We start from the raw sequence: 60,948 nt of genomic DNA on the forward strand, positions 1-60,948 counted from the left end.
CATTGCAGCTATTCTTTACGCTTTGTTTTTTTTATTCATTCTGAAATTATGCATTTATTAAATACTGATACACTGCTATGGTGAGCTATTCGTCGATAGGTATTTAAATTGATCATTTGTGTAGAGTTTGGTAAGAGTATTTACTGGATTTCTACAGTGTACACTAATATATTACATGCTGTTGACAATTGTACTGGTTGTATATGAACTATAAATAAAAGAAGATTGGACGGAAAAATAATAGAAAATAAGGAGTTAACATTTATAAGATTCGATTATGTCCTGTACTTATTACTGATTTTGTAATTTTAATATATGTACCTGTTACGTACATAAATGTTTGATTTAATTTTTTTTTTATAAAACTGTAAACGGCGAGCCAGCGCCTTACTTTTAGCATGAATTTTACCATATAAAGATAGCCATTAATAATACAAATGAGAAACTTGAATACCATGTTGAAAGTCATAATAAGTAATAACTGATCTATTTTCATAAGGTTATTAAACAGGACAATAACCCTGTTAGCAGTTTTTAACGAATGTATGTTATTGCGTATAAAGGAAGAAGATGACGAGGGATGGAGTTAAAGGGAAAATTTGCATGTTTAGCAGAAAAACAAAACAAGAATATGGCATGGTATTGGTTGCAAAAATTTGATATTTTTCATTTAAATGCAATATTTTTTATTTAATTGGTATATTTCTTCATTTAAATGCAATATTTTTTTTTAATTGGTATATTTCTTCATTTAAATGCAATATTTTTTTATTTGAATGGTATATTTTTTCATTTAAATGCAATATTTTTTATTCAAATGGTATAATTTGTCATTCAAATGGTATAATTTGTCATTCAAATGCAATATTTTTTATTCAGTTGGTATAATTTGTCATTCAATTGCAATATTTTTTATTCAATTGCAATACTTTTTATTCAATTGGTATATTTCTTCATTTAAATGCAATATTTTTTATTCAATTGGTATATTTCTTCATTTAAATGCAATAATTTTTTATTTGAATGGTATATTTTTTCATTTAAATGCAATATTTTTTTATTTAAATGGTATAATTTTTCATTTAAATGCAATATTTTTTATTCAAATGGTATAATTTGTCATTCAGATGCAATATGTTTTATTCAATTGGTTTATTTCTTCATTTAAATGCAATATTTTTTTATTTGAATGGTATATTTTTTCATTTAAATGCAATATTTTTTATTTAAATGGTATAATTTGTCATTCAAATGCAATATTTTTTATTCAATTGGTATAGTAGTTTTTTTTATTTATATGCAATAATTGCATTATGGAAAATTCTTTGATGTCTTAAGGTCAAATTTGCAACAACGTTTCTGATTGGTCGGTAATTGTTTGGATTCCCCCAGTTCTGTCTAAACATGAGTGACCAAGAATTAAAACAACGCGTCGGAATATCGCCCCTCTAACTAAATTTGGCGTTCGTGCGAGTTCGTGCACTGGCTGTTAATGCCAATAATGGCCAGGTCGAGCAAAAAATGCGGGTGACAAGTAATAATAATTATTTTGACACACAACCTGTTCATGGATAGAAACAGATGCCTGCGTGCATGGCAAAAACGCCTCCAATGAAAACCCTTTCTGAAGAAACTCCCCGACAGTCTACACATTGAAAAAAAAATGCATAGCTAGTCCCCCCTCTAAGTCCAGATACATGTAATCATGATGTTCTCTGATGCTATATCATTTTTTCTTTTCTTGATCCTCAGAGACGTTGCAGGCCTTGAAGGCAAACATAAAAAAGAGTATAAAGCCTTCAAGAACGTTATAATTATTTGGACTAAGCCCCATCTTTTTTGCTTCATGTAGAAAAAAATCACCTAATTACGACAGCAGAACCAGAGACCCACAAGAAGAGACCTAAGCTGTGATACTCTGGAACTAATTCTTTAATAAAGACAATTCGGGATAAATTGGAACCAGTTACTTACCCATGTTACAACAATAGTCCTATGACATAGGACGTTCACTGTATAAGGCGTGAACTTCACATTTTGGACTATCTATAATATGTGCTCTCATGTCTTATGCCGCAAATCATTTTACATTTAGGATTCGTTGCTGAGCTTTTTTTTACTGTTCACATCTCCGAATCCCTTAAATAGAATTTGTTTTTCAAGCCCCACAGTAGTTCAATAATTAATATACCTATGTCTTTGCATAAATAAGTATGCAGGGCATATTTCAAAACATATTTTTTCTTCAGGACTTTTAAACGATTTACTTTTCAATACTGCATTGGGAGGGGGAGGGAGGTATACAAGTTTATTTTGTGACACAGTATATAATATAATTAGATACAAATCTCTAATGATTTGTATCCAACAAATTATAGGATTGTACGTTTAGCAATTATCTAGACCCGTACAAAATGTATAATATTATAAGATACATTTAACAGGGGCGGATCCAAAACCTCGGTGTCTAGGGGAGTGGGGGGGTCAGATTAAGATATTTTTATAGATATGTATATATGCGATATTTGCAGTAATGGTTAATGTGTGTGTGTGATGGGAGGGGATTCAGATTAAAGATAGTTTCTATAATTCTATATCTTTTAGTTTTTACCATTTCACTCTATTCTTTATCATTTGATCTCTATTATATTTGTGCTAAACATGCGTGAAATATTTGTTACTGGACATTTGGCAACCAAAAAACAATCGAAGCATTCTTTATATTTCATCATTTCTTTATTATGTTATCTATAGGTTTGGTCCCGCCCCATATCCATTTTTTGCGCATTATTCTCTCTATGTAAACCCAATTCCTGTCCTGATATATGGTGACTCATGCATAGCATCAAATGTGGTTATTAAAACAAGAAACATATTCATATTATAATAATTTACTGTATGCTTGGACTTATAGATAGATGTCATTAGTCCAAGATCATGTAATAAAGTAGGTCTTATAAAAATACAATAGCATTTTAATGATGATTATATATATGTATATATATTTAACAATGCCAATTTTTGGGAAAATTGGGTAGGGGCAAGGCGTTTTTAAAACATATCAATGGGGCGCGTTTATTTGTTCTTCGGTAGTGAGCCAGAAGAAGTCCATTTCTGTTTTTCTTTTTGCATTGGGAAGATCTTCTGGCTCTCTTCCACCTCTTCTTTTTTGATAGGTTGTTTAGACGACAGAGGCACATAACAAACATGGCGTCGTTTAGTCTAAATAACATTAATAAATTTATGAATTCAGATATATTAGAATGTGAGCTATGTTATAAACGTTTTATGGTATGAAAGCCTTGGTAAGACATCCCTGTAGGACGATAAGCTGGATAAATATAAGAACTCCACGGACAATAACAGTTAAGGGACGATTATTTGATATTCTAGGTAAGGGATTTTGATTGATTGGTGTTAAACGCTACTTTCAACACTATTGGGCTATTCCGTAGTGGTCAGTTTACATTTATAGATAAAGGATGGGGAAGGGAAGAGAGGGCATTATTATTCATTTTAATCTGTCGTTAATCGTGCCTATTTTTCAGCTCTTACCAGGCAACCATACTCATATATATGAAATCCTTCTGTCCCCCACCCCAACAAATAAATAAATATCAAATGGTTTTTCTCTTATTTAACACAAGTTTAAATTGATTGATTGTTTTGTTGCTAATTGTTAACGCCCAGTGACAAATATTTCATGCTTGTTCAGGAAAACACGAGTTTAGAAGTCCGGTATATAATATAAAAACGAAGAGATGGGATATGAATGCTAATAAGACAACTATCCACCGGAGTTCAAATATGAAGTGGATGTAAGCCATTATACACAATCGTAAGGCCTTCAACAATGACAAAAACCTGATACTGTAAAGTCGTCTATAAAAGGTCCGACATAAAAAGTGTGAACAATTCAAACGAAAAAAACTAACGGCCTAATTATACATAACAAAACAATTTGCAAAATATCAATTACGGGTCGAGACATGAACCAACGACAACCACTAATCTACAGGCTCCTGACCTGGGACAGGCAAATAAAGAATAGTGCAGGATTGATATAAAAACGAAGAAGTGGTACCGTATGATTGCAAATGAGACAACTCTCCACAAGAAACCAAATTAAACAGAAATCAACAGCTATAAGTCTCCGTACGGCCTTCGACAATAAGCAAAGCCTACCACATAGTCAGCTATATAAAAGGCCCAGAAATCACAAATGTAAAACAATTCAAACGAGAAAACTAACGGCCGTATTAATGTACAAAAAATGAACGAAACACAAATATGTTTAACACCGCAACAAAAGGCAACCACCGAATTACAGGCTCCTGACTTGGGACAAGCACATGCATACATACAGAATGTGGCGGGGTCAAACATGTTAGCGGGATCTCAATCCTTCCCCTCACCTGGGACAGTGGTGTAACAGTAAAACAACATGTTTGTGAGCGGCACTCAACCCATCCCGAAGCTGGGACAGTGGTGTAACAGTACAATAAAAGAACAACCTGCACTAATCAGTTGCAATTAGATTAACTCAAAAGATCGGTATGAGACACACAAACTAACATTAAGACAATAGACACAACGCACCAACATAAGAGTATTTACAATTACTGGAAGTTTGCTCAAAGCTAACTACAGCTAGTACTGGAATAAATCTTGTTCTCCCAGACTGAAGTATCAATCAGTACACAGCGCGCGGCAAAGGATTTATTAAAAAAGAAAACAGTATGAGAAACGTCTGGTTTATGTTGTATATAGATATAAGAAGATGTGGTATGAGTGCCAATGAGACAACTCTCCTTCCAAGTCATAATTTGTAAATGTAAACCATTATAGGTCAAAGTACGGTCTTCAACACGGAGCCTGGGCTCACACCGAACAGCAAGATATAAAGGGCTCCCAAAAAATGACTAGTGTAAACCATTCAAACGGGAAAATCAACGGTGTCTAATCTAGTTAAAAAAAACGATATACTTGCATATAGATCCATATACAATGAAAGTTTTTGAAAAGTGGTGGTCCGAACGTTTTGACCATCGAAATTTTGCAATAGAAATAACAGTTAGGACCAGAAGATTTTAACAGCCAGTGCAGGACTCGCACGAACGCCAGATTTAGTTAGAGGGGCGATATTCTGACGCGTTTTTTAATTCTTGGTCACTCATGTTTAGAAAGAAAGGGGGAAATCCAAACAATTACCGACCAATCAGAAACGTTGTTGCAACTTTGACCTTAAGACGTCAAAGAATTTCCCATAATGCAATTATTGCATATAAATAAAAAAAAACTACTATACCAATTGAATAAAAAATATTACATTTGAATGACAAATTATACCATTTAAATAAAAAATATTGCATTTAAATGAAGAAATATACCAATTGAATAAAAAACATTGCATTTGAATGACATATTATACCATTTGAATAAAAAATATTGCATTTAAATGAAAAAATATACCATTCAAATAAAAAAATATTGCATTCAAATGAAGAAATATACCAATTGAATAAAAAATATTGCATTTAAATGAAAAATATCAAATTTTTGCAACCAATACCATGCCATACAAGAAAGAGATGGGCTCCAAACTATAAACGCATACTATGATATGCTTCGTCCGAATTATTATTGCTTATCAAAATTCAATGACATAAGTGTACCAGCTGCTGTTTATTAAATAGAAGAGTTAACTTAAGTCTTCTTCATAATTAAGAGTGAATAAGTGTCAATTTTCATGGTAGAGGAAAACGCTAATTTACTTTATTCATAGAGATGTGTTATATAGTGTGATCACTTTCGTTCATTATTTTTTATTTAATTAGGATTTTTTTGGACATGAATACTCTATTTGTAAATGGCAACACCTTGATTAGCACATATGATACTTATTAGGAAACGTGAATCAATGCGAAACAAATAAGAAGTGAGTTTATTAAAGTTTTGAAAAGTTGATGAGATCCTGTACTCTAGTCTCCAGAGTTGTTTGAGTTTGTGCTGTCTTCACCTTGACGGATTGCTGCCTCAAGATCAGAAATATCTTGGAGATCGTTGATTATTCGTTAATTACTGTTTGCAGTCAGTTTGACAAAGATTCGACCGTCCATGGTCCAGTATGTATTGATTTTATTGTTAAATTTTAGAGCGGCTAATTTTTTGAAATTCTTGAAATTGGGTCAAGTTTTCTGTAATGAAGGTACCATTTGGATCACCTTTTAGAGCCTTTTTGTTTGAGTATACTAGTTGTCTAGTTCTGTAGGAAATGAATCGTACAATCACTTGAAACTTTCCTTGTTTGACTTTGCCAATGACATGTGATCTTCCTATGTCTTGGATACCAATATCAAGTTTGAGTTTGTTTTAAAATATATCCAATATGATGTTGTCAGTATCGACAGGATGTACAATTTTACCTCCACTGAGTCGGTCTACAGGAATAGGGATATTATTGAAACGAAGACTTGTCCTTCTAGAGTACTGTTCTTGAATTTCAAGTCTGTTCTCTAGTTCTGGAACCCTGTTATAAAGGAAGTTGACATCGTTGTCTCGTTCTTCGTTTGATGTTACTTGATCTTTAGTGGTTCTTTGTAAGGCTGAAAGTTGGATAAATTGCATAGTGATTTGTTGCTGCTGTTTTTCAATTGTTTTATTCTGACTGTCGATTTTGTGTAAAAGTGGTTCAATTTCGTCCATAACACATTTTTTGACCTCCGTTTGTATAATTGGCACCAAGGTTTCACTTATTTGTTTTGACAAAATAGGCATAATAGTGTTAATGACCTCTGGACTGCTTCGAGCCTCCAGGACTCTATCAGCAACAGACTTTCTAAGTGAAGCCGCTTTTTTGGGAATATCTAAATCAGTAAGATCACCTAACGAATTGCCTCGCCTTCGAAGTTGTCTTGTTCGCTGTTTAAGTGTCGCTGGGAGGGTATCGGGGCTGTCTGGATGGGGCCTCTTGTTACAAATAGACTTTTGTGTGGTTATTGTAAGACCTGGTTGAGAGCAAGTTACCAAAATATCATCTTGGCTTTCATCTGGCAAGTCCTTGTTTACATTTGTGGGGGACGCCATATTGTTTTCACTCATTACAAAATCTGCACGGAGCTAAGCTCAGTAAAATATAATGTTTACATCAAAGTTTGTTCACTGATTTTCAGTTCAGATAAACATTAAAGTATTCAGGAATGAAATAAATGACAGTTTTCAGGAAAAATAATACGTTATCCATCAATTATATCCCATTTTCGAGGACTGTTCGTTTACCCTACCATATCATTTGACGCATGCCCAATTGCATGAAAAACAAACAACAGGGGATCCTATAGAACGTCTTATAGTAGATATATAATGTTGAGAAAACAGGGTATCCTGCCGACCGCCCAAGGGATCCTGTAGAACGCCCTATAGTATAAACATGAAAAACAATCAATAGGGGGTCTTATTATATATCTACTATAAGACGTTCTATAGGATCCCCTGTTGTTTGCTTTTCATGTATATACTATAGGGCGTTCTACAGGATCCCTTGGGCGGTCGGCAGGATCCCCTGTTTTCTCAACATTATATATCTACTATAAAACGTTCTATAGGACCCCCTGTTGTTTGTTTTTCATGTATATACTATAGGGCGTTCTACAGGATCCCCTGTTGTCTGAACATTATATATCTACTATAGGACGTTTTATAAGACCCCCTATTGATTGTTTTTCATGTTTATACTATAAAGCGTTCTACAGGATCCCTTGGGCAGTCTGCAAGATACCCTGTTTTCTCAACATTATATATCTACTATAAGACGTTCTATAGGATCCCCTGTTGTTTGTTTTTCATGTATATACTATAGGGCGTTCTACAGGAACCCCTTTTGTTAAAAAATTATGCATCAGAGATAGGAAATTCTATAGGTTCCCCTGTTGTTTGTTTATCATGTATATACTATAGGGTTTTCTACAGGATCCCCTGGGCGGCCTACAGGATACCCTGTTGTCTGAACATTACATATCTACTATAGGACGTTCTATAGGATCTTCTGTTGTTTGTTTTTCATGTATATGCTACAGTGCGTTCTACAGGATTCCCTGGACGGTCTTCAGGATCCCCTGTTGTTTAAAAATTATGCATCTGAGATAGGACCTTCTATAGGTTCTCCTGTTGTTTGTTTGTCATGTATATACTATAGGGATTTCAGGATCCCTTGGGCGGTCGGCAGGATCCCCTGTTTTCTTAACATTATATATCTACTATAAGACGTTCTATAGGATCCCCTGTTGTTTGTTTTTCATGTATAAACTATAGGGCGTTCTACAGAATCCCTTGGGCGGTCTGCAGGATACCCTGTTTTCTCAACATGATATATCTACTATAAGACGTTCTATAGGTTCCCCTGTTGTTTGTTTTTCATGTATATACTATAGGGCGTTCTACAGGATCCCCTGTTGTTAGAAAATTATGCATCTAAGATAGGACCTGTTGTTTGTTTATCATGTATAGATTATAAGGCTTTCTATAGGTTCCTTTGGTCGGTCTGCGGGATCCCCTGTTTTGTCAACATTATGTAAAAAAAGATGTGGTGTGATTGCATCATCATGTATCTATTATAGGGCGTTCTATCAGATCCCCTGTGAGGTCTATAGAACGCCGTATAGTAGATACACGATTATTAAACAAGAGGTGATCCTATAGACCCAACAGGGGATCCTATAGAACGTTCTGTAATAGATACATCTAGTAGATACATGATTAACAAACAACGGGGTCCTATAGACCGCCCGGGGATCCTAAAGACCGCCCCGGGGATCCGATAGACCGCCCCGGGGATCCTATAGAACGCCCTACAGCAGATACACACTTATTAAACCACAGGGATCCAATATACCGCCCAGGGGATCCTATATAACGCCCTCTAATAGATACATGATGAACAAACAACAGGGGCTCCTATAGACCGACCCTTGGATTTTATACAACACCCTCTAGAAGATACATGTTGAACAAACAACAGGGGATCCTATAGAACGACCCGGGGATCCTAAAGAAAGCCCTATAGCAGATGCACGATTATTAAACACTAGGGGATCCTATAGACCACCCAGGGGATCCTATTGAACGCCCTGTTATTGATACATGATGAACAGAGGAACCTATAGACGGCCAAGAGGATCTTAAAGAACGCCTTATACTAGAAACATAATGAACAAACAGCAGGTGATTTTATAGACCGCCCCGGAGATCCTATAGAACGCCCTACAGCAGATACACGATTATTAAACAACAGGTGATCCTATAAACCCCACAGGGGATCGTATAGAACGCCCTCTAGTATATGCGTCAAGTAGATACATGTTTAAAAAACAACGGGATCCTATACACCGCCCCGGGAATCCTATAGAACGCCCTATAGCAGATACACAATTATTTAACAATACGGGATCCTATAGACCGCCCCGAGGATCCTATAGAACGCCCTGTTATAGATACATGATGAATAAACAACAGGGGATCCAATAGACCGCCCAGAGGGCCTTATAGAATGCCTTATACTAGAAACATAATGAACAAACAGCAGGGGATCCTATATAACGCCATATAGTAGATACACAATTATTAAACCACAGGGGATCCTATAGACCGCCCAGGGGATCCTATAGAACGCCCTGTTATATATATACATGATGAACAAACATAAAACGCCCTATAGCAGATACACGATTATTAAACCACAGGTGGTCCTATAGGATCTCCGAGGCGGTCTATAGAATCACCTGCTGTTTGTTCATTATGTTTCTAGTATAATGCGTTCTTTAAGATCCTCAGGGCCGTCTATAGGTTCCCCTGTTGGTTGTTCATCATGTATCAATAACAGGGCGTTCTATAGGATCCCCTGGGTGGTCTATAGGATCCCCTGTTGTTTAATAATCGTGCATCTGCTATAGGGCTTTCTATAGGATTCACGGGTCGGTCTATAATATCCCCTATTGTTAATAATCGTGCATCTGCTATAGGGCGTTCTATAGGATCCCCCGGGTCGTTCTATAGGATCCCCTGTTGTTTGTTCAACATGTATCTTCTAGAGGGTGTTGTATAAAATCCAAGGGTCGGTCTATAGGAGCCCCTGTTGTTTGTTCATCATGTATCTATTAGAGGGCGTTATATAGGATCTCCTAGGCGGTATGTAGGATCCCTGTGGTTTAATTAGTGTGTATCTGCTATAGGGCGTTCTATAGGATCCCCGGGGCGGTCTATAAGGATCCCGTTGCTTGTTAATCATGTATCTACTAGAGAACGTTCTATAGGATCCCCTGTTGGGTCTATAGGATCACCTCTTGTTTAATAATTGTGCATCTGCTATAGGGCTTTCTATAGGATCCACGGGTCGGTCTATAATATCCCCTATTGTTTAATAATCGTGCATCTGCTATAGGGCGTTCCTTAGGATGCCTGGGTCGGTCCATAGGATCCCCTGTTGTTTGTTCAACATGTATCTATTAGAAAGCGCTATATAGGATCCCCTGGGCGATTTATAGGATCCCCTGTGGTTTAATAATTGTGTATCTGCTATAGGGCGTTTTATAGGATCCCGTTGTTTGGTAATCATGTATCTACTTGATGTATCTATTAGAGGGCGTTCCAGGGTCGGTCTATAGAAACCCTGTTGTTTGTTCATCATGTATCTATTAGAGGGCGTTATATAGGATCACTGTGGTTTAATAGTTGTGTATCTTCTATAGGGCGTTCTATAGGATCCCCGGGGCGGTCTATAGGATTCCGTTGTTTGGTAATCATGTATCTACTAGATGTATCTACTAGAGAGCGTTCTATGGGATCCCCTTTTGGGTCTATAGGATCACCTGTTGTGTAATAATCGTGTATCTGCTATAGGGCGTTCTATAGGATCCTCTGGGCGGTCTATAGGATCCCCTGTTGTTTATTCCTCATGTATCTATAAGAGGGCGTTCTATAGGATCCTCGGGGCGGTCTATAGGATCCCGTATTGTTTAATAATTGTGTATCTGCTATAGGACGTTCTATATTAAACTTACGTTGATGTTTACATTGTAGGTCATTTATCCACAATCTAGAGAGCTTCTGTATTTGAATCCTTTAGGCGAGCAAAAGACACACCAGGACCAATATTTACAGAACTGGTTGTATGTAGTGTATATCATTTTGTGCATTTCGACGAAAAAAAAAAGAGGTTTTACAACCAGATATTTACTTTAAAACAACGGATACAATTTATACGAAAAACGTCTGACAGTGGCAATGTTGTTTTTAAACCAAAACAATTAATTCTCCAAAATTGTAATGTTCATGTTAAGTTTAGGGATATTTATCAATTTTAAAACAATTTACAGTAAAATACGAGCGATGATAACATTTTCATTTTTCCAAATCTTAGGTTATTCATATCTGAAAGACACAACAGGGGAATCAGACGCAATCCATCTTTCAGTCTGGAATGGAGTATTGTTACCAGGAAACACAGAAAACAATTAGATTCCTCATCATGCGGAGTTTTTACGTTGAAGGTAATATACTACATCTATTTCAGTTTTAAAGTCAGGAATCAGATGTATGTTGGTTGGCGTCTGCTTGACTTGTAGTTCTGTGTTTCTGTTGCCCCGTTGTTTTCCTCTTGTAGTTTTTGTGTTTACTTTGGTTTAAGTTTATCGCTTGGACTAGTTTTTCTCTTAATCGAATTATGGATATAGAACAGTGGTATTCACTACTGTTGTCTACATTAAAGGGATATAGAAATATAGATGATTCCAACACTGCATCAAATGTATTACGATATTTCTCTACTCGAAACAGTTAAATTTTCATATACGATATACAGTGGCAGAATCTGTTTCTCGAATGATTTTTAAAAGAAATTTAAACAAAGTTTGACCTTTCTTTATAAAGATCAGCAAAAAGAAATGTTCTTTATATGTGTCTGTTTTCATTACGTCATTCTGTGGATTCATTATTATTCGTTGGATACCAATTTTCGTGTATTTCGTGGGTACAGATGAACCACGAAATTAATTATTCAACGAATTACAAATTTCCTATAGACTTGTATACACATTATGGCTAAACCACGAAATTAAATATCCACGAACATGTAAGTTTTTCTTAATCCACGAAAATTGGTACCCACGAAAATAAATGAATCCACAGTAATAGAAAATTTGGAAAGCAAGATTTTGATGCCATAGAAATTCGACCAATCATTTGCCGAGAACAAATTTCTCTCTGTAGAGACTAAAAATATTTTTCTCACACCGGTCGGAAAATGTAAAAATACAAAAATATCACGAATATTAGAAGAAAAAAAACCAATCCTTACATTCGTTTGAAAGTCAGAGTCTGTTTCTTTTATTCACGGTGTACTAAGACCAATTATTCCTATTTTGGTATCGACCAAATATTTAAACATTAATACATGTATTGCAATTTCTTCAGAAATTTATTTCAAAAAAATGTTTGGTTGATTTAACCCGTAAAATATGTACACCTTTATAAATCTCGTCTGAGGAACATGCTTTATAGCTCCGCTTACAAGTTTTGGTGTCAACATCATCCTCTTTGAATTGAATATTCTCGATTTATACATTTTCCAGTTTGCAGAACATGTTCTTACAGACAATGACTTTATGTTTGACTCTTCAAAAAGGGCTATAAGAGCATCAAGACACATCATTGGACAAGTTCTTGTTGATAACAGTGGTAAGTGTTGTATTTTCTCGGCATAATTATATTAAAATGCATTATAAAGTCAGGAATGTGACAACTGCTTTCCATCCGTTTGATATGTTTCAACTTTTTGTTTTGCCATTTGATTACATTTTCATTTAGATTTTTTCCTTTAAGTTCAGTATGGTTATTTTACTTTATACCCAATGAGAAAAGAGTTTCATTGTTAATTCATGATAAGAAAAAGACTTCCATACTATATGAAATAATTTATTTATATGTCATAAATTTCAAATGTTCGTCTACGGTCATGAATTATTGTATTCATATGTCCACAACTAATGTAAAAATATCTATATAGCAATTTAAAGTTAAAGTTGAACATCTAAGAGGCTCCTTTACTTGATGTTAATCACTGATTTGCAGGCAATTATCATGAGATTTATTAAATTGTCGTAATAAATGAAACGTTCTTATTCTAGTTAAATGATTATCACAACAACCGCAACCCAAGGCTATGCCCCCAAGACCTTAACCCAGGAAACCGAAATTAAAGGTAAAAGGATTCATAATACAATAAAAATGTACAAATAAATGTAATGGTTATTGACTTTCAGTGGGATATTGCCTAATTAATGCTGATGTTATTTATCATAGAGTATCTGAATTAAAAATTAAAAAAATCTACGCCATGTTTACAAGACTCATCAGAGACACTCAAATCAAAATAATTCTAAGTCCAAATAAAGTATAAATTTAAGTTGAATAACATTTACATTGAAGAACGATAGAAGGTGGTCTTGTGATAAAATAACATTGGTTATTGTTTTGGAAATATCATGACAATTGACAATAAACAAGGTACACAAAATACAAATAAACATAAATGTACACATGGCAACAAACAGCATGAAATTCACTGGGGTTGATCCAGATTATTTAACAGTAAATGCTTCTCAATTACACCTGTTATACTGTATTCTGTGTATATATTTATATTCTGTGTCTTTGTACCTTTAAACCTTATGAATAGATTTTCAATTAGATTTTTTATGTATTCCTTACACATTCAAATTAAGGAAAAGGGCATTGAAACAGCTTCATCATCATGCACACAGGACATCCATTGGCTATTTATATCGGTGTCAGCAAAGGTGAGTTTATCTCATGATGATATATGTAACTGCATTCAGTTCTTCAGGGATACATTTTTTTATATGGTTTATGATAGTAATTGGAAACATATTTTATGTTTACCTATCAAACATTGCTTTTTAAGGATACCCGTTATTTATTATTTAGACCATATCGAGTTTACCTAGTGGCTTTCAGAATCTTGACAGTTTTTAATTTGGAAGACCTATATTTCTGTTTTATGCATATGTATATAATTTGTTTAAAATATAACTGATTTTATAAGCGGCTGTAATACAAGTTAGAGGTTAAGCTAGCTTTACAACCAGGTTTAACCCATCATTTTCTGCAATGGAATGCCTGTACTAAGTCAGGACTATGACAGTTGTTTCCATTCGTTTGATAAGTTTGAGCTTTTTGTTTTGCCATTTGAGTAAGGATTTTCCATTTTAAATTTTCCTTGGTGTTCGGTATATTTGTTATTTTACTTATTACAGACATGTTTACAGTGTCAAAGTCTGACAAGTGCCATGTGTGATGATTTTGATACAATGCCAATGACTATCACCAGAGGATTCTCATCTGTGAAAGGACAGAACTTAGCAACATTGGTAAGCCTTATGTTTTTGCTATACAATTTGTGCTACAAATGTGGCATACTTGAAGAGCAACATATATACCTAGGATACGATATATTTATGTCCTGTTAATTCATTATTTCCTTTAACTCATTTCATAATCATAATCTAATAGTTTACAAAATTAAGACCATTTTTCTTCATGGGTTTAAATGAAACTTTCACTATTAGTAGTTAAAGTGACATTAAAGAAACCAAATGATTCTAAATTCAGTAAGTTTAATTATGTTATCCCTTTCAAAAGGGGGGGGGGCATATTGTTATTGTTCGTTTCTTTTTTTTCATCATCTCCTTTTTCCCCATAACTTTATTGTCCCGGCAAGTTCTCGGAAAAGGATAGACACATTCATCTTTATGGAATTATGGCATAGTGTAAACCACCATATAAAGTAGTGCTTTTTAATAAAGGGATGGTCCAAGATGGTCGCGATTACTATAAACTCTGGTCAACAGTATTTTTTATGTTTTTTGTATATAATTCTAGTATGCCTGAGCATAGAACCATGATATTCAATATACAAAGTAGGTGTCAACAATTTGTATGGTCCTCAGAACTACATAGCAGTAGGGAGTTGTGTTTTTTGAGTATGGATTTTTTTTCCATATTGCTGACGTAAACCTAGCAATGGCAAGGTCGTCTGGCAACTTGACAACAGTATGACATCCGCCATTGCTCGCAATGGCAATTATAGTTGTTTTCGTATTCTTATGGATTTGTACAGAAAAGAGAAAAGAAATTGACCCCGTCTTTTAATATCACTTTCCGATATATTGATGATGTACTGTCTCTTAATGATAATAGATTCAGTGATCTATGGCAAGCCGTTTTACTATTTATTCTAACTTCAAGATATCTCATATAATATAAAAGATATTTCATATGATATATAAGATATCTGTCTCATATAATATATGAGATATCTAATATAATATACAAGATATCTCATATAATATATAAGAAATCTTATATAATCTAGTTTTTATAAGATATCTTATAAACTTAAAAAGATAGCTTATATACTTTATAAGATATCTTATTAATTTTATAAGATATATTATATGATTTAGAAGGTATCTTATAAACTTCAGAAGATATCTTATAAAGTATATAAAATATCTTATAAACTTTGGAAGATATCTTATAAAGTATATAAGATATATTATAGAGTTTATAAGATATCTTATAAAGAAAATTATAGCAGATATCTTATAGACTGAAGAAGATATCTTATAAAGTATATATAAGATATCTTATAAAGTATATATAAGATATTTTATAAAGTATATATAAGATATTTGACAAAGTTTATAAGATATCTTATAAACAATTTTTAAATAAGATATCTTATATACTTGATAAGATATCTTATATAATTGATAAGATATCTTATATACTTGATAAGATATCTCAAACAGTTTATAAGATATCTCATATAGTTTATAAGATATCTCGTATAGTTTATAAGATATCTTATTTAAAACATATAAATAAGATATCTTATAAAAAAATATAGATAAGATATCTTATATAGTTTATAAGATATCTTATTAGAAAAATATATAAGATATCTTATAGATTATATGAGATATCTTATAAACTATATAAGATATCTCATAAACTATATAATATATCTCATAAACTATATGAGATATCTTATAAAGTTAATTAGAGATCTTGAAGTTAGAATAAACAGTAAAATGGCTTGCCATAGTGATCACTTACATTTAATATATAGTTAAATTATTGAAAATAAAGATACTTCCGACACAGATAAATCTGTTTCATATTTACACCTTTTTCTTGAAATGACTACTGATGATAGGTTAAATACCAAAAGTGTGTCGGAATTCATATTTGATATTCTTCCGCAGTCATAACAACCTTTCATTATTACCGGACTGAACAGGGTGTCGTATACAGTGCAGGGAATATTTACCCTCCCCGAGCACCTTATAACACTCCCGGTTTTAGTTGAGTTCGTGTTGGCTCCTATTTATTTATAGTTGCTGTGAATGTCTTTTGGTTTTATGAGTCTTTGTTAACTTCTTTGTTTTGATAGTTATTGTCTTCCTTTAAGAGCATTAGTACTGGAAAAGATTGTCTGAGGTAGGGACATTGATAAGAATTTAAGATAATTGAGACATTTTTTGAGAATTTATGTTTGTGATTTTATAATGAAAGATCATTTGTTTTACTTATGTATTTTTTTCTTATACAGTTTGATGTCCACGTCAAACACAAACTGGAAGAGGTCATAGAAGTGCTAGGTGAGCTTTTCATAATTTAAATTTTCAAACGTTTCACACTATTGAGTGCTTGCTTTGTTTAAAAAATGATGCGACATTATACCACTTTAACACAATATTGGTAGATCATATATGAATGAAAAAAGGTTTAATAGCTTTTCAAATAAAAACTTTATATTATCGTTATGTATCATATACTTTTCAACTATAAATAGAATGAATAACAGCTAGCACAAATATCCAAAGAAATGCCGTAATTCGACCTATACTTGTTAACTTTAAATACATTGTGACTTGGATGGAGCGTTGTCTCATTGGCACTCATACCACATTTTTACTTTTAATGAAAATATCTTATCTTATATTATCTTATCTTATCTTTTTATTTATATAAACACTACATACAGCTATTAAAGTGCACATTGGAGGCATATACGGTGGATTACCGGTATTTCATTAGCAAAGCATATGGAAATGAGGAAAGCCACAGCTGGGATATGCGAAAGACAACATTTTTGGAAATACTGTAAATATAAATATGTCTAATCTTAACTATTGGTTCAATACTTTTTAGTTTTTTAATACGTAATTCATTCAATGATGTAATTTATCTTCTATCTATATGCTGACACTGCAAGAAGGACAATAATCCTTTAAACATGTTAAATGATCTGCAATGTTTATGATAGAAAATATGTTGAAGATGACTAGAATTGTGTCAAATTTATGGCCACAGGTCTAACTAACTTGGGTTTTTATTTTTTTTAAGTTCAAACTGATTTGCAATTATTTGTGTTGTATGTCTGTAAACTACTATTACAAGTAAGATGTATGAGAGTCAATCACTGATGACCCTTTCTTCCTATTGAGGAAAAATGGGTCAAAATATTATCCTGATATTAAAACCATTCAACATCGTAGCAATACTTCTCTTATACATGTATCATTTTCTCTTTCAAATAGACATTGGAACTAAAATGAATCCACTTTAATGATGTTCTCACCATGTTTTCAAAATATAACTGATCATTTTACATAATACTTTCAGGCAGGCAAAGAGTTGTATGCCTTGGTTCTCGCCGAGTTTTCGGAATGGAAAATTAAATCAATACAGTAAGTATGAACAGTTTTTTTAAATTTTAAAACTCGTGTATATTTCAATCAAGTTTATAGTCTATAACAATTCATGATTAAAGTAGATAAGGTAAATATCTTCCAGGTCATTTTAAGTCCTTTTCAGCAGTTGCATTGTTTTTCTGTGTTATATTTTTAGGCGATTGGGATTTACAGATAGACACTATTTGACAGTCAAAGACAGTATCAATAATTCCAAGCTACAGGCAACACTAGACAGAATGTAAGTGATTGCAATAATATTAAGAATTAAAGTCTACTATTGATTTATTAGTTAGAAAGTGTTTCCTTTAAGTTTTATTGTAAGGAATTATCTTTGTATTCCAATTGGCCTGAAAGTTAGTTTTATGAAGATATATTTGAAAGTGAAGCAATATTGTAGGGTGCTTGGACATTGATGATATTAATTTATGATCTATATCAATTTATTTATGACAAAATTGGAATTTAATTTGATAAATGAACTTGGTGTTAGTTACATTTTATATACATCTATTCCCTCATGTCGTTAAGGTATTATGTGTCAAACATCTTGAGAATGATCATTTAGAACTTGATATTATTCCATTATAATTCTTAAATGATATGCATATTAGGGAATACGTTCATATGATTGGTCGAGAAGGCTTCCGGTAGTCACTCTTGAAGTTTTTTATTTTTCGATAAACGACGTTGACAGAACTACTTTTTTGTAATCAATGGAAACAAGATGGCATCGAAAATAAGACAGACCGGCTCGACGTCAAAAATACCTATTTGCACTTATCTCCAATTTTAAAGAATTATAAGGATTAAACGCCTTTTAAAAGGAACTTATTGGTGTATAAACTGGACCAAGTCACTCACAAACATATCACAAAAGTCCTTCGGACTTGTATTAGTTTGTGAGTGAATTGGTCCAGTTTATACACCAATAAATTCCTTTAAAAAGGCGTTTCATCCTATACAATATTTTCTAAATGTCCCACTTAATACTTACACAAAAAACAAGTCCATATTATTTAAAGAGGTAATAAAAACAAGAGCCAATTAATAGTAATGTTTGAGAGGCGACCAAAATGATAAATATCTCATATACTAAGGTTATTTTTTAACATATTAAAATAAAATGTAATATAATGTAAGATTTTAATATATTTGAAACATCATTTACAGTATGAAATGTCTGAACTTTCAAATATATTAATGAGGAAGTATGTTACCCCATAATCATTTAAATTGAGAATGGAAATGGGGAATGCGTCAAAGAGACAACAACCCGACCAACGAGCATAAAACAGCCCAAGGCCACTAATGGATCTTCAACACAGCAGCACCCTAAGCAAAAATGTGTACCAGTTCATTTAAAATGGACGTCACCCTAAATTCTGAAACATATAAATGAACTAAAATGTTAAAAACATACAAGACTTACAAAGACCAGAGGCTCATGACTTGGGATAGGCGCAAAAAAGCGGTGGGTTAGACATGTTTTGTGCGATCTCAACCTTCCCACTTAACCTTTAGCCAATGTAGACATATATAGCTACAACGTCTGCAATTTTTGAGTGTCACTTCCATAGAATAAATCATGGGGTCCCTAACAATTTTTGCCTCTGCAGCGGCCCAAAAGAACCTACTCTAAACGAAATCTGCAGAAGGGGTCTCATGAATATTTCTTGGAGTTAGGTATTTTTGTTATCTACTTTTTACATGCACATGGCGTGACATGTCCCTGTACATGGGGCCATCCGACGGACGATTAACCTAGTTACATATATGCATATATATATATATATATATATATATATATATAGCAAACTTGAAGATTTGAAGTTTTGCGAAATACGAATTATCATTTTCACATTTTTATAGGATGTCTCAGAATATGAACAGTGGTACAAGATATTTCAAAGATGTTTTGTTTGTGGAAGCTGAAATCTTAGTTGTTTCTCACATCAAGAAGATAACTGTACCTGAAGCTGACAGGTTACTTCATCCTTTGCCGAGTTTGAAACGCTAATTCATATAACTGCTAATTAACTGATGGATACTTAATGATGAACACAATGAAACATGTGATGCTTTTTTATGTGGTTTATTTGTTTTTAGAATATTCGTAAAATAGAACTACTGATTCAAATTTCAACCATATTGTAATTTTTAGGATTTCCACGAAAATACTCTGATACACAAATACAAAATAAGGTGTATGAAGGAAAACATGTAACCTTTGTCAATGATTTCTGTCAACCGGCCGAGTTTGTATGATAAAATATTATGAAACATGTAATAAAAGTACGAATCATATTAGTAGATATAAGCTGTATCAATTTCAGTGACTCACTTTATAATTCAAAATAATTTAATCAGATTGTTTTTTTTTTCAAATTAAAACCTTTTGTTTTTGTCGTGTATCATGCAGTGTTTTAGAAATAGAATAAATACATGAATATTGGATCAAAGCTTTATATCCCAATAGGTTGTGGTTGCAGTATTTTTTTCACTAAATAGTAGAATTATGTTATGTATTTTGCAATTCTGTTATAAATGAGTAATCTATTCAAACGAAGGTGCTGTCTTTATTTTACTTTAATAAAGTATTGATACATATTGTAGCTGATTAGTTTCACAAAGGGACAACTTTTCATAGTAAAACAAAAGGATGTGGAGTAAATGTACATGGGACAAAATCTCACAAAATACATAGAAAGGATACAAATTATCAATAATCCGGTTTTTAGGCAGTTAAGCTGCCTTATGCGAGCACCCTAGATTTGTGTTCTACCCAATAAATGCTGAAATACGTGTTATTATCTAGCTGGCTATTATGTTATTGATAACTAATTGGACATTTTTTTTAATACTTTTATTTCTGGAATACAAAAAATATGACCAGAAAAACCTTAAATGATCGTCGAACTACCCAAAACTGTTGAAGTTGCACATAGGAAGTAGTGCTCAATAGAAATCCGTACGTAGTTTATTATCCCCTGTGCTTTTGGCTACGATGTCAAAGAACAATTGTATGAAATATTTCATCGCCGAAAATCGGTAATTACAAGTCGTTTATATTTCCCAAATGGCAAAATGCGAAGGAATATTGTTCATGTACAACAAATCTCTATGATAGAGGAAATAAAGTTATATAAGTGGGCGGTAATTTTTAACTCATCTTGCCAAATAAGGTGGTTGTTATTTTATGAATGAAACGAGGTCATGAAACAGATGCGGAAATCGACGTTGATGGGATGTTTTAAGTAATGTGGACAACTCGTCCCCGAGACAAGTCGGACCGAATCCACTCAAACCGTTTAAGAAGACAACTTTGACCGTTTGTCAGATTTACTTAGGGTTTCATAAAATATAAGACTAATCCACTCAAACCGTCTAAGAAGACAACTTTGACCGTTTGTCAGATTTACTTAGGGTTTCATAAAATATAAGACTAACATGTCTTGCGGAGCCATTAATCTTTTGTTTGTGCATTGGGTTTTATTTAGGGGTATTTGGAGGGGCCTGAAGAAGGGAGGGTTTACTATAGAACCCTATGGGATTTTATTTTTTTAAATTTTCAAATGACTATTTCTCGAAAACAGTAAGTGATAGACACATGCAGTCTTCAGTAATGAGAACAGGACAATAATAAAAATCAACCAAAATATAGGGTGAGTCCCTGGGGGTCATCCTAACCCCATTCAATTTGAAAATGTACTTTTATCTTGTAAACCGTCGAGATCCAAACCCCTAAACAATATATATACTTTTACGGGACGATAAAAGAAATCAAATGAAAATAATTTGGGGGAGTCCCCGGTGTTGTCCCACCCCCTCCTGTTTAAGAACTTGGAAATGGTCGAGATCCCCACCCCTAAACCATATATATATTCATGTATGGGACAATAAAAGAAATCAAATGAAATAAAGGGGGAGTCCCTGGGGTCACCCCACCCCCTCCTGTTTGAGAACTTGTAAACGGTCGAGATCCCCACCCCTAAACCATATATATTAATGTATGGGACAAAATAACAAATCAAATGAAATATATGGGGAGTCCCTGGGGTCACCTCAACCCCTCCTGTTTGAGAACTTGGAAATGGTTGAGATCCCCACCCTAAACCATATACATTCATGTATGGGACAATAAAACGAATCAAATGAAATATAGGGGAGTCCCTGGGGACAACCCACCCCCTCCTGTTTGAGAACTTGTAAACAGTCAAGATCCCCACCCCTAAACCATATATATTCATGTATGGGACAATATAACAAATCAAATGAAATATTTGGGGAGTCCCTGGGGTCACCTCACCCCCTCCTGTTTGAGAACTTGGAAATGGTCGAGATCCCCAACCCTAAACCATATATATTCATGTATGGGACAATAAAACAAATCAAATGAAATATAGGGGGAGTCCATGGGGACACCCCACCCCTTCTTGTTTGAGAACTTGTAAACAGTCAAGATCCCCACCCCTAAACCATATATATTCATGTATGGGACAATATAACAAATCAAATGAAATATTTGGGGAGTCCCTGGGGTCACCCCACCCCCTCTTGTTTGAGAACTTGGAAATGGTAGAGATCCCCAGCCCTAAACCATATGTATTCATGTATGGGACAATATAACAAATCAAATGAAATATATGGTGAGTCCCTGGGGTCACCCCACCCCCTCCTGTCTGAGAACTTGGAAATGGTTGAGATACCCACACCTAAACCATATTTATTCCTGTTCATCATTTCAAAAAGATTTGAATGACATACAGGGTCAATCTCCTAGGTGTCACATAGGCATATCACTTTACTAGACCAAACCAATATGAACTGGACTTTGCCTAATGTCAAGAGACCATGGGAATGACGAATTATGGGGGCTTTGTTTGGGAGACTTTGTAACGGCATCCTGTTACAATTATTTCTTGTTTTATATTATAAAATTTTATTGATGCAAAAAATGAGTCTAGGTTAATTGAATTTACTTTAATTATTTATTAATTTATTTCTGGGCCTATAATATTTTTCATTTGTGGCTCATTTTAAAGGAAACATATAAATCTTTCAAGCAGTGTAAAGCCCGAGAATGTATGACCAACTGTTTTAATATCACGTGTCATTTTATTCCAAACTTGATATGGAGTAACATCATGCACTTGGGGGTGAAGATGGGGGTCATTTACATTGATATATGAGTTGCTTTTTAAAACCTTGATGAAATATTAATTAATTTGCCTTAATAATCAATTCATTTAATGAACATAAATGTACAATATACGAATGTTTAATGTTTGTTCTTTCAAATCTTAAAAAAAAATTGAAGCAACACTGCCACAGTTTTCATAATTACGTTTCCCTTGGTTTTTGGTTAACTGCCTACAGCGCTTACAGTGCTTTGATTTTTTATTCCTGTTCTTCATATTGACAGTCGATTTATGGTCTTCAACAATGAACGAATCATTCATACCCTACAATGAGGTCAAGACGGCCCCTAGCGTCCACTTAAGCAGTACTTTTGATAAAAAAACACAGTTCACCTTCTTGCTTCCCACCCGCCTCGTAGTGCCAACTTGTGCGATGCTCGTGAACAAAGATTCTTCAGACAAAAGCACCAGGGATTCCTGAAAAGTACATGCTTAAACATGTCCTTCTAAGAATACAATTACCGATGCTCATGTGAAACCAGAAAGCAAAGTGAGTTAAAATTGCAATTCCAGATGATTTTACTCAATTTCTCGGCAGATTGTCCTATCGGATCCTATAGAACGTCCTGTAATAGCTATATCATATACCAACAGCAAGAGATCCTGTAGAACGCCCTATAACAAATTCATAATGTAAAGATAAAAGGGGACCCTACAGAACGCCCTGTAGTAGATACATTATAAACAAACAATAGGGGATCCTATAGAAAGCCCTATATTTGATGCACAATTTGCAAACAACAGGGGATCCTGTAGAGCGTCCTATAGTGGATACCTTATAAACAAGCAACAGGGGATCCTATAGAACGGACTATAGTAGATATATAATGTTCAGACAACAGGGGATCATGTAGACTGCAAAGGGGATCATGTAGACTGCAAAGGGGATCATGTAGACTGCAAAGGGGATCATGTAGAACGCCCTATAGTATATACATGAAAACCAAACATTAGGGGGGTCCTATACAATGTCCTATAGTAGATAAATAATATTCAGAAAACATGGGGTCCTGTAGACCAGCATGATCCCGTAGAAAGCCCTATAGTATTTACATGATAAACAAACAACAGGGGATCATACAGAACGTTCTATAATAAATACATCAAAAACAAACAACAGGGCATCCTATAGAACGTTAAATAGTAGATACATCATAAACAAAGAACAGGGGATCCTATAGAAGGTCCCATCTTAGATGCATAATTTTCAAACAACAGGGGATCCTGTAGAACGCCTTATAGTATAAAAATGAAAAACAATCAACAGGGGATCTTATAGAACGTCCTATAGTAGATATATAATGTTCAGACAACAGGGGATCCTGTAGACCGCCCAGGGGATCCTTTAGTACGCCCTATAGTATATACATGAAAAACAAACAACAAGGGATCCTATAGAACGTTCTATAGTAGATATATAATGTTCAGACAACAGGGGATCATGTAGACCGCCCAGGGGATCCTGTAGAACTCCATAATAGTAGCTTCATTATAAACAATTAACAAGGGTTCCTATAGAACGCCCTATAGTAGAATGTTCAGACAACAGGGGGTCATGTAGACGGCCCAGGGGATCCTTTGAACGTCCTTTAGTAGATGTTTTAAATCGAGACAGATTTATTTTTTATTCAAATGCAAACCTAGCAATTTTTTTATCAATCAATCCAAAGCCAGAATTTATTATTCAACATCATACATGCTTATTGAAGATGAATTCAGAATTGTCTTTGAGCAACTGTATACTAGGCCCGATTTTTTTAATTATCAAAATGAAGGCCAGATTAATTCGTTTCTTTAAACGCAGACCAGCCCCCCACCACCCCCTCACACTCCCGTAAAGAAAATTTCTGGTGCCTATAAGTACGTGTAAGCTACATTTTTTTCAATTTGCCTACATCAAAGTACTCTTTTAAGCGGATAATAAAAACATTATTAACTCCATAGTATATTCAAAGCCATGGGACCACGTGCATGGGACATTTGCTTGTCTTTACAACATAATTAAGGCACCACTACTGTTTGTCATATATATATATATGAAATATCATGTATTTTAAAAAGGAATCTGTATTTGCTTAAAGACATATAAGGCACAAAATGTGCACCAGAATTAAGTTACCTTGTTTTGTAACCCCCATTGACATAATGGTTACATTGGTTACATTGGTTACACTCATACAAACTATCATAAATCATCATATATTCAGAAATTCTCAAATCCTGGTACATTTGTAACCTCCATTGACCTAATGGTTACATTGGTTACACTGGTTACACACATGCAAGAATCCTTTATGCCATCATGTTACCATGGCAACCCCTTTATTCATCGCTGTGAGGTTACATAAGTCAGTCTGGTTACAATAGTTTGGGTGATTTAGGGTTCCAATGGTTGCATCCATGGGGATTGAGGGTTACAATGGTTACATGCATGGGAAATCAGGTTACAATGGTTACATGCATGGGGAAGTCCGGTTACAATGGTTACATGCATGGGAAATCAGGTTACAATGGTTACATGCATGGGAAATCAGGTTACAATGGTTACATGCATGGGGAAGTCAGGTTACAATGGTTACATGCATGGGGAAGTCAGGTTACAATGGTTACATGCATGGGAAATCAGGTTACAATGGTTACATGCATGGGAAATCAGGTTACAATGGTTACATGCATGGGAAATCAGGTTACAATGGTTACATGCATGGGGAAGTCTGGTTACAATGGTTACATGCATGGGAAATCAGGTTACAATGGTTACATACATAGGGAAGTCGGGTTACAATGGTTACATGCATGGGGAAGTCGGGTTACAATGGTTACATGCATGGGAAACGAGGGTAAAAATGGTTACATGCATGGGGAATAAGGGTTACAATGGTTGCATGCATGGAAAGTAGGGTTACAATGGTTACATGCATGGGAAATCAGGTTACAATGGTTACATGCATGGGAAATAAGGTTAAATGGTTACACGCATGGGGAATGAGGGTTACAATGGTTACATGCATGGGAAAGTCTAGTTACAGTGGTTACATACATGGGAAGTAGGGTTACAATGGTTACATGCATGGAGAGTCGGGTAACAATGGTTAAATACACTACTTGTGACTTTATCTTTTTAATGGTGGCCATAAAAATTATGTCCATCATTATACCCCCTGTTGCTTAATTAATACACAAGGTATAATCAAAAACTAGTCAAGGATAAAGGGAAATCATTGAAGTGTTAAAATTATATAACTTACAGGTCAAGTGTCTCAGGTAAAATATATGTGTTTGTCAAATTTAATGACTAGCTGTGATTATGACAAGATAATTCAAAATAAAATGAAATAATAAAACTAGTTGAACAGGAGACATATGATACAGATTTATATATGTCCCTGGTTGAACATATTGCTTCATAACATTTTTTATGAAAAAATTGTCTCATGACTGTTTGTTTGGATGTTATACATTTTAAATAATTCTGTCAATTTAAGTTTTTACATGTATTTTTTGACAACTGAAGAATAATGAATATCATCTTCTAATGAATATTTTAAACATGTTCCATGTTATAGAAGTTAAGCATTTCTTTTACTTTTTGTTCTTGGGTAACATGCGTAAGAGACATAATAATGAGAAGGTAAACAATTTTTAAATAGATTTTATCTAAGTTGTTTTGTTAATTTTACAATCAAGGAGGGAGTGTTCTTCATCGTCCAGCAAGTGGCACAGTTTACATATTATATCCTTTCTAGGAATTTTATATTATCCACTATTTTCTATTTCTAAATTATGACCACTAATTCTTTACTTACTGAAGCATTTGAGTTTACAGTGAAGTTTTCAATCATAAGTTTTTATTCTATTTTCAAAAATATCTTTATTTTTTTCTGTATACCAAGTATATGTATCATGCCAGTCCAGCAGTTTCAACAATATAATACACAGAACAAAAAGTGATTTAATTAATAGACCATAAAAATGTCACAATCTATAGAAGTGTACTTTATTTTTTCTGGAGACAAATTTTGCTTGTTAACTGACAGAAATTAGCCAAACTGAAGAAACATTCTTAAAGGAGATTGCATTCATAATGCTATAAAATTATTTTATGCTATCTTTTTTATTTTCATTATTTTAACCAGAGACATATAATACATTATAATCTCTGTTCAAAAATATAAAACAAATTAAGCTTTCATTATCATCTTGTGGGAACTTTTTGTAAACTATATTTTTTTCCTGTTAATTTTAGAAGTAAGCCCAAAAATTAATAAATAAATTCAGAAATAAAGACATAAAAATAACGAATGTAGGACAGAAAGTCACAGGACAAAAAGTCACGGACAAAAAGTCACAGACAAAAAGTCACAGGACAAAAAGTCACAATTCAGTTTTGAGATTAATTTTCTTTGAACAAAAAAACACTTATTTTGAAAATATTTTTTTTGTATTTTTCTTGAAGTTTTATATATGACGCAACTTTTTAATTAAAATTTATTCAATAAATATCAATAGTGATCAAATAATTGTTATGAAAACAAAATGTCAAAGTGGTTTGGTACTTAAATGGCTTCATTTTGCCAATAAATATATCCTTTGCATGATTAAAATTTCATACATTTTCATTTATCAAGGTTTATGAGCAATTTCCTTAACTTAAAAATGAATATATGTTATAAAAAGAAATTATTTCAAAATATATTTAAACAATTGTCAAAAAATTATTTGTGACTTTTTGTCCTGTGACTTTTTGTCCTATCAAATTTGTGACTTTATGTCCTGTGACTTTTTGTCCTGTGACTTTCTGTCCGTTTACCAAAAATAACAACTACATGCTTTAAAAACACAGAGGCAAAGACATTGATTATCTTATCAACCACTTCTTCAACAATCTGTTTATTCTTGCTGAATTTTACATCTGTGTGTATCATGTTTATAGTTTTGATGTATGTTGAACAAATTTTAAATTTCATTATAATGTCTTAAGTTAACAGATTCTAATTCAGAATTTTTGCTAGTTATGTCTTAAACTGTTCAATATAAGGGCATGGTTTTATTTTAGGACTAACATTTTTACATTTTTTTTTAGAGTTTATTCAAATACAGTTATTTTTTCAATAAATACATAAATACAAGGACACACTTAAATTTTAATTTCAATGTTATATTTTTTTTTCTAACATGTTTAATTTACATTTGAACATGTTGAAGAAATTTACAACTTTCCATTTGAAAGAAATTATTATAAAGATAGATATATAGTTTATTCTCATAAAACCATGAAGTACATAGGTTACAGATCTAGAGAAGTTAAAAACATGCATAAAAATATTAGATGAGATAACATAATATTTAAAAAAAAAAAATAAACATGTTTCAAGAAATAATTTTAGTGTTCAAATATGTTGAAGTTATGGTTGAGAAGAAGAAGTAATTTTACTGTTGATACATCTTATGAAATTGCAAAGCTGTCTGATATGCCATGCAAATATGAAATATAAAATGACAGAGACATATAACATGTATAATGCATATATTATATGTCTCTAGAATAGACAATACTCAGGATATTAACATTAATTAGGTATCAATCTGAGTTTGAATTATAAGTAATAAACAGAGTTAAGATTGTAAGTTATACCCAGAGTTTGAATTATAAGTAATAAACAAATGATAAAGTTTGCTACATTGGGGAAGATGTTTATTGATTCATTAAATTTAAGGCAAGTTTAAAAATGGAATAGCATTATATAATAAAGTTAGACTAAAATAAAGAGGAGAAGATGTTGTTTTTTTTTACACTGTTCAAGATTAACAACCAGCATATTTTATTTTTTGGATGATCATTGTCAACACAAATAAAACACCATCATAATCATTTAACATTCTTGAATTCAGATAAAAGAATTATTCAAAAGAATGTTCCCTTGCTAAATGTGATTCCATAATTGGTCTTGACATTAACATTAACATATTAAGTCCTGCTATAAGGGGAGTTTAAAGACCTTGACTAAGTTGGTCCTGAGACTACTGTGTTATGGTAGTCTCTGAGGTCTGTCGCAGAAAAAAAAATCATAATTGTTTTTACTACAGAAGACACCATGTCAGTTCAGATTGTATATATCCAGACTTTTTCAAACAGAATTATGATAGTATAAAATGTGTCAGGACAACAAAAGACTTAAGTTGTGACCGTGAAGAGTGCATTTAGAGCATGTTGAGACAAATTCTGACAGTGTTATGAATGTGTTGACACATATTTAGACAGAATTCAGACTGTTAAGACACAGACTTAGTATAGAAAAATCAGAATTATTAAGGTTTATCATAACAAATGGACAAATATGGCCGTATTTTCACCTCAAAAACTACTCTGTGTACAGGCTTACCTGTGCAGTTTGGAAAGTTTTAAGGCCTGGCATCCACTAGATGTATAAAAGTTAAATTTATTTTGCATATCAGAAATATAAAATCTTTTTTGGATTATGATGGGCATTTTTTTCCGTTCCTGCTGAAGGTGTAAAAATAAACTAAGTTGGGATATAACTTTGAGATGCTCCATCTCAGGTAACAACTGATTTGTATTGTATTGATTGTCCTTGATTGGCATGGACAATAGATATCTACACATCTATAGGTGAGTTATAAAGGTAGTAACTGAGTGGACAGTATCAACTGCAATTCAGGTGTTTGTTTATTTTTACACCTTCTGCAGGAAGGAAAAAAAATGCCCATCATATTCAAAAAAAGATTTTATCTTTCTGATATGCAAAATAGATTTAACTTTTATATATCTAGTGGATGCCAGGCCTTTAAACTTTCCAAACTGCACAGGTAAGTCTGTACACAGAGTAGTTTTTGAGGTGAAAATACGGCCATATTTGTCCATTTGTTATGATGAACCTTAAGTAAAATCTTTTATAGAGAAACCTATACTTTTTAGAATGTTTAGACAAAAGAATCAAATTGGCATTTCCTGAAGAAAGTCGGAGAAAAAGTCATGAAAAAAGTAATCACAGAGAAAAGGTTTCAGGAAAAAAATTACAGGAAATAGTCACAATAATGAAAGTAGTTAATTTGGAATATTAAACTTTTGGATAATTTAAAAAAAAAATTTGAGTAGGATTTTATTAAATTGTTTCTAGAATCTATGACAAACGAAACTATTTCAATTTTGAAATTAAAAATTGTCCACATCTTTAAGCAGCAATATACCAACTGCACCTGTGTATTGAGTATACATCAGTGTCTGAACACAAAAAAAAGAAATGTTTGATGTCATAATCTGTTCAGATATTAAACAATAGATAGAAAATTTAAAGAGTAAATAGAAGTAAGTAAATTATAATAAAATGTAGTTGTTTGACAAGAATTTAGGACAGAAAGTCACAGGACAAAAAGACACAATTAAGTTTTGAGATTTAATTTTTCTTTTAAGAAGAAAAAACTTATTTAAAAACAAGTTTGTATTTTCCATGAACTATAATATATAAACCAACTTTGTAATTAAAATTTATTTGATAAATATCAATAATGATCAAATAATTGTTAAGAAAACAAAATGTCAAAGTGGCTCAATTGGTACCTAAACGGCTTCATGGTGCCAAGAAATATATCATTTGCATGATTAAAATTTAATACATTTTCTTTTAACAAGGCTTATGAACAATTTCCTAAACAGTGAAATGAATATATGTAACATACATTTAAATAATTTTGACAATCTACCAATTGATAAATTACAACACAAGATGTTGAAATCTATTCTGGGGGTCAAAAGACAGTCATCAAATATGGCTAGTAGACTTGAATGTAACAGGAATCCAATGTTGATTTTCTCATTATGTTTAATGTATAACTATTATATGAGACTACTTAAAATAAAAAGAGATAGAATACTATATAGTTCATTTACTGCAGATCAAGAATTATCTCAAGAAAACTCAAAATGCTGGTTTTCTACCATAAATAAAATATTTAAAGTACTATCTTATTATTATAATCAGCAATCTGACTCACAACTACAAAAAATCAAATCTGGAGTTGTGGACAGTAAACTGATGTTTTTCAGTAATATTTTTATTCCAAATTTTGTTCCCTTCTATCTTCAAACCAATCTTACCAAAAATATAAAAAGTAAAATTACACAACTATGTATCAGTGCTCATTGTTTAAATATAGAACAGGGTAGATATAATAAACCCATAATTCCAAGAGAACAACGTTTTTGCAAATTTTGCACTGAAGTTGAGACAAAAGAACATTTTTTGATATCTTGTGATTAATATAAAGTTATAATTAAGGCAAACTTTTTTCCAATCTTAGATCTTAGATTTGAAAGATTCACATAATTATTTTTCAGTTTTTATACGACCGCAAAAAAATTTTGCGATCGTATATTGGTATGACGTTGGTGTCGTCGTCGTCCGGTGTCGTCGTCGCCCGAAGACACAGTGGTTTTCGCACTCTAACTTTAGTTTAAGTGAATGGATCTCTATGAAATTTTACCATAAGGTTCAATACCACAAAAGAAAGGTAGGGATTGATTTTGGGGGTTATGGTACCAACAGTTAAGGAATTAGGGGCCAAAAATAAGCATTTTTGTAACTTCCAGACATCACTTGTGTGTGTTAGTGTATGGATATCTCTGACATTGTACCACAAGGTTCCATATCACAAAGGGAATGCTGGGATTGATTTTGGGGGTAATTGCCTCAAAATTTTAGGAATTAGGAGCCAAAAAAGGGGCAAAAAACAAGCATTTTTATATTGACAAATACTTTAGTACAAAACATAATTTAAAGCAGTGTAAGGGAGATAAATCAAATACATCATTTGAATTACCTCCCTTACACTGCTTTTAAATTATGTATAAAGTAATGGTTAATGAACAATTAAGACAATTTAAAACAGTGTAAGGGAGGTAATCCACATACAACGTTTTGATTACTTCCCTTACACTTCTTTCAAATTATGTTTAAAGAAATGCATATTTATAAAGGAAGACCAGTAAAAATATCTGCAAATGTTGCATCTTTTTTTTTTCACAAAAAATCCATAAAAAGAAATTGTGGGGGGTCAATTTTTTCTCATTTCAGATTTCAGAAATTAAAAAGAATTATTCTTCAAATATTTTTTTTTTCAAATTTCAAATATTGAAAAATTTCAAGAAGTAACCTTTAATTGCACAGTATGGCGCATTAGATTTGTATAATCTTTGACCACATTTATTTATTTGTTATGCCAAATCTGACCGTGTATTTAGATTTTTAATTTTGGGTCCAGTTTTCAAATTGGTCTACATTAAGGTCCAAAGGGTCCAAAATTAAACTTTGTTTTATTTCATCAAAAATTGAATTATTGGGGTTCTTTGATATGCCAAATCTAACCGTGTATTTAGATTTTTAATTTTGGGTCCAGTTTTCAAATTGGTCTACATTAAGGTCCAAAGGGTCCAAAATTAAACTTAGTTTGATTTTAACAAAAATTGAATATATGGGGTTCTTTGATATGCTGAATCTAAACTTGTATTTAAATTTTTGATTTTGGGCCCAGTTTTCAAGCTGGTCCAAGTTGGGGTCCAAAATTAAACTTTGTTTGATTTCAACAAAAATTGAATATATGGGGTTCTTTGATATGCTGAATCTAACCATGTATTTTGATTTTTGGGCCCCGTTATCAAATTGGTCCACATTGAGGTCAAAAGGGTCCAAAATTAAACTTTGTTTGATTTCATCAAAAATTGAATTCTTTGGATTCTTTGATATGCTGAATCTAACCATGTATTTAGATTTTGGATATTGGACCATAATAGGTAAATTAAAAAAATTTAAGTTCTTAGGGCACATTCATTCTGTGTCAGAAACCTATGCTGTGTCAAATATTTAATCACAATCCAAATTCAGAGCTGTATCAAACTTGAATGTTGTGTCCATACTTGCCCCAACTGTTCAGGGTTCGACCTCTGCGGTCGTATCAAGCTGCGCCCAGCGGAGCATTTTATTAAACTTTTAAATCCACAAAATATTACTGAATGTATTTATTTATTCAAATTTATTAGAGATGCATTAGAAATAAGAAACAATTCTTAAAATTATTTGTAAATTGTAATGCATGTATATATATATAGTACATGATCTACATGTGAAACTTTGAAATGTTGTTTTGTATATTATCATATGATTTGTAATGGAGAACACTAATGTACTTTTAGTTATCTTAATAAAGAATCTAATCTAATCTAATCTAATGTAATAAAAATCAGTAAGGGTTCCATGGAACCCAGTGTCTCGCCTACTTTAGCTGTTAGTCGCAGGTTCAACAAAAATGGGGAAACAATTATTAAAAATTTTGCTCTAGATACTATCTTTTGATTATAAGAAGCTTCTGTCCAAGTTTGGTAAACGTCCAGGATGATTTATGAATCTAATAAATGTTTTAAAAAATTTAACTGCAGACTGTATGTAATGTTAACTGGAAGAAAAACTAAGTCCATTTATAAGTAATATACGGAAAAACAGGAAATAAATTTTTACAACATTTTCTTCTAGATAATAGCTTTTGATCATAAACAAGCTTCTGTCCAAGTTTGTTACAAATCCAGGATAGTTTAAGAAAGTTATCAAAATTTTTAAAACTTTAACCACAGAGTAAATGTAATGTTAACTGGAAGAAAAACTAAGTCAATTTCTGAGTAAACTACGGAAAAACAGGATTTATTTTTACAAAATTTACTTCTGGATACTATCTTACGATCATAAACAAGCTTCTGTCCAAGTTTGGTAGAAATCCAGTATAGTTTAAGAAAGTTATTAAAGTTTTTAAAACTTTAACCACAGAGTGAATATTTGTGGACGACGACGGAATGTAGGATCGCTATGTCTCGCTTTTGCGACAAAGTCGCAGGCTGGACAAAAAGAAAATATTCAAAGATCTTTCTCTTGTATATATATATATATATATATATATATATATATGTATATGCTCGGAAAAGGGCCCTTTAACATGTTTAATTGGATTCAATAAATATTCTTATTCTTATTCTGTATATTCAAACAATTGTCACAAATTATTTGTGACTTTCTGTCCTGTGAATTTTTGTCCTGTAACTTTTTGTTCGTTTACCGTTTGACAACCATCTGTTAAAATGTTTAAAAAAAACTTCAACACAATTTTGTTTATAGTCTTGGAATGTTTATTCAATTAAAATAAATACAAACTTAGAAATACCACATCCTTGTATACTAACTTTAGAGAAAAAGAATGGTATTTTTTACATCTTGTATTAAATACTAGTACATACATGTAAGATTATTTATACCAAATTTTGGTTGCGATAATGCATTCTTTTATTTTCTACTCAATAACTATATATGTTGACAAAATTTGTTACCCTATCTAATATGGAGGTTAATTACATATATGATAAAAATGATCATGTTATTTCAAATATTTTGTAACCCTCCTTCCCCATGTATGTAACCATTGTAACCTGATTTCCCATGCATGTAACCATTGTTATCCTCAATCCCCATGTATGTAACCATTGTAACCCTCATTCTCCATGTATGTAACCATTGTAACCTGTCTTTCCCATGCATGTAACCATTGTAACCCTCAATCCCCATGTATGTAACCATTGTAACCCTCATTCTCCGTGTATGTAACCATTGTAACCTGACTTTCCCATGATGTAACCATTGTAGCCCTCATTCTCCCTGTATGTAACCATTGTAACCCTCAATCCCCATGTATGTAACCATTGTAACCCTCATTCCTCATGCATGTAGCCATTGTAACCCTCCTTCCCCATGTATGTAACCATTGTAACCTGATTTCCAATGTATGTAACCATTGTAACCCTCATTCTCCATGTATGTAACCATAATATAACCCTCAATCCCCATGCATGTAACCATTGTAACCCTCCTTTCCAATGCATGTAACCATTGCCATGTATGTAACCATTGTAACCTGATTTCCCATTCATGTAACCATTGTAACCAGCAATCCCCATGTATGTAACCATTGTAACCCTCATTCTCTATGTATGTAACCATTGTAACCTGATTTCCCATGCATGTAACCATTGTAACCAGCAATCCCCATGTATGTAACCATTGTAACCCTCATTCTCCATGTATGTAACCATTGTAACCTGACTTCCCCATACATGTAACCATTGTAACCTGATTTCCCATGCATGTAACCATTGTAACCTGATTTTCCATGCATGTAACCATTGTAACCGGACTTCCCCATGCATGTAACCATTGTAACCTGATTTCCCATGCATGTAACCATTGTAACCTGATTTCCCATGCATGTAACCATTGTAACCTGATTTCCCATGCATATAACCATTGTAACCTGACTTCCCCATGCATGTAACCATTGTAACCCTCAATCCCCATGTATGTAACCATTGTAACCCTCATTCTCCGTGTATGTAACCTGACTTTCCCATGATGTAACCATTGTAACCCTCATTCTCCCTGTATGTAACCATTGTAACCCGACTTTCCCATGATGTAACCATTGTAACCCTCAATCCCCATGTATGTAACCATTGTAACCCTCATTCCTCATGCATGTAGCCATTGTAACCCTCCTTCCCCATGTATGTAACCATTGTAACCTGATTTCCCATGTATGTAACCATTGTAACCCTCATTCTCCATGTATGTAACCATTGTAACCCTCAATCCCCATGCATGTAACCATTGTAACCTGATTTCCCATGCATGTAACCATTGTAACCAGACTTTCCCATGCATGTAACCATTGTAACCTGATTTCCAATGCATGTAACCATTGTAACCAGCAATCCCCATGTATGTAACCATTGTAACCCTCATTCTCCATGTATGTAACCATTGTAACCTGACTTCCCCTTGTATGTAACCATTGTAACCCGATTCCCCATGCATGTGACCATTGTAACCCGACTTCCCCATGCATGTAACCATTGTAACCTGATTTCCCATGCATGTAACCAATAACCTGATTTCCCATGCATGTAACCATTGTAACCTGACTTCCCCATGCATGTCACCATTGTAACCTGATTTCCCATGCATGTAACCATTGTAACCTGATTTCCAATGCATGTAACCATTGTAACCTGATTTCCCATGCATGTAACCATTGTAACCTGACTTCCCCTTGTATGTAACCATTGTAACCCGATTCCCCATGCATGTAACCATTGTAACCCGACTTCCCCATACATGTAACCATTGTAACCCGACTTCCCTATGTATGTAACCATTGTAACCCGACTTCCCCATGCATGTAACCATTGTAACCCGACTTCCCCATGCATGTAACCATTGTAACCCGACTTCCCCATGCATGTAACCATTGTAACCCGACTTCCCCATGCATGTAACCATTGTAACCCGACTTCCCCATGCATGTAACCATTGTAACCTGATTTCCAATGCATGTAACCATTGTAACCCGACTTCCCCATGCATGTAACCATTGTAACCTGACTTCCCCATGCATGTAACCATTGTAACCCGACTTCCCCATGCATGTAACCATTGTAACCCGACTTCCCCATGCATGTAACCATTGTAACCTGATTTCCAATGCATGTAACCATTGTAACCTGATTTCCCATTGATGTAACCATTGTTATCCCAAAACCATATGTATTTTATCATTGTAACCTGACTTCCACATGCATGTAACCATTGTAACCTAACTTCAAAGTGTATGTAATCATTGTAATAGCTCTACCCCTACCTATTCAGTTTGCAGCAGAAATGGTCAATTATAAAGCCGGTATTGCATATCATTTAGTAAAGGTCCATGTGTGTAACCAATGTAACCAATGTAACCATTGCTTCAATGGGGGTAACAAAACAAGATACCTATATTCAGGTGCACATTTTGTGCCATATCTACTTAAAGAGGGCACAATGATATATGCTACTGTAATGCGGTACATTTTCCTATTTTTCATGTGATAAAAAAATAAATAAAGCAAATTCACCTGAGTGTTACATGAAAGTTAATGATTTTGCATCGTTTTCATAGATAGTTTAACATGTTGAGAATATTCTATTTTTAGCATTAGTATTTTCAGAATCGTTTATAAATAGCCTATAAATAGAATATGCATAATTCATGAATCGTGACGTAGGGCGGTCTACCAAACTCCGAAACAGCGGTTACGTCCTGCATCGGCCAGACGCTTTAATAAAAAGCCTTTATCAATGATTCATTGCTTCTCAAATTTAAATGTTAATTTGCACCAGAATTAAGTTACATGGATGATCTCCACCAGACAAACAGGCGTTCTTTTCAATCCAAATGATCTTTTTTTATGTCTATCTTTTTGGTAAGTTGTTTGAAAGCACAGAAAACACAATTAAGCCAGAAGAGTTTTTTTCCCGACAATCACAACTCACTGAGTAAAACCATGGAAGTAATATTGGGCTATTCCAGAAATAATCCATCCCCCCTATATTTCATATATATGGATCAATTAACACAAATAAATTGTGCAATTTGATATCCTAAATTTTATGATGAAATTTAGGGTTTGTCCTATAACATTAACAAATGTCAAATGCCAGAATTTCAGTCACTTCACCTAAATAGTCAGAACATTTACCAATTAACAGATAATTGATACATCATTTATTCAAACACACTTGTTTGTCTTCACAGCAGGAAATTGTCTAATTACCACAACATTGTAGATGACTGACCAGAAATGACCAGCTGTGTAGTATGACTCTACTATGGATTGCAAAATACTGTTACACATAAATAGAATGTTATCAGAATCAGTGGCAAACTGCCTTCTGACTTTTGAATTTACATACAGAAGTTCCCCCTTTTTTGAAATTAATAGTCTTAATACAAGGCAAATTGAGGTACTGGACACATTCTCCAGTTATTTTGAACATTCATTTGCCACTGATGCAGTAATCCGTCCAATCCTGTAATCAAACCATATTTTTTATTTACTTTGCGTGAAGGTTTGACTTACAACATAGTCAACAGTTTCTTCTGTTGTTGAATTATCAAGTTTTAACATGAGTTCTTCCATGTCTTTTATAAATTCACTAATGTTTGATTAATGTTTTGCTTTGCTTGAATAATTTCATATGCAAGAACAGGTATTGTTAAATGACAACAGTTTCCACATCCTCTTCAATGTAATAGCAATTTACTTCTTGATGAATACAATATTAGCATGTACAATTTCCATTGGTTATCTTGTCCAGCTTATCCAAATTAAAGTCTGACAATTTTTTTTTCCTTTCAGTAGCAGACTGTTGTAGGGTCAAAAGTTAATCTGGACTTATTTCCCCTTTTTTCAAATCTTTTGGAGTACTTTTAAATCTACCAGTTACCTTTTCACTACAAGATTACTTACAAAGTCATTAGTCAGGTTGAGTAACCCTTTTCCCTTGAACATTCACTCTTGTGGTTTTGATGAGCAAGCTTTGAAATTGTTAGATCCTGCCTCTATTTGCATAACTACATGTATGAAATGCAACAAAGCGACACAATGTTTACAGTATCCTTGCAAGCCTGCAGGGCACTTGCAATGTGCACTTTCAACTTTATCTGTTCTTTTCTGCAAGACTCTCCAAACACTATATGGTGTTCATGTGTGTACCTTTTGCCTTGCCTTTGTGTAGCAGTATGAAATATTAGGACTGATGGTATTCCACTCTAGTCACCTCAGCACCTGTGAAAAATGTAACATATATATATATAAAAATGAGAATGGAAACAGGGAATGTGTCAACATGGTCAAAGAGACAACATACCGACCAAAGAGCAGAAAACAGGCAAAGGCAACCAATGGGTCTTCAACACAGTATATATATATATATATAATCCCAGCAAGGGAAGAACAAAAATTTGCTCCCGCAAATTTGCAGATTTAACATTGTTGTGCTGATATTTAGAGCAATTATAATTTATTTATATATATATATATATATATATAAAACGTCTAGATATTAGTCAACAATCTTTCTTACGAGGGCGCTGGATTGTTACAAGTAACGATACATGTACACAAAAAATAAACTATATAAACGCCTAAAAAGTGTACAAAACACCAATATTACAAAAAAGGAAACATTAAATGTAAGTATCTATAAATATTTCGGATAACAGATATAATTCATTCATCAGTATGATTATGATGTAAAATGAATCATACCAATCTATTTAAGAATTGTACAAGCGTTGTACGGCTTTAATTGTATAAATTTAAAGATTGTTCTAGTTAAATCAGAATAGATTGATATGATTAATTTTACATCATAATCATACTGATGAAGGATATCTGTTATCCGAAATATTTATAGATACTTACATTTAATGTTTCCTTTTTTTTAATATTGGTGTTGTTTTGTACTCTTTTTAGGCATTTATATATATATATTATATATATAAATAAGGATTCTACAACTGCATCGAGTGTGATACGATGTTTCTACACTCGAGACAGTTAAATTTTCAAATTTAAAACGTGAGGCCTGCCTAGCTTTTTATATATTTAAAATTTTAACTGTCAAAATGGAGAAATATCATATTGCACGAGATTTGGTAGTAGAATCTGTTTCTCTAATGATTTTCAGACGATCTGAAAAATATAATCCTTCTTTCCCAAAGATCTGAAAAAAGATTTGTTCTTTTTATGTAACGTTATCAGACATGGTCGCCTTTTTGGAGTAATCACCACCATTTTTTTTTCCACTTTTAGACTTTGTTAAATTTGCACTTTTCAAAAAATTGTGCAGAATTTATCAGATCTTTCAGGGGCCTAGCTACCTTCTTAATGAAGTGGAATCACAAACTAAAGGGCGAGGGGTCTGGGGGCCGCCTAAGGCCCCCAGTAGGTCCCGGGCAAAGCCCTGGTAGGGGGTCAGGGGGGCGAAGCCCCCCGGAAGCTCCGCATATATAGTGTTTCAAAACAATCACAACCGAAATTAAACTTGGACATTTTTGTTGTGGTTTTTTAATCAACTATTTGTTTAACTTCGAGTCGAATGAAGACTTAATACTGTCGTTTGCGTTTTTTTACTGAAAGCTTTTAAAATCACGGAGATTTGTTCCATATGCTAGTATTTGTATTGAGCAAAGTAGATTTTAAAAAACAAACAATAAACATAAACACAATACTATATGTGGAGTTTCTGTAGTCCAAATAATTATGACGTCTTGGAAGGCTATTTAAAATTTTTGCTTTGACGCCATCCTAAGGCGTCAAAGAAAAAAAATATAATAGCATTTCAAGACGTCATAACTATATTTGGACTAGAGGTTCTGTAACATAAACATCATTGGATACCAAATACTTGGTGGACACATTCTCCAATATTTTGCTTAACATATGTATTTAGATGTTTAAAAATTTTGTGGGTAAACTCTACAAGAGAGAGATGGAAATTTCTAATTTTACGCAGTTAGGAATTTTCGAAGTTGAAATTAATGAACTTTTTCAGAGGGAATGATACTCTTTTTCATGATCTGCGTTTGTTAATTATCCAGCTAATTAACAAATACATATGCGTTCGACCAATTTTGTGGCAATATCTAGATGATAACAGTGAAGATACGTGTATTAAAAGTTTGGTGTATCTTTCGAATAAGAATCAGCAGTTTAGTGTCCGACTCGGACAGAAAATTCTTTTTAAAATTGAATGACCTAATAGTCCAGTAAAACGAGTTAGAATTAACAATTTATTTAAATGCTTTTACAATCAACCATTCGTATAGCCGGCCCATATAGAAATGACTTCGAATTATCGAATCTATTTACAAGATGTGTTTTTTTTTAGTAAAATAAATAAAAACGTAAAACATGTACTGGAAAATGTGTACTTTTTTATAATAACAGCAGTTCCAACTTCTCATCTACTAGTATACAGAAACTATTGATTGATTGAATGGTTAATAATGTCCGGTAGCAAATATTACATGCACACAGGACGAGAATACGTTGACGTGATGTGAAAATGAAACTATTCGTGTTGTCAAGACCTACATACTTAGTCCATTTTGAACTAGTTCACAGGGTAACAGTCATTATTCCCGAATCGATACGAGTTGAAGAGTCTTCGTTCTGGTAAGATGTGTGCTTTTGGCAAAGCGGAAAATAATTATTTTCAAGTTTTTTGTTTAACCCTAAAGGGATTATGTTTTTTTTTGCACTCAAAGCGAGTATACGGTATGGTTGTGGTACCGACAACTATGTGGCTGGTATTTTCTAAACAATGCCTGTAATATAAAAAGTTCCACTACGTTTACCCCAGTTGTATGTATTTATCGTACACATACATGTCTTACAGGATTAAAAATTCCGCTGCATGTGTATTCTTCTTGCTTTTATTCTTTATGTAGTTTTTAAAATGCATACATAGAAAGACCAATTCCTATATGTTAACTTTGTCCCTAAATCTCTCTGTTTTTTTGTTTTTGTTTTTTGTTTTTTTTTTTTGTGAAAACGACGTGGATGCACGTGCTGCCGTGCCTCCGGGTAGCTACGCCCCTGTCTTTGTTTCATATACACATGATATATAAAGAAATACTTGGCATGAATAAAGTTTTATCCTGTCCAGTACTACAGAAAAAATTTCAGATTAAATTTCATCGGCACATTGCATATAAGATAATAACCATCACTGGAAGTTAACCAATCAAATGTTCACCCCTTTTTTTCCTGTGTACAAGCTTTAGTAACCATGTAACCTCAAGTTTCCAAAATATTCTATAGAAACACCAAATAAAAAAAAGAATGGTGCTTTGAAACACCCAAGATATATGTTTATGACTCAGAAATTTTTTACTGCAATGTTTCCTACAACTGTAAGGGAATATTTTTTTGACCCTTTTTCGTATGCAACCGGATGTGATGTACTATGATTTGGTGTTATTACACCTTTTTCTGACATCACAATAGGAAATTCATCTTCGCTAGCCAAGGGTTACAATCCAATTCCCTCCTCTCCACCCTTGGCGGATTGAGATAGAATTTCGGAGACACAAAGAAATCAGAGGTCGACTTGTTATTGGTTGAAACTTGCATTTTTCGCTACATGTATATATTCAGATATCTGGAGGAATTCCATCCAAAACGCTTGAAACTACAAAAATATAGGAACTTTAAAACATTCTTTGAAACTGATAATTAAGTCAAATTAAACTTGAGAAAACTTGAGTGGTTATACTTAGCCCAATTTGGAATTTTACCATTAAGATTGGAAGCTGGAAGATATTCAAACAAAACTCTAGAAGAAAGACAATGCATATTTTGTAACAATCGAGAAACCGAAACTGAGTTCCATTTCATCTTTGATTGCCCTCTATATATTGACTGTAGAATTAACATTTTTGGTGAACTTTTATCTGCACGAAAAATTTCTCAGATTTGAATCATGCTGAAAAATAGAACTTTTTAATAACTTTCCACAAAAGAAAATCATGAAAATTAGCATAATATATAGTTGGTGCATTTCATATAAGATGTCATTTGCTGTATAATCCATAACATTTAAATTATTTATATATTTAATCTAAATATTTGAACATTTATTTTAGAATCAATTGAGAAGTATTATATTAACACTTAGTCCGTGATACTGTATATAAAGTCACTTAATTTGTCAAATAGGTGATTTATAGATCCAATGGGCCGGTGCAACATTGACTGTACAAACTTTGTAATTGTATTATATTTATCGATACATGTTCACAAGTCATTATAATAAATGAATAACTTACTTACTATATATACTGCTAAATAAACATTTTTTAGCAATGAACAATAAAATGCTTCGCTGGGGCGCAGCTTGATACGACCGCAGAGGTCGAACCCTGAACAGTTGGGGCAAGTATGGACACAACATTCAAGCTTGATACAGCTCTGAATTTGGATTGTTATTAAATATTTGACACAGCATAGGTTTCTGACACAGAAAGAATGTGGTCTAAGAACTTGAATTTTTTTAATTTACCTATTATGGTCCAATGTCCAAAATCAAAATACATGGTTAGATTCAGCATATCAAAGAACCCCATATATTCAATTTTTGTTAAAATCAAACAAAGTTTAATTTTGGACCCTTTGGACCTTAATGTAGACCAATTTAAAAAACGGGACTTAAAATTAAAAATCTAAATACACGGTTAGATTTGGAATATCAAAAAAACCCCAATAATTCAATTTTTGATGAAATCAAACAAAGTTTAATTTTGGACCCTTTTGACCTCAATATGAACCAATTTGATAGCGGGGCCCACAAATAAAAAATCTAAGTTCATGGTTAGATTCAGCATATCAAAGAACCCCATATATTCAATTTTTGTTGAAATCAAAAAAAATATAATTTTGGACCCCAACTTGGACCAACTTGAAAACTGGGCCCATAATCAAAAATCTAAACACATGTTTAGATTCAGCATATCAAAGAACCCCAAGAATTCAATTTTTGTTAAAATCAAACTAAGTTTAATTTTGGACCCTTTGGACCTCAATGAAGACCAATTTAAAAAACGGGACCCAAATTAAAAATCTAAAAACACGGTTAGATTTGGCATATCAAAGAACCCCAATAATTCAATTTTCGATGAAATCAAACAAAGTTTAATTTTGGACCCTTTTGACCTCAATATGAACCAATATGATAGCGGGGCCTACAAATAAAAAATCTAAATACATGGTTAGATTCAGCATATCAAAGAACCTCATATATTCAATTTTTGTTGAAATCAAACAAAGTTTAATTTTGGACCCCAATTTGGACCAACTTGAAAACTGGGCCCATAATCAAAATTCTAAATACATGTTTAGATTCAGCATATCAAAGAACCCCATATATTCAATTTTTGTTGAAATCAAACAAAGTTTAAATACTGGAACCTATCTTGGACCAACTTGAAAACTGGGCCCATAATCAAAAATCTAAACACATATTTAGATTCAGCAAATCAAAGAACCCCAAGAATTCAATTTTTGTTAAAATCAAACTAAGTTTAATTTTGGACCCTTTGGACCTCAATGTAGACCAATTTAAAAAACAGGACCCAAAATTAAAAACCTAAATACACGGTTAGATTTGGAATATCAAAGAACCCCAATAATTCAATTTTAGATGAAATCAAACAAAGTTTAATTTTGGACCCTTTTGACCTCAATATGAACCAATTAGATAACGGGGTCCACAAATAAAAAATCTAAATACATGGTTAGATTCAGCATATCAAAGAACCCCATATATTCAATTTTTGTTGAAATCAAACAAAGTTTAATTTTGGACCCCAATTTGGACCAACTTGAAAACTGGGCCAAAAATAAAAAATCTAAATACATGTTTAGATTCAGCATATCAAAGAACCTCATATATTCAATTTTTGCTAAAATCAAACAAAGTTTAATTTTGGACCCTTTGGACATTAATGTAGACCAATTTGAAAACTGGACCCAAAATTAAAAATCTAAATACACTGTTAGATTCGGCATAACAAATAAATAAATGTGATCAAAGATTTTACAAATCTAATGCGCCATACTGTGCAATTAAAGATTACTTCTTGAAATTTTTCAATATTCTCTTTTTATCCCCCCCCCCCTTTTTCCCCCAAAAAAATTCTTTCCCTCAAGATATGGTCATAATCTCAATTCAAATTTCCAATGGAGTTGGCAACCATAATTACCCATTTAAATTTACCATAGTGCTAACTTAATCTATTTTATAATAGAATTAATAAAAATATAGTGTCAAATCTTTCATATGGATTTTTTTGTAAAAAAAAAAGATGAAAACATTTGCAGATATTTTTACTGGTCTTCCTTTATAAATATGCATTTCTTTAAACATAATTTAAAAGCAGTGTAAGGGAAGTAACCAAAACGTTGTATTTGGATTACCTCCCTTACACTGTTTTAGATTATCTTTATTGTTCATTAACCATTACTTTATACATAATTTAAAAGCAGTGTAAGGGAGATAATTTCAATGATGTATTTGATTTATCTCCCTTACACTGTTTTAAATTATGTTTTGTACTAAAGTATTTGTCCATTAACCAGGACAACCTTGTTTTTCCCCCTTTTTTGCCCCTAATTCCTAAACGGTTTGAGCCATAACCCCCCAAAGCAAATCCTAACCATCCCTTTGTGGTATGGAAACTTGTAGTACAATTTCAGAGAGATCCATACACCGTTCCACAGTTATTGTCTGGAAACTAGAAAATGCTCATTTTTGGCCCCTTTTTGGCCCCTAATTCCTTAACTGTTGGTACCATAACCCCCAAAATCAATCCCAACCTTCCTTTTGTGGTATTTAACCTTATGGTCAAATTTCAAAAAGATCCATTCACTTAAACTAAAGTTAGAGTGCGAAAACCAATATGTATTCGGACGACGACGCTGGACGACGACGCCGGACGACGACGACGACGCCAACGTCATACCAATATACGACCACAAAATTTTTTTGCGGTCGTATAAAAATTGTTTAAAAGTAATTTTCCTTATACAGTTGTTAATTCTTTTAATAGTTATGTATTTAAAAAAAATCAAATTGAATTCTTTGAATTAAATGTCTTGTATCATATAAAATTCCTCATTATCAAAACACAACTTGATGTGAGTTGTCTCAAAACCTACTAGTACTAGTCAAGATACAATTACATGTATAAATTAGACACAACACAAAAAACGAATCCATGACAACTTGCCCCATTGCCAAATAACCCCACTTTTTTACCAATTCATCCCACTTTTTACCTACTTGTCCCCACTCTGGTTTACCAACTCGCCCCACTTTTGAAAAGGGTAAAATCCCATTGAATTAACTCCCGTCAACTCACCACACTTATGAAAAAAGGTAAAATCCTGTTGAATTTAGTCTTGCCAACTCTCCCCACGTATGAAAAATAATAAAATCCTGTTGAATAATGGTCTGCCAACTCGCCCCACTAACAAGACTAATAAAAAATAGTAAAATCCTGATGAATTAAGTCCTACTAACTAGTCCTACTAACTAGCCCCACTTATGAAAATTAGTAAAATCCAGATGAATTGAGGTCTGCTAACTCGCCAACTAATGAAAAAAAGAATTAAACCCTACTGCATTAAGACTACCAACTCGCCCCACTTATGAAAAGGAGTTTAATCCTCATGAATAAAGGTCTGCCAACTCGCCCCACTTATGAAATAAAGAATTAAACTATAATACTGCATTAAAGACTACCAAATGGACCCACTTATGAAAAGGAGCTTAATCCCAAGCCATCAAATTTCTCAAATTTAATTGTTTTTAAACCACAAACAATACTTACATGTACCAATCAATTTTTTAACACCAACAACAAAACCTGCTTTTGGAGTTTAGTGTGACGTCCATTTTCACTGAACTAGTACACAATTTTATTTAGGGTCCAACTGAGGACCACCTCTGGGTGCGGGATTTTCTCGCTGCGTTTAAGACCCATTGGTGGCCTTCCGCTGTTGTCTGCTCTTTGGTCGGGTTGTTGTCTCTTTGACATATTCCCCATTTCCATTCTCAATTTTATTTGACTACTTTTACTAACAAAAAACCACAGACCCTTATTGTAATTGAATGAATGGACATTCTCGAGCTCTTTGAAACTTTTTATACGATCGCAAAAAATGTTTGCGGTCGTAAATTGGTATGACGTTGGCGTCGTCGTCCGAAGACACATTGGTTTTCGCACTCTAACTTTAGTTTAAGTGAATGGATCTCTTTGAAATTTTACCATAAGGTTCAATACCACAAAAGGAAGGTGGGGATTGATTTTGGGGGTTATGGTACCAACAGTTAAGGAATTAGGGGCCAAAAAGGGGCCAAAAATAAGCATTTTCTAGTTTCCAGACAATAACTGTGGAACGGTGTATGGATCTCTCTGAAATTATACTACAAGTTTCCATACCACAAAGGGATGGTTAGGATTTGCTTTGGGGGGTTATGGCTCAAACCGTTTAGGAATTAGGGGTAAAAAAGGGGGGAAAAACAAGGTTGTCCTGGTTAATGGACAAATACTTTAGTACAAAACATAATTTAAAGCAGTGTAAGGGAGATAAATCAAATACATCATTGAAATTATCTCCCTTACACTGCTTTTAAATTATGTATAAAGTAATGGTTAATGAACAATTAATATAATTTAAAACAGTGCAAGGAGGTAATCCAAATACAACGTTTTGGTTACTTCCCTTACACTGCTTTTAAATTATGTTTAAAGAAATACATATTTATAAAGGAAAACCAGCAAAAATATCTGCAAATGTTGCATCTTTTTTTTTTACAAAAAAATCCATATGAAAGATTTGACACTATATTTTAAATTCTATTATAAAATATATTAAGTTAGCACTATGGTAAATTTAAATGGGTAATTATGGTTGCAAACTCCATTGGAAATTTGAATTGAGATTATGACCATATCTTGAGGGAAAGAATTTTTTTGGAGAAAAAAAGGGGGGGGGGGGGGTAAAAAGAAATTGTGGGGGGTCAATTTTTTCTCATTTCAGATTTCAGAATTTAAAAAGAATTATTCTTCAAATATTATTTTTTTTTCAAATTTCAAATATTGAAAAATTTCAAGAAGTAATCTTTAATTGCACAGTATGGCGCATTAGATTTGTAAAATCTTTGACCACATTTATTTATTTGTTATGCCGAAACTAACCGTGTATTTAGATTTTTAGTGTTGGGTTCAGTTTTCAAGTTTGTCCAAGTTGGGGTCCAAAATTAAACTTTGTTTGATTTCAACAAAAATTGAATATATGGGGTTCTTTGATATGCTGAATCTAAACATGTATTTAGATTTTAGATTTTTGGCCCAGTTTTCAAGTTGGTCCAAATTGGGGTCCAAAATTAAACATTGTTTGATTTCAACAAAAATTGAATATATGGGGTTCTTTGATATGCTGAATCTAACCATGTATTTAGATTTTTTATTTGTGGGCTCGCTATCAAATTGATTCATATTGAGGTCGAAAGGGTCCAAAATTAAACTTTGTTTGATTTCATCAAAAATTGAATTATTGGGGTTCTTTGATATGCCAAATCTAACTGTGTATTTAGATTTTAAATTTTGGGTCCTGTTTTTATATGACCGCAAAAAAATTTTGTGGTCGTATATTGGTATGACGTTGGCGTCGTCATCGGAAGACACATTGGTTTTTGCACTCTAACTTTAGTTTAAGTGAATGGATCTCTATGAAATTTTACCATAAGGTTCAATACCACAAAAGGAAGGTGGGGATTGATTTTGGGGGTTATGGTACCAACAGTTAAGGAATGAGGAGCCAAAAAGGGGCCAAAAATAAGCATTTTTGTAACTTCCAGACATAACTTGTGTGTTAGTGTATGGATCTCTCTGACATTGTACCACAAGGTTCCATATCACAAAGGGAATGCTGGGATTGATTTTGGGGGTAATTGCCTCCAAATTTTAGGAATTAGGGGCCAAAAAGGGGCAAAAAATAAGCATTTTTCTAGTTTCATGACAATGAACTTGTGTGTAAGTGTATGGATCTCTCTGACAGTGTACCACAAGGTTCCATATCACAAAGAGAATGCTGGGATTGATTTTGGGGGTAATTGCCTCCAAATTTTAGGAATTAGGGGCCAAAAAGGGGCAAAAAACTAGCATTTTTCTAGTTTCAGGACAATAACTTGTAAGTGTATGGATCTTTATGAAATTGTACTGCAAGGTTCCATATCACAAAGGGAAAGCTTGGTTTGAGTTTTGGGGTAATTGCCCTAAATGTTTAGGAATTTGAGGCCATAAAGGGGCCAAAAAACAAGCATTTTTCTAGTTTCCAGACAATAACTTGTGTTCAAGTGTATGGATCTCTCTGAAATTGTACACATACATATGAAACTCCCAACGGGAGTACAATAATCCCGTGTTCAGGGGTCTCCTCCCGACCTCCCGTTGAAGACAAAAAAATCCTGTGTATGAAAATTTATATTTCATGAATGAAAAATTTCAGCCCAACATATCTGGTGTAACTGACATTACCTGAAGTTATATTTTACCTGTAAATCAATTAACATGCATAATTATATGGCTTCACTTGTCACCTTGGGTGTCAAACAATTGGTAATCAACGATTTTTACCTCAGGCTAATTGCCGTTGTGTAATAAAACTTTGTATTTAAAATGAATGTTGGGTTACTTCCCTTGATTTATCCAGTTTTAAGTTATTTTCCTTTAAATAATGTAAATTTTTAAAAGAATATAAATAAAATATAAATTGAACAAATAATCATAAAAGGATGGTAATTAAATGATTTTAAATGTCTTAGGACGAATAAAAAAATAATAATTTGAAAATTATTTGAGGGGTCTATACTTCCTTTCAAGGCTTAAATTGAAATTTATATATAAACTATGACCCTTGATTATTGTTTGAATGTGCTACTTATCATGCATTATAAATCTACTTGCATAACAAAGATAAAAAAAAAAAAAATCTACTTGCATATAGATATAAAAGAAAGATCTACTTGCAGATAGATAAGCAAATGTTTTGATTGCAATGAATAATGGTAAAAAAGATATGACCTAAAAAGTTTGAAGAACATACTAATAAAGAAGAATGTTAGATTGAACAAGTTCAAAGTTTAAAAAGATAGAGAAAATTTATAAGTACAAGGGTACTATAAACATAATACATTCGGATGGAAAGTTGAAGAAAACACACTTTAACAGACAATTTCTACAGCACACGGTTACATTTACGACAGAATTTATGTCGATTAAAAACCTCCTGATCTGAGTCCTAATCTCCTGACCAAAATTTTCAATTTTAAATTGGTTATTTCTGATTTATATATAAAAGCAAATAATAATGATATGGTTTGAATAGATAAATTAAAAATTTTTAAGTTCTTAGACCACATTCATTCTGTGTCAGAAACCTATGCTGTGTCAAATATTTAATTACAATCCAAATTCAGTGCTGTACCAAGCTTGAATGTTGTGTCCATACTTGCCCCAACTGTTCAGGGTTCAACCTCTGCGGTCGTATCAAGCTGCGCCCCAGCGGAGCATTTTTTTAAATTGGTCTACATTAAGGTCCAAAGGGTTCAAAATTAAACTTAGTTTGATTTTGACAAAAATTGAATTCTTTGGGTTCTTTGATATGCTGAATCTAAGGGGACGACCATTTGATATTCTGGGGGGGGGGGGGGGGGGGGGGCCAAGAGGATTTTGAAAATAAATAACTCAGCCTTGATAATCACAAAAATAAATGGTTTGTTCTGTGGTAGTTTGAAAATAAATTACCTGACTTGCAATGTATTGAAAATAAATAACTCAGCAGGTCTAATCGAAAGTATGAGATGGCACCAGATTCTTCATAAATTCATCTTTTTTCCAAAAAAAAATCGGGAAACACTTCCCATATCTTTTAATAATAAAAGTATAAATATTATTTAAATATACTTGAAATGTCAGAAAATTAGTTTCATTTAACTTGAGGTTAATTGTCTCAGGAACACTTGCCTCACTTTTATTAAATCAGGGCCGTAACTACATTGAGACAAATGCCTCATGTAGGAAATTTCAAATTGTGTTCACCGTGAGTGCCTTGCAAGAAGCAAGTTCTGTTCTCCCTCAGACGTAGCCCCTGATTTTTCGGGATCAATGTTTCTTATTTATTTGTCTTTTGTTCATTGATTGCCCTTCTGTATTCTGTTAGTGTTGCATTCATTTTGTAATTTAGTAATTTTATTATTAACTTGATCATGAGTTTAAATAAACACAGCAGCCACAGACTTAACTATGTGAATTACATTTTTGCTTTATCATGCATATTTGTCTTTTGATGTTGTTCCTAGAAACTTAAGTCTAATTACACTGAATCTATAACGTGATTTTGCTTTGAGACCAAAATATTGTCATAAAATAATTAAAACAGAACTTGCATTTTCAGTTTAAGAAAGGGTCTGGGGAACACCCAGAAGGCATGTTTTTGCATCATTTGTTCTATAGCTTCTTGGGCCTTCAGCGGTTCAAAAACCCTTCAAAAAAAATTTTGCCTCGCTCCGCTCATCGAAACATGTTTGCCAATACTTTTAAAACAGCCTTAGTTACAACCAAACTTTAATACTGTGTATGTATGCAATACGTGTATATGCATTGGGGAATATAGAAGATTCATTTCTGCAGAGGATAATAATTAATTCTGATTAAATGGTACATAATGACTTGACTATACATGAATTATTTATAATGAACAAATAATTTAAAAATTGTATGTTTTCGAATATTATAAATATAGTTGTGAAAATAAATAATCAGTCCCTTGCTTTAATGAAAATGAAAAATTTTGCTTCAATAGTGCAGAAAATAGATAATCTGTCCTCTTAGTTTACAAAAATAAATAACCGATCCAAAACAAATCCTCCTGGCCCCCCCCCCAGAATATCAAAAGGTCGTCCCCTAAACATGTGTTTAGATTTTTGATTATGGGCCCAGTTTTCAAGTTGGTCCAAGTTGGGGTCCAAAATTAAACTTTTTTTTTATTTCAACAAAAATTAATTATATGGGGTTCTTTGATATGCTGAATCTAACCATGTATTTAGATTTTTTATTTGTGGACCCCGCTATCAAATTGGTTCATATTGAGGTCAAAAGGGTCCAAAATTAAACTTTTTTTTGATTTCAACAAAAATTGAATATATGGGGTTCTTTGATATGCTGAATCTAACCATGTATTTAGATTTTTTATTTGTGGACCCCGCTATCAAATTGGTTCATATTGAGGTCAAAAGGGTCCAAAATTAAACTTTGTTTGATTTCATCAAAAATTGAATAATTGGGGTTCTTTGATATTCCAAATCTAACCGTGTATTTAGATTTTTAATTTTGGGTCCCGTTTTTAAATTGGTCTACATTAAGGTCCAAAGGGTCCAAAATTAAACTTAGTTTGATTTTAACAAACATTGAATTCTTTGGGTTCTTTAATATGCTGAATCTAAACATGTGTTTAGATTTTTGATTATGGACCCAGTTTTCAAGTTTGTCCAAGTTGGGGTCCAAAATTAAACTTTGTTTGATTTCAACAAAAATTGAATATATGGGGTTCTTTGATATGCTGAATCTAACCATGTATTTTGATTTTGGACATTGGACCATAATAGGTAAATTTAAAAAAATGAAGTTCTTAGACCACATTCTTTCTGTGTCAGAAATCTATGCTGTGTCAAATATTTAATCACAATCCAAATTCAGAGCTGTATCAAGCTTGAATGTTGTGTCCATACTTGCCCCAGCTGTTCAGGATTCGACCTCTGCGGTCGTATCAAGCTGCACCCAGTGAAGCATTTTATTTGAAAGTAACATAAAAAATTGTCTTTCACTGATTGCTCGTTAGCTTTTAATTATTTTTTATTCAAGGCAAAAGTAACCAATCCGTTAATTGCTATAAGAACAAATTGCTGTTAAATTAGAATCCTAAAATTGTTATGATATTATATCGATCGCATTATGATACAATTAACTGGTTTCTTTGGACTTATTTTGCAAATAGTTTCAGTGGTGGATCCAGAAATTTTCATAAGTGGGGGCCCTCTCGGGTCATGCTTCAGTGATTCTCTATATAATCAACCAAATTTTTCCCAGAAAAGGGGGGGCCTGGGCCCCCCTCTAAATCTGCCTCTGAGTTTTCAAGAATAAAGTTATTCTCAAATTAAAACTACAATCACAGAATAATAAATAATGTATCTACAATTTTATTTTTAGAAATGAAGCATCATTCAATTTCAATAAAAATCTACAATTTTCTATTTTTATTAGTATTATCATTGATAATAAGTGTTTTTTTTCTATTGTTATTTTAGCAGTAAAGTTGGGGAGATTGTGATTAAACTAGAATTTTCATAAGTTGGGCGAGTTGGCAGAACTAGATTCATTGGGATTTTACTCTTTTTTAGCTCACCGGGCCCAAAGGGCCCCATGTGAGCTTATGCAATCACTTGGCGTCTGTCGTCGTCCGTCATCGTCATCTGTCGTCGTAAACTATTTCAAAAATCTTCTCCTCTGAAACTACTGGGCCAAATACCTTCAAACTTTAACAAAATGTTCCTTAGGGTATCTAGTTTATAAATTGTATCAGAAGTTTTGATCCATCGACAAACATGGCCGCCATGGCTAAAAATAGACCATAGGGGTCAAATGCAGTTTTTGGCTTATATCTCATAACTAAAGCTTTTAGAGCAAATCTGACATGGGGTAAAATTGTTCAATTGGTCAACATCTATCAGCTCTGAAATTTTCAGACGAATCGAACAACTCATTGTTGGGTTGCTGCCACCGAAATGGTAGTTTTAACAAAATTTTGCAGTTTTTTGTTATTATTTTGAATATTATTATAGATATATATAAACTGTAAGCAGCAATAATGTTCAGCAAAGTAAGATCTACAAAAAAGTTAATATGACCATTATTGTCAATTGACCCTTTAAGGAGTTATTGCCCTTTAAAGACAATGTTACACAATTTGTTCATCAAGTTTGCTAACATTTTAAAATCTTCTCCTCTGAAACTACTGGGCCAATTACCTTCAAACTTTAACAAAATGTTCCTTAGGGTATCTTGTTTATAAATTGTATCCGAAGTTTGTATCCATCGACAAACATGGCCGCCATGGCTAAAAATAGAACATAAGGGTCAAATGCAGTTTTTGGCTTATATCTCAAAAACTAAATCTTTTAGAGCAAATGTGACATGGGGTAAAATTGTTTAAATTTAGCGGGATTTAGCCCTTCTTGATAAGTGGGGCAAGTTGTCTTGTTTCCAACACAAAACATATCAAACAAACTTACTCTTAGCCAAGGAACAATCAGCTACAAATATTGGTAATTGTGACTTTCAAATTATTTACAGACTTATGAGTTTTTTAGTTAAATTCGACATTATATATTCAACATTTAACACAATTTGAGTGCATTTATATAAGTTGGTACGAGTACGACTTTAGGGAGCTACCATTTGATTTTTATGGGAGGGGGCTAGGATGACATTTGAAAAAAAGGCAGGACAGGAGTTTTGAGTAAAAAAAAAGGCAGGATGAGCAACTTTGCAAAACCGAATAAAGTGAAAAATAAAAAGGTATGTTAGCAGAGGTACGAGTTGACATATGTACGGGTTTGCAGTGGTATGATCCACAGGCAAGTGCCTGTGTTTCTATCCATGAGAAGATCCACTATGACTATCAACGTATACGTGAATAATCTTTTACATATATATACGACTGACGCATAGGAAAACTGATATAGCTTTTCTCCCACCCAGCTACTATTTTAACATGGTCAGGAAGCTTTATCTAACCTTCTTCAAATAGTTTATTCTTCCGCTAGTTCCTCAATAATACATGGGAACAGTATATCTCAATATATATATTCCTGATAAATTATACTCTCTAGAGGTCATTATCGATAGAAATTAAAAGTTTTTAAAGTAACATTTCTTTTCTCACAATTGATACCAACACACGTCTATCCTCATTTCTTCTAGCATATGGGATTCGGTGGTCACTCAGAAAAACACCTTATTCGTCATGTTTCTACTCAGACACGCAATTCTAGTCGCTAAATTTCATTAAATGTCGACACCAAGGACGCAAACAATTCTTCCCACAATGCAACGCGCCGGTAGGTCTTTTCACCACCGAACACCACCGCACACCGCCAAACACCACCGAACACATTAAAATACCATTTAACACACCTAAATATACTTTTCATCTTTATTTATATATTTTACTTACTTTCTGAACGAGAATGAATTATGTTTATACATATATATATATATATATACATAAAGTAATAAGAAATGATAACAAGAGAACCAAAAAGGACAGTCTTGCAGGGCTGTTGTCAGAACAGTACACTTTCAAATCTAACATTTTTTAAATATAATTATAATGATAATTTCACATTGAATAAAATGTTTTAACTTATTCGAACAATTTATTTCTAATTATTGAAAAGTAAAGACCATAAGATAATATACAATCAGAGACATATATTGTATTATATGTCTCTGATGCAATGAAATACAGACAATGTAATTTGATTCTCAACTTTAACATCGCACATAAAAATGTGAAAACATGAGAATAGGATTAAATTTTACGTAATTTAATCGATTGTATTGTTTTATTGTGTAACATTACTGTTTTTCTTAAGGGTTAGTGGTCTTTTTGGGTGTTCGGTGGTGGTGTGCGGTGGTGTTCGGTGGTGAAAAGACCGACCCGTGCGTGAACTGCTATGAAAGTTTTTGGGGGCTATAAACAGTTTCGTATAAAATACTAGGTTATTCCCCGACTAAAAATAGCTATGGAGGGAAATCCCTTTTTATTTACATAACTGGTGAAAAAGTATTATGTTTTTTGCGTATTTGATGGTAAAAATTAGTTAGTTAGCTTTCAATTAAAACAGGTAAAATGAATACAATGAATTTTATTTTTTTTACAAACAGTATAAGTAAATACCCTGTTCTTTGTTATACAATTTAAATTTTAACAATATGTTGAGTAAATCAAAAGTTACAGATGAAAACGTATCGAAAATAACTGTCCTGGTTTTATCTGTCCTGTTTTTAGACCTTCCCCAAGCATGCAGCATGTACATTTTTAGATTTATAATTGAAATTGTTTTGTAAAGTAAGTTTTATATTTCAAACTAATATTTATTTTAACATAAGCTAGTTTCAAACTTGCATAGATACTTTATAAATGGTCAATTAGAGATTAAAACATTGTCTTACGCATGTTCCATTGTACTACATTATACTGTATAAATATAAGTATAAATATACTGGCAGTCACTTATAATTCATTTTGAGAAGCATTTTTATAAGACAGCAAAAAATTTTTGTGGTCGTATATTGGTATGACGTTGACGTCGTCGTCGTCGTCGTCGTCCGAAGACACATTGGTTTTCGCACTCTAACTTTAGTTTACGTTAATGGATCTCTATGAAATTTTACCATAAGGTTCAATACTACAAAAGGAAGGTTGGGATTGATTTTGGGGGTTATGGTACCAACAGTTAAGGAATAAGCAGGCCTCTACATTATCATTTTTTCTCCTGGGGGAGGGATTTTATTATACGACCGCAAAATTTTTTTGCGGTCGTATATTGGTATGACGTTGGCGTCGTCGTCATCGTCGTCGTCCGGCGTCGTCGTCGTCCGAAGACACATTGGTTTTCGCACTCTAACTTTAGTTTAAGTGAATGGATCTCTTTGAAATTTTACCATAAGGGTAAATACCACAAAAGGAAGGTTGGGATTGATTTTGAGGGTTATGGTACCAACAGTTAAAGAATTACTTAGTGGCTAAAAATAAGCATTTTCTAGTTTCCAGACAATAACTGTGGAACGGTGTATGGATCTCTCTGAAATTATACTACAAGTTTCCATACCACAAAGGGATGGTTAAGATTTGCTTTGGAGGGTTATTTGGTGTATGGATCTCTCTGAAATTGTACTACAAGTTTCCATACCACAAAGGGGTGGTTAAGATTTGCTTTGGAGGGTTATAGCTCAAACCGTTTAGGAATTAGGGGCAAAAAAGGGGGAAAAACAAGGTTGTCCTGGTTAATGGACAAATACTTTAGTACAAAACATTATTTAAAGCAGTGTAAGGGAGATAAATCAAATACATCATTGAAATTACCTCCCTTACACTGCTTTTAAATTATGTATAAAGTAATGGTTAATGAACAATTAAGATAATTTAAACAGTGTAAGGGAGGTAATCCAAATACAACGTTTTGGTTACTTCCCTTACACTGCTTTTAAATTATGTTTAAAGAAATGCATATTTATAAAGGAAGACCAGTAAAAATATCTGCAAATGTTGCATCTTTTTTTTTTTACAAAAAAGTCTATATAAAAGATTTGACACTATATTTTAAATTCTATTATAAAATAGATTAAGTTAGCACTATGGTAAATTTAAAATGGGTAATTATGGTTGCAAACTCCATTGGAAATTTGAATTGAGATTATGACCATATCTTGAGGGAAAGAATTTTTTGGGGGAAAAAAAGGGGGGGGGGGGTCAATTTTTTCTCATTTCAGATTTCAGAAATCAAAAAGAATTATTCTTCAAATATTATTTTTTTTTCAAATTTCAAATATTGAAAAATTTCAAGAAGTAATCTTTGATTGCACAGTATGGCGCATTAGATTTGTAAAATCTTTGACCACATTTATTTATTTGTTATGCCGAATCTAACATTGTATTTAGATTTTTAATTTTGGGTCCAGTTTTCAAATTGGTCTACATTAAGGTCCAAAGGGTCCAAATTAAACTTTGTTTGATTTTAACAAAAATTGAATATATGGGGTTCTTTGATATGCTGAACCTAAACATGCGTCAGTGAAAATGGCAGGAATTTTGAATAGCTGAAAAAATATTAAGAAAAATATGGATTATTGTTAGTTTCCTGCGTGAAAAATGAACTCAATTTGTGATAAAAACATTGTAAGTGATGCCCAGGAGAAAGCGAAATCGACCACGGCGCTCAACAGCTCATAAATACAAGTATGACAATTCTTCCTCATCGGACCTATCTGGTTTAATGAACAAAAGACAGTGTACGGACGTAAACAAAGAAAACAATAACAAAAACAAGGTACGTTCAAACACACTTAGTGAAGACAACTCAAGTTTCGATCAATATACAAGTATGGCAATGAATAACTCACTAAATCAAGGAACCCAATACACACAAATGACAAGTTCACCAAATATGGGATTTCAAAGTATGCCCCAATACATGTCGTACCCTCCGCCGATGATGACCACACCAATGCCGCCATCACCCATACCGCCCGCAATTGAATCTTATTTCAAAGAGCTCTGCCATCGCATGGCAAGAGTCGAGACAAAACTAAGCACTCTAGATAAAATTGAAGACCGTTTAGAAAAAATGGACACAAAACAAAATAAGCTTGATAACGAAATGCTCCAATGCAAAGACAGAATAAGCAAGTTGGAAGAAAGTGCACAATTTTTATCTGACATGAAAGATGAACACATAGCCCTTAAAAAGAGGGTAGATTGTATCAACAATGGTATTGAGACGACAAAAACAGACACAATATTTGTTCGAGACAAACTGATAGACATAGAAACAGAGAATCTAAAACAAAACCTTCTGTTCTTTGCGTTAGATGAAAAGTATGATAATGTTGAAACGAATGATGAAAATAAGGGGGGTGCAACGGGGACAGTGGATAAGAAGAGTGAAACGGTACAAATGAGTGAAAACTGTGTCGACACAGTGCTTAATTTTTGTGAACAATTTCTTAACATTGAAAATGCTAGAAACAAAATTAAAATTGAATAGGCATACCGATTAGGAAAACCCAACACTAACGCGTCAAAGCCTAGACCAATCGTGGCTAAATTCTGCGATATGTCCGACAGGGAGTATGTCCGCAGTGTATCGAATCGCCTAAAGGAAACACATTTTGGTATAAGCCCCCATTATCCAAAGGTTGTGCTTGAAAAACGGAAAAAGCTTATTCCTATAATGAAACAACAGCGGAAAAATCAAAAGAAAGTATATATTGTCGGCGATAAGCTATTTGTTAACGGTCAATTGTGGAAGGAGTAAGGATCAGCGGGGTGTGATGTTAAACAAAACAGATGTAATAGTAAAACGGGAAATCAGAGTGTTTAAATGTGTGTTCTTGGAATATTTCGAAAGGAATAATACGAAAGCTAAAAGATGGAAAATTTTTAAAAATTATAAAGAAATACGATATTCTGTGTTTCAATGAGTGCTGGGTCAAATTCCCTGGTGAATTTGATCTAAAAGGTTACGACAAAAAGTGTTTATATAGAGAGAAATGTAACGGGGGTGGAATAGTAGTGTTTTATAAAAAATGGATTAGCCCATTTATTGAAATTGTGAAATGTTGTGTGGATTGTATGATTTGGTTTAAGATTGATAAAAGTATAACACCTGATAATTTAGATTTATACATATGCTCTATATATATGCCTCCAGATAAAAATGTGTTTTATCGTAAATATAATTGTGATGTATTTGATATTTTGCAAGAACAAATAGAATCTCTGTATAATATTGGTACTGTAGCTGTTTTAGGAGACCTAAATGGTCGTGTTGGTCTGAAACCGGACTATTTATTGAACGATTTCTTAGATCCAGTTTTACAAGACAATATCTCATTTATTGATTATGAAAATGATAGACAAGATTTTGTGCAGAGACATTCCGAGGATACAAAAGCGCCCAACAGTTTCGGACAAAGAATTTTACAATTATGTAAATCCTCCGGGTTACGCGTCTGTAACGGACGTTTTGGTGAAGATAGTGGTAAAATAACTTTTAATAATAAAAATGGTTGTAGTGTAATTGACTATTTATTATTATCTGATAATATGTTTAAGATTGTAAAGAGTTTTAACGTAGGAATGTTTACTAGTTTTTCATGTCACGCTCCATTGTCAGTTCAATTTTACCTTAGGGACAATACTGTAAATTTGATCAAAGATCAATGCTCATGTAGTAATCATGTTTATAATCATGTTTATAATACTTTTAAATGGAGAAACGAGTGCGAAGATGACGTCAGAGAGAGTTTGTTGTCTAACGCCCAGCAGTTTGATGATATGTTGAACAATATAGATGAAAATAGCGACACCAATATCTGCGTGGATGAATTAAATAAACTTTTGTCTGATATTTTTGAACAGTATACAAAGACAGAAATTAGACATAAAAAACACTGTGATATATGTACGGATGATTATAAACAATTTAAAACTACAACAGATAAACTCTGGTTTACAGATGAATGTAAAAACTTATATAATGCTTACCAACAGGCACTTGGAACTTTTAATAAGTACCGGTCCAATGAAAATAGACTCAGTCTTAATTTAGCAAAACAGAAATATAAGTGGCTCGAAAATAAATTGAGGAGACAATATAAGAATCAAAGAGGTAACATGATGGCTTCGTTAAGAAGGACTAATCCGAAACAATTCTATAGGAAATTTAAGAAACGTAAAAAGGTTATACATCATAATATAACTTTAGAGCAGTTTGAAGAACATTTTAAGAAATTAACTTCAAACCCAGATATACATCCGCAGGATTTACCAGGCGAAAATACAGGTACTGTTTTCGATGAGCTTGACTCTCCATTTACGGAAAAAGAACTTGATGATGGTATTAAAATGTTAAAACGAGACAAATGTACAGGATACGATAATATGATGAACGAGTACATTATTATGAGCAAAATTTCATTAAACCTGTGTTGTGTTAAATATTTAACTGTATTCTTACAAATGGTGACTTTCCTGAATTGTTGGTAAAAAGTATTATTATCCCTGTATTCAAAAAAGGTGATGTTAATGAGCCTGGAAACTTTCGTGGAATATCTCTTGTGTCCCATATTGGAAAGCTGTTTACAACTCTCATCAACGCTCGACTAACAAAATGGAGTAGAAACCATGATGTACTAACAGATGCCCAGTTTGGCTTCCGACCTGGTTATGGTACTACTGACGCCATCTTCGCTCTCAATTCTTTAATTTCTAAATCTTTGAGATCTGGTAAAAGATTTTATTGTTGTTTTGTAGACTATAAAACGGCGTTTGACAGTGTCACACATATGAAATTATGGTTACGACTTATTAGATTAGGTGTAACTGGTAAACTATTAAATGTATTAAAATCTATGTATTCAAAACTTAAATGTTGTGTAAAATTTGATGGTAGTTTCTCAAATTTCTTTAATAGTAATGTTGGTTTAATGCAGGGGGAATCATTATCCCCATTTTTATATTCATTGTACGTAAATGACATGGAAATAGAGCTTATTAGTCAAGGATGTCAACCTTATGA

The 60,948-nt window shown here is 33.1% G+C and overlaps 3 long non-coding RNA genes across 5 annotated transcripts; 1 reads left to right on the top strand and 2 right to left on the bottom strand.

Moving 5' to 3' along the window:
• The first annotated feature begins 17,000 nt into the window (after positions 1-17,000).
• Positions 17,001-20,441, top strand: LOC127715969 (uncharacterized). Of its 2 annotated transcripts, XR_007988704.1 has the most exons (4): positions 17,001-17,241; positions 17,764-17,828; positions 17,989-18,072; positions 19,704-20,441. It is a non-coding gene; the product is annotated as an uncharacterized LOC127715969 (long non-coding RNA). The 2 variants fall into 2 exon arrangements; XR_007988694.1 differs by lacking the exon at positions 17,989-18,072.
• Positions 20,442-34,863: 14,422 nt separating this feature from the next.
• LOC127716582 (uncharacterized) lies at positions 34,864-36,202 on the bottom strand. Of its 2 annotated transcripts, XR_007989053.1 has the most exons (4): positions 36,150-36,202; positions 35,847-36,119; positions 35,306-35,365; positions 34,864-35,244 (listed from the first exon to the last, which is right to left on the bottom strand). It is a non-coding gene; the product is annotated as an uncharacterized LOC127716582 (long non-coding RNA). The 2 variants fall into 2 exon arrangements; XR_007989041.1 differs by having other exon boundaries at positions 35,847-36,202.
• Positions 36,203-37,659: 1,457 nt separating this feature from the next.
• LOC127716664 (uncharacterized) lies at positions 37,660-54,675 on the bottom strand. Its single transcript, XR_007989086.1, has 2 exons — positions 54,380-54,675; positions 37,660-38,741 (listed from the first exon to the last, which is right to left on the bottom strand). It is a non-coding gene; the product is annotated as an uncharacterized LOC127716664 (long non-coding RNA).
• Positions 54,676-60,948: the final 6,273 nt, after the last annotated feature.

Source organism: Mytilus californianus, unplaced genomic scaffold (assembly GCF_021869535.1).
Source record: "Mytilus californianus isolate M0D057914Y unplaced genomic scaffold, xbMytCali1.0.p SCAF_1, whole genome shotgun sequence".
NCBI lineage: Eukaryota > Metazoa > Mollusca > Bivalvia > Mytilida > Mytilidae > Mytilus > Mytilus californianus.